The sequence below is a fragment of the Simochromis diagramma genome, unplaced genomic scaffold, assembly GCF_900408965.1.
Source record: "Simochromis diagramma unplaced genomic scaffold, fSimDia1.1 OVJJ01000343.1, whole genome shotgun sequence".
NCBI classification, from domain to species: domain Eukaryota; kingdom Metazoa; phylum Chordata; class Actinopteri; order Cichliformes; family Cichlidae; genus Simochromis; species Simochromis diagramma.
This window is the reverse complement of record NW_024386831.1, coordinates 14,172,026-14,242,450: the sequence shown is the minus strand read 5'-3', so window position 1 is coordinate 14,242,450 and position 70,425 is coordinate 14,172,026. Positions and strand designations below refer to the sequence as shown.

At 39.2% G+C, this 70,425-nt stretch overlaps 7 protein-coding genes across 10 annotated transcripts; 6 read left to right on the top strand and 1 right to left on the bottom strand.

Moving 5' to 3' along the window:
- Nucleotides 1-2,018: 2,018 nt before the first annotated feature.
- Nucleotides 2,019-6,591, bottom strand: evx2 (even-skipped homeobox 2). The gene is made up of 3 exons (XM_040028408.1): nucleotides 5,562-6,591; nucleotides 4,978-5,219; nucleotides 2,019-4,432 (listed from the first exon to the last, which is right to left on the bottom strand). The coding sequence occupies exons 1-3, from the start codon at nucleotides 6,217-6,219 to the stop codon at nucleotides 3,818-3,820; spliced, it is 1,515 nt and encodes a 504-aa protein (XP_039884342.1). The 5' UTR covers nucleotides 6,220-6,591; the 3' UTR covers nucleotides 2,019-3,817.
- A 9,299-nt stretch (nucleotides 6,592-15,890) lies between these two features.
- hoxd12a (homeobox D12a) lies at nucleotides 15,891-18,489 on the top strand. The gene is made up of 2 exons (XM_040028072.1): nucleotides 15,891-16,501; nucleotides 16,972-18,489. Exons 1-2 carry the CDS (start codon nucleotides 15,952-15,954, stop codon nucleotides 17,208-17,210), a joined length of 789 nt encoding a protein of 262 aa, XP_039884006.1. The 5' UTR covers nucleotides 15,891-15,951; the 3' UTR covers nucleotides 17,211-18,489.
- A 3,185-nt stretch (nucleotides 18,490-21,674) lies between these two features.
- On the top strand, nucleotides 21,675-26,070 carry hoxd11a (homeobox D11a). Its single transcript, XM_040028069.1, has 2 exons — nucleotides 21,675-22,744; nucleotides 23,377-26,070. The coding sequence occupies exons 1-2, from the start codon at nucleotides 22,144-22,146 to the stop codon at nucleotides 23,610-23,612; spliced, it is 837 nt and encodes a 278-aa protein (XP_039884003.1). The 5' UTR covers nucleotides 21,675-22,143; the 3' UTR covers nucleotides 23,613-26,070.
- Nucleotides 26,071-26,147: 77 nt separating this feature from the next.
- Nucleotides 26,148-29,901, top strand: hoxd10a (homeobox D10a). The gene is made up of 2 exons (XM_040028071.1): nucleotides 26,148-28,385; nucleotides 29,152-29,901. Exons 1-2 carry the CDS (start codon nucleotides 27,638-27,640, stop codon nucleotides 29,424-29,426), a joined length of 1,023 nt encoding a protein of 340 aa, XP_039884005.1. The 5' UTR covers nucleotides 26,148-27,637; the 3' UTR covers nucleotides 29,427-29,901.
- A 1,591-nt stretch (nucleotides 29,902-31,492) lies between these two features.
- On the top strand, nucleotides 31,493-34,971 carry hoxd9a (homeobox D9a). Its single transcript, XM_040028068.1, has 2 exons — nucleotides 31,493-32,127; nucleotides 32,627-34,971. Exons 1-2 carry the CDS (start codon nucleotides 31,560-31,562, stop codon nucleotides 32,869-32,871), a joined length of 813 nt encoding a protein of 270 aa, XP_039884002.1. The 5' UTR covers nucleotides 31,493-31,559; the 3' UTR covers nucleotides 32,872-34,971.
- A 3,151-nt stretch (nucleotides 34,972-38,122) lies between these two features.
- Nucleotides 38,123-57,545, top strand: hoxd3a (homeobox D3a). 4 transcript variants are annotated; one of them, XM_040028064.1, is made up of 4 exons: nucleotides 38,123-38,393; nucleotides 53,538-53,597; nucleotides 55,092-55,641; nucleotides 55,818-57,545. In XM_040028064.1, exons 3-4 carry the CDS (start codon nucleotides 55,194-55,196, stop codon nucleotides 56,567-56,569), a joined length of 1,200 nt encoding a protein of 399 aa, XP_039883998.1. In that variant the 5' UTR covers nucleotides 38,123-38,393; nucleotides 53,538-53,597; nucleotides 55,092-55,193; the 3' UTR covers nucleotides 56,570-57,545. The 4 variants fall into 4 exon arrangements, with proteins under 4 accessions (XP_039883998.1, XP_039883997.1, XP_039883999.1 ...); XM_040028063.1 differs by lacking the exon at nucleotides 38,123-38,393 and adding an exon at nucleotides 39,834-41,398; XM_040028065.1 differs by lacking the exon at nucleotides 38,123-38,393 and adding an exon at nucleotides 49,052-49,679.
- On the top strand, nucleotides 44,052-47,584 carry hoxd4a (homeobox D4a). The gene is made up of 2 exons (XM_040028067.1): nucleotides 44,052-45,478; nucleotides 45,876-47,584. The coding sequence occupies exons 1-2, from the start codon at nucleotides 45,070-45,072 to the stop codon at nucleotides 46,172-46,174; spliced, it is 708 nt and encodes a 235-aa protein (XP_039884001.1). The 5' UTR covers nucleotides 44,052-45,069; the 3' UTR covers nucleotides 46,175-47,584.
- Nucleotides 57,546-70,425: the final 12,880 nt, after the last annotated feature.

Genomic DNA, 70,425 nt, shown 5'->3' with positions numbered 1-70,425 from the left:
AAAACACTGAATTTCTTTTCCTAATAAATCGTGTTTTCCAGACATAGTTTTTAAAAAAAGCCACACTACAGGCTTAACAGACGTTTCAGAAAAAAAAGAGTGGCATTTTGGAGTACCACCTTAACTAGAACCAGAGTGAAGAACCACTGAAAGAATCACTCTAAAACCTATAAAAGCAATTTCCAAAAATAATTGAGAACATGTTTCAATACATATGCATGAAAAGGGGATTTTCCATACGACCGACTCACATGCTCATGTAATTGATTGAGGGGATGACCCGCTATATTAAATGTTATTTGAGAACCATCAAAACGCGCAAAATTGCAAATTACCCAGCTTGTATCTGAATTAATACCCCATTCATCATCATTATGAGTTGATAAGTTAATTTAACCATTTCATTCTGTCTTAATGAGCTATAGTTGAATTAATGCCATGTAATATATGAAAGTAACATTTGAACAGAGGCAATGATTTGAGACAAACAGAGCAGAGACTACTTTAGAAGCATAATGGTGGCATAAATCTCATCAGGCTCCCGTTTGTGGTGTGCGTTTAATCCAAGAGTTTGGAGAAATATTTTCGCTAAATATGAAAACGTCTACCTCAAAGATGCTTTTTGGTTGTTGCTGTCTTGATAGGTTTCGCCACCATTTTAAATAATAGCTGGGAAGTCACTTTTACTGTATCATATATGTTTTATATACGCTCAGCTGGAGTCCACGCTACAATGGACTCGGGTTTATGCTTTTAAACCTACAATAGTAACAAAATAGCTGTTTTAGTTCCCAGTTGGCTCACTGAAGACCCAGCTGAGCTGCCAGTCCGTTATGTGGCGTTGAACGACTATTTGACCACAGGGCCGTGTGTTGTCTTCTAGTTCCACCTTAAATGCGTTTTGGCCCCGCTTGCTCCCTGTAGTTTAGGTTTTTTGTCCTCCCGCAGCAGCTGTCACCCTGCATTACTCGCAGTCAGCTAAATGAAACATTATTCTAAACATATGCATCGTAATCAGTCCGGTCACACTTACAAGAACACGCGTTAATAAGGCAATCAATCACTCTGGAACAAGCAAGTTGTTCTGTAACAGCTCATAAACAGTGTGTAATGAAGAATTGGAGGTTAGCATGACACGGCGCTGATCAGATAATCAATGTCAAAGATGCGATGAATGTCAGTAAATGTAGTTTTCATGTCGTTTCTATAAAATCCTCAATTTACAACAAGCAGTTCAATTACCCTGAAAATACAGTCAATTAAATAGGGGTGATTGGACAGTAGCTGCAGGATCATCGATCTTTGCATTTCTATTTCGCTGGTGGACATTTTAATTTGGTTTTTCTATTAGCACTGAAATAAAGAAAATATAAAATATATTAAACAACCCAAAAGATTTATTTTCTTGTCAAAAACCATTCAGTGAAGGTGACAGACAGTCCTCTGCATTATGATGAATTCTCTTTTTCTGTCTTGCACATTGGATACAAAACTAATCGTGTTATTGTGGACAGTGTTTTTCTGGCCTCTGTCTTTTCCTTTTTACACCTCCATCTATCTCAGTGCCTTTGTTGCATGGGTTGCAGCCCTCTCTTTAGTAAAGAGCAAGTAAACCTGGTGATATATCACGCCCATATTTGCTCCCCTAATCCTATTTCTTTAATGGGGACGTTCAAAAAAGCAACTTATCTTGAAGTCCCCTGGGGGCATTCTGGTGTAGGCTATATTTAACCAAGTGCAATTAACGACAGTATCAGCTTGTATCATTTAGAGGTAATGTAAAAATAATGGTAAATTATAGGGCCGGAATGACCCGTGATGGCAGGCCTCATATTCCCTGTAGCTTTCCACGTATTTTTAATTAATGTTAGACTGGGTATAGATATGGTGCAGCGGCACTTAAATAAGCCTGTGCCTTCAATGTCGCTATAAGCATACGCAGAAAAAATGTTTACATTATTTTAAGCAGTTAAATTCAAATTAATCATAATAATTTGTAGCATCCAGGGTTACAATTATTTTTAAAAAATGTGTCATTCATGTGAAGAAACGGAAATGTGTAAAGACTTTTTTTATTTACTTTCCAAGAACAAACACGATCAATAAATAACATGATTTACATTTCATATTGCACATTTTTTTCAAGTTAAAATATTTAAATTCATACAGTCATTGATATTTTAAATACAGAGATATAGAGTTATAACAGAGACCATGGGGACAAAGGCCAGTAGATTTTTCCATTTAATTTCAGTGCCCGTTTATCAGCCCTTCCAAGCCTCTTTTGAGTGGATCATAAGAATTTTTCTCCATCTCTATAGTAAATGTATAAATTTGCACGAAAAAACAAACAAACAAACAAACCCCCAAAACAGGTCATGAGTTTGGACCATTGGTGAATTTACAAGCCAGTTTGTTGGCTATGGGATCCAGTGTTTTAACATTTAAAAAGAAACATTCAACAAGTCACAAAATAAATTAAAAAAAGTTTTAAAAATAGCCTACCATCCACATTTCGTGGTACATTTTTCCGGATCAATATTTCAGTTTTAAGCTATCAGTAGGACTATTTGGAAAATATTTAACGATTTACAGTTCACATGTTTTATAATTAACATATTGGTGATGTCCCAACAGGAACAACTAAAATGCACATAGCCATTTTACAGGCGCAGACAGATTGTAAAGCCAGGCTATTTTATCTGAACTCTCGCCTTGCTCCGTCCCGTCATTGTGGGTGAAGAGGTCCTATAGGGATTAGATAGCCCACGTATGAAAATACTGGATTGATATAATGAGGTGCAGCAATGCAAATAAAAGAGACTGATATATCTAGGTATCTGCCATTATCAGAAAAAATCAAAGGGTCCTGGAAAGCTACTTTGTGTGTAATATTTTATAACCGTCCATGTGTCAGATACAGCATCCTCATACAGTGCGTTCTGTGTGCCAGGACTGTCGCTTTGTTCCAGGTCTTTTGTATGTCTAATGACTTCCCTCCGCGGGTTGTTAGCACTTGACAGCGGGTCTCAAAACGAGGAACTTTCTTACAGTCATGTATTCAAAGGAGCTCCATCTAGGTACATGATTGGCAATTTTTGTCATGATCCTCTCATTATTAACATAAAACTTGACGCGAAAGACGCGGTGCAAAATTATATGCACCTTCTAGCTGATTAGAGGTGTCCCTATAGAGCCGAGGCTGGGTGTTGGAGAAGCTATTGCTGCCAAAATCTCAGTCTATTAGACCTATAGTGAAGAAAGATATGCTGCTGGGCAGAAAAGTAGACCGTCTGCTATATCTAAATTTAGATAAGCATGATTAGTTCACATTTTTATCCGAAAACTAAAGGAGCCGAGATAGCCAAGGCTGGGTTTGTCACACAGAGTATTGGACATTTAAGTTGAAGTTTATGTTTTCATTTGGGGAAAAATATAAATATGATACATTTATTGAGGCAGTGGGACATTATTAAATAAAAAAGCTAAAATGTTTTTTTCTCCCCTCAAATGTGTAAATTAATCCAGTAGCTCCCGTAAAAATAGTTCAACACACGACCATGAGCCTTTAAAAAAGTTACTAGCTGCAAAATTTTCAGAGTTTTGGGTGTCAGTGTTTGTTTTAATAAAAACAGTCTCTTCCAGTTGAATCACTTTTAGACTTTTAATCTTCGAGTGTCGGTGTGTTTATGATACCGCCTAATGCATCGCCCAGGTGGGACTCCCCATTTAAAGTAGTAGGCCTAATACCCCCACCCCACTCCTAAAAGTAGGACTGGAGCAAAATAGGAAACGGTCGCGTTGGCTGCGTGATCAGTTATCTGTTAAGTGAAGTTTCTTCTCGCTGGTCTGGTGACGGGACTGAAGTTTTGCTTAGAACCGCAGCAGAATACGGCAAAAATCCACTCTCGGATCTTTGCCCGGAAGCTGTGCAGGTAAAGTCAGCGCTGGCGCTCCTGGAGCCCAATGCGCTTGCCGCCTGGCTGCTGTGGCAGCTCAGGCACGAACAGGGCCCGGTGGCTGACGGAGCGCTTACCGCAGCTGCCGCGGCCGCGGCCGCAGCCGCCGCGGATGCAGCGGCCGAGCTATTCAGGCCTGCAGGCGACTGGTAGAGTCCCGGGTGCCTGAAGCTGCATAGAAGCTCTGGCCGTGAGTATGGGTGGGAGAGCGCTCGGAAGGTATCGAGGGGGCGGATGGAAGTGGCGAAAGGTGACGAGGCGGCACCGGTGGCGGCGGCGGCCGCTGCTGCTGCCGTGACACCGACGTGCGGGTAGTAATGTAGAGGCATGTGCGAGTGGAAAGGGTAAGGTAGACTTCCTGTAGCTGCCGCGTGCGTCATCATGTAAGTGTAGAAGCTAGGGTCTGCTGGATGGGGCCAGGACATCGCCAAACGCTGCCTTTTATCCTTCATCCGCCTGTTCTGGAACCACACCTGCACACAGAGTCAAAACAAGCCCCATATTGAAGCTGCCATGTTGTTTTCAAGCTCAGACCTCTGAAGAGCTGAGCTGGACAGACACGTTACCTGCGCTGATTTCAAATGTTTCATGCAAATGTTCTCGTGCTGCTTTGAAGTAATGATCGGCTTATTGCAGTATTATCAATCCGTTAAAGTAAAGGGGGGTATATTGTTTTGCACTTATTCTTGTTTTAATGGATTAATGTACAAATTACTTGGATCCATAACGTAAAATTTGTCACTATCCACATCTTTAGCTGTTTAGTAAAATCGCATTTTGTGTGAGTGTGTGCAAGATAAAATAAATTTAAAAAATGTCTGCACCATTTTATGCGTACGAATAAAGATAACACGGCCTCTGTTTTAAACTGCAGAGTATTTTCACTGTTGCTATTAATGTGTTTGCTTTTAAATAGTCACATCATTGCTTTCCATGCACAAAAACACGTGCACGTCACACACAGCGCGCGCGCGCACACACAGAGGAATATTTATTCAAGCTTAATTTTGCAACGTACCTTAATTGTAGTTTCGGGCAAATTTAGCGTCGCCGCTAACTCACATCTTCTCGGTCTCGAAACATAATTTTCCCTGTAAAACTCTTTTTCCAGTCTTGCGATTTGTTCTCTGGTGAAAGCAGTCCGATACCTTCTGACTTGATCGGCATTTGAATTGTTTGATCCCACCGTTGAATTACCGTTCATGTTCTGGAGGGAGTTTGAGCTTGTGTTGGAAGATCCAGAGCTACTGTCTGAAAAACCTGAAAATTAAAAATAAATAAAAAATAAAAATTTCGCAGTAATAATAATAAGCTTAATACTAATACTAATAATAGTAATTCAGCTTTACTTGTGAGTGGGCCTACCGGATTTCACAATGTAGTAGAAAAACAAGACGTTTGTGTAACAAAATCGTACATATAATAATAATAATAATAATAATAATAATAATAATAATAATAATAATAATAATTTAGGGTTTTGGTTTGGAATTTTTTGTCCTTGGATAAAATAAATAGTCGACAATAACAACAATAATAATAATGTTCATGTCCAGATAAAAATAATTGCCGAGAGAAAAACTGATGAAAATAAAATCTTACCTTTATTGTTTTCCTTGTGCTGGCTCGGGGAGCGATGCGCAGGGCATCCCACTTCCACATCACTGTTAATATCTGATTCTTGCGAAACTTCGGAGTAAAGGCTCATTTTCTTCCTGCTTTCTGACGAGGAAATCTCCGCCGAGGAAGAATTTTCACTGCCGTGGTGTGTACCGAAAAGACTGTCAATTTCAAATTTGCTTTTCGTCGGGATGTCCCCAAGATTTCCATGGAGGGAAGCGGAAGTTATTCTCGGGCTTAGTCGTCCGCCGTGCTGGGAGTTTTCCAGGGCCTCCAGCACTGAATTTCCAGGCGTGTCTGCGAGCCTCTTCCCGGCGACAGGACTGTGGAGACCTCTCTCCATCAATATCATCTCTTTTCTTATCCTCTCCATCATTAAGCCGTGGAAGACGACGACGACGACGAAGAAGAAAAAAAAGCACACACACACACAGACACACACACAACACTTGTCCAGGGGGCTGGAGCACCAATGAGTTGTGTCGGAGCTAAATCCGCATGCAACTCCTGCAACTGTGTCTAAATAACTGTCTCTAAACCTTTTTATAAGCAAGACGCAAAAATGAAAGAATCTAAACGCAATCGACGAGCGACTGCTCAAAATGAGCCGTGCATCCTCCCCACAGCAGCAAAATGTCATTCATCAAAAGTGGCTGCTGTTCGTTGTTAAAATGCTGGGCTGACGTTGCTCCAATGATCATTTATTGTAACAGGTTTATAAGCAAATAAATAGGAGAGGGCTGTCACTTGATGATGGAGGCGGCCTTCGGTCAGACGAATAATATCCAAGTGGAGAGGAAGAGAGAAGTGAGGAGCGAGGTGCTTGTCCCTGGGTTGATCTCTGAGTCTGTTGTAGATCGCTCTTGGGTTTGGCCTCTTGGGTGAAATTGACAGTCTGATTAATAAAATGAGCGAGGCAACATTTCCCTCTTCATTTAGGAATATTATTATGCTTTGATTCTCCATTGTTTGCCTCCTCTCTTCCCGCCCTCCCCCTCCCTAATCATTGTTCTTTTATTTATTCCTTTTATTCCCCTTTTTTCTTTTATATTTTTTTTGCCATTTTTGCGACTTAATCAGAATGCGAAGTGCAATCAGATTAAGCTGGAAAGCAGTGACGTGTGAATAAGAGTGTTATTCTTCAGATAGTGTTACGTTGATGATTTGTTTTATTTTATTATTATTTTATTTTATGAAGTATGTGTTTTTCTCCGTTTTTGGGGGGACTTGCACCCAGCTCTTTAATCGTGAACGACACATTTCGTTGCGATAATCGCACCTGGATTTTCTATTTATTTTTTTTATTTTTATTTTTTTTTTACAGCCGCACACACAAACAGTTATCAGTACACATAGTAAAAAGCCTGCTTGTTAACACAAGGCCACTTTTAAAATTAATTTAGCCAAATTGGGTCTATATAAGCTTTTATGATTTGACGATCGAAACGTCGCTGTTGTAATAACAGCCGTTTCGTTACAGCTAATTCTCGTTACGTTTCCCTCTTTCGTTTTGATTGACTTATGCATTAAATTCATCCGAATTACTCAGATTTCATATCTTACACAGCCATTTCTGGCATTTTAGGATGTCTTATCTAATTGAAGTATTATATCCAGTTTTTAGTCCGTTTCAATCGTTTCTGTTGAAAGGTAGTTAGGGTGTATTCATAAGACAATTACAGAAAAGTATTTAACATATTAACTCGGTATGTGAGCACATAACACCCGTGCTTGGACTAGTTTGTCGACGTGAAAACACTATAAAGGCGCCCTCAGATAATCCTATGCGCGTCCTCTGGCGCCTCCTGCAGGTTTTAATTTTAATTGCATTGAAATGAGACGTTGAATGGATGTTTGGTTGTAGTTTAAGTCCTGACTTGTGTCTGGCCAGCCAATACTAGTGTCTATGACAATGGTTTAATAGATCAATACTGTAATGAGCCTACCACAAGAGTATTATAAAACAGCTGCAAGCAGCTGGAAACTGAAAGAGCTTTATTCCTATTTTACAATGTCCTCTCTATTATCAAGAATATAATGGAGTTAATCAGCTGACTGTGGGCTATAATATATTTGTATCACTTGCATTGTGTTGCAGTTTGAAAAAGAAATCATTCACCCAACCCATGTTTTATTGTATTATTATTATTTTTCAGTTGCTAACAGTGAAAGCATGACTAAGTATCAACATGGCAGCATCAGCACCCCCTTTTTTGTTTGTTTTATCCACACAAGTCATAATCATTTAATCAGGGACCCAGCCCACTGTTTAACTGCTGTTGATTTTATTTTTATGTTTTACAACCTGCAGTAAAAGACCAACTAATTAAATTTACACAAATCTAAAGCAAGTTACATGCATTTGTTATACTGTCTGGGAACACAATATGTTTAAAAAAAAAATACAAATATTGTTAAACTGAAATAAGACACTGAAATGCATTGTTCCCCCAGAGCTTTGGGAATTTACATGTAATATAATTAGATAATTTGCATATGCACTGCTTTAATTCTGCAGCTGATGGATCTTTATATGAATTGTTTTTTAAGTGTGTGTTGGTTGGAGGTTGGGCATAAAAAATGATATGCTTAATATGTGCATGAATACAAATGACATGTAGAAGACAGGAAAGGTTTGGATGTGCAGCTACTGCAGTGCGACTCTTCCACAGGCACCATCCAACAAAAGAGAGCTAGTCCTACAGTGCAAAAGTTTATGTACTATAAAAATGTAATCTGTAATCTGTAATTTTGGCAAATTTCTAGTAATAGACCAAATCTTTTTCTTCTGTACATAAAAAAAATCTGTGACAGAAAATAAATCTTGCCACTGATTTGTTTGATTAAATTTTCCTTTGAAGTTCAATTTTATTAAGTCACAGTCATCTTGTTGCGAGAGTGCAATTACATATATAATTCTTTTTTAAAGTTATACACCTTTACCTTCTTTTATGACAGGAGTTAGTGTTAATATCCATGCACAGTGTGGAGGAATAAGCATTCCCTCACTTTTCTGCTACATTTACACTTGGACATGAAGGCTTTAATGTGGATGACTTGAGGTGACTCTGAAGGTTTTCCTCAGCAGTTGATGCATTGCACAGATGCATATGTGTTGAGTTATCACATTTCATGACTTAAAGTGTGCAGCTGCACTGAGAACCAGAGCTGTTCACACAGAATTTACCTATGTACATATGTTGGGAACATTTGGAGCCTATAAATATAAACCTGCAGCTTTCATAGTATTAGCCAAATCACCGGGTGGAAAGCAAGGCTGCAGTTGTGTTGATGAAAGGTTATATGTTGTTTCTCCCCTTTTTTTGTACTTTACAGTTACGTTTCTCTGTCATGTGGAGTCACCATGCGCACAATTTCTGTGTGTTTTTATGTGCAAGGGATAGCTGGAGTTTGTTTGGACAAAGAGTTTCTTCAGGTATTTATCGATTACTTCTCTCTTCATTGATAGATAATTAGGGTAGTGAAGGTGAGGTCTGGTAGAAAATATGTGTAATCAAAGATTTTGCTATCATTGTGTGTGACGATATCTACTCGCAATTTCATTGTAGTAGCAAAGGTGTCCTTTGTTCTTATGTGAAAGAAATTTTCAGACATTGTGATTGTTAAGAAGATTTTCCATTTGTGAACATAATTAACTTTTTTTTTTTTTTTTTACTGTAAAGTAAGGTAAAAACAGATATTCTGGAATCTGGAAAAAGTATAAGAAACAGCATCTTATAGAATGGGATAAAATGCAATCAGGTGAATAAAAAAAGTTCATATTGCTTGACTTGAATAAGTTATTTATTTATTCCGGAGAGCAAACATTGATTAAATGTGCCTTTTTTTTTTGCCTATTACAGTGGACAGAAATGACATTGATGCAATAATATTATATCAAAGTATGCATTGTGGAGTGTGAAGCAATAAAAAGCACAAATGAGTTTAACAGCTAATAAATTGTTCACATGTTTAGTGTCGATGAGTCACAAGACACAGAAAAAGCATAAGATCAGATTTAATGCATGTACAGTTAAACTCAAATAAACTAGGGACTCGGGACTGGTGACCATCCTGCACTGGGGTCACACAGTGGCAGTGGTGCTTAAGAGTTGTACAACATCAGTCTTCAAACTTTACACCTGCAAAGGTTGCTACACTATGCAATGCACAATTGGAGTGTTAACACATTAGAAACCTGTTTCCAAAGAAATGGACAGATATATAAACACCTGCCCAAGCACACAAAACTACCTTTGTGGTAGTTACTCTTCAGTGGTTTCACCACACAAACATACAAAGATAAACAGACATTAGAAACACAAAACCGAACATTTACTTTCACATTGTGCTAAAACTTCAGAAAAACGTGTCTGTTTTAATAAGTCGGAAAATACAAGTGTGGGCAGAGAGGAAGAGTCTGGTGGAACGGACATGGGACAAGCTGTCATTTCTTAACTAAGACACCTGCCAATTAAGCTTACATGCTTTGAATATTTCCCCGTAATCTCTAATATCAACTTTGTGAGATGATGGATTTCAAACTGGATAATGAACCACAGACCATAAAACATGGGAGAAGTTTGGGGAGTTTCCCAGTTAACCTCAGTAGATTTGTGTGTATCAGTATTCCTCTAGTGACCATTAGTGGAACTGCAGTTTTGCGGCTCTTAAGTGGCTTCAGTTGGCCCCCTGATCAGTGGACATTACCTTCTAAAAAATCTTCTTATACCTCGAACATCTGTTAATTGTTTTTACATTAAAGAGGAATTTATTCAATGAAGAGTGAAAGATAAATACATGATGACACACACATAAAGAGTAAAAAAATTACACAACAAACCTATAAAAAACAAAGGTTAGTTGGTTATTAAAATATGATCCACAGTGACAAAAATTTCACATCTGCAGTTTGAAGTGCAATACATGAAGAATGAGTAATTTTTCCATTACATTCAGACTGAGCAAATGCACTCGGCATTGGAAAATTATTGATCCATCCTGGCACCACAGTCTAGGTAGTTATCTTGATCCATGGTAAAACAATGTCTAGGTGAAGAATACAAAATGAGCACCCAGGGTATTGCTAAGAACAATTCTCACAACTGAATAAATGTTAACAAATGCTAGCAAAGATTTACTGGTACTTGTTTTCTCCTTGCACAAAAAATAATATGTGAAACATACAAATGTGATAGTAGAATATTAAGTTAATAAATCCTAGATATTGTTTTGATAACCAGGGAGTAAATCCGAGGTGACTGAAGGATTACTAATAGCATATATTAGAGGTGAACAATAACACGAGGCTGTAAAATAATGTACCTCCATCAATGATCAAAGATGCTGAACTTACTTGAAATAATAAACAAAGTGACAAATATACCGAGCTATGTGGGACACCAAATCATCATGTATGTGTAAGATTGTGTGTGATATTAGTCATTCATAAAATCAAGAGAATTAAAATGTGATATTGTAAAAGAGTGTTAACTCACTTGTGTAGGCAATTCTCTCAGCTTTTTAAGAACTTCCTGTGCTTAGTGCTTTATTTTTTGTTTCAACACTTGAAGTATGATAACATGGGGCTGGTTTTGCAGACAGGGTCAGTGATAGATAAAGTTGTTTCACATGATCTTACTCCTATTAAAATGTGCAGAAGAGAGAACCACTTACACCATCATTAGTGCTTCTGATATTGCTAAAACAATCCATGTACACTGTTAAAACGACTATGTAGACTTCTTTCTTGAAGTGAGAGGTCCATCTAGTGGCGTTATCTTGTGAATGCAGATGCATAACAAAGGGGAGCATATTATGTTGTCCTAATCGACCATGTTTGAAAGCCACATTGTCCCACAAGTCGAGTTATGATGCATTATTGCAAGTATTTCGATGCTTGCTTATTATTTATTTATTTATTTTGCTTTAACTAGTCAACCAGGTTAAGATTACACAGGACGTTTTGAGTGAGAGATGAAAGCCATGATGAAACATTCAAAACATGGGCATTTTACGGTGCTTTTATTTATGCTTTTAAAAGCCATTAAAAGGAAACACTGTACCGGAATCATGTAAATATGTTTTTTTTTATCTAAATTGTTGAGAATTTTCGTCTTTTCCTGATGTCATTAAAGCAATACTTTTACCACGCCCCACCTCATCTATCAACTCTACACACACAAAAAAGACCAAAGACAAAAAGAAACAATTTGTCAGTAGTGAGAAAATTGACTGCAATCTAAACAATGTGGCAAACTAAATGTTAAATCACACAGTAGTAACTGTTTACCACCATAAAACTTACAACTCTTGTTATGTATGCTGGAAACTACCCCCACCCTTGCTTTGGGACCACTTTTGAAATGTTAACTGTGACATTTCTTTAGAGTGCTTTCGTGGCACGTTTATACAAAATCACGACTGCACTGGAGATGAAGTTATAATGCAGCATCAGCATCGTCCTTATAACATAGGGTAGCTTTTATAGCCCATAGCATATGAGGCATTTTAACGATTTTTCACCATCAGTAAATTAATTGTGACGCAGCATATTTGAGAAGAAACTGTGACTCCAAGCTCCAAAAATACACACCACTGATGTATTTGAGTCAGCACGCCTAATTTTTAAAGAAAGTGATCATTTTCGGTAGCCCCATTAAAATACAGAAAACAGAAAAAAACAAAAACCACATTTGTGGGAGTACTATCCTCGAAGGAACTCTTGGTTCAGGTCCATTACTTCAGATAATTCTATTGAAAGGCACCAGGGTGTCAAGTGTTCCCAAATGAACGCGACAGTTTCTCAGAATATAATCAGCTTTTTCTCCGATGCAACATCTCACGTTATTATTTCTGTTAAGGTGACCGGAGCTTTATATTTTACATAATGGAAATTTAAGCTGAATGTAAGTCTACAGTCTCTTAAATTTGCTATATTTTTATGTTTATTAATTTTTTTAAAATTTATTTTTACTTCCAGTGACTCTAAATTGCTGCGAAATTACTCAGAAAAAAACTTAGAAATAACTGCGAAAATTCAGTGTAGCATTTCTCAGCCATGAGAACTTGAACGAGGGAAGCAGCAAGTTTATTACCAAGGACAATAGACGGCGGATAGCCCTCAAAGGAAAACAGCCAGACTGGAAACAGCTAGACTGAGTATCCTCAATTTGGCTCCTGACACCTTAAACACGAAGGACGAAGAACAGTAAATGACACGAAAACTAGACACTAAAACTCTATTTTGAAATTGTCGGAATCTGTAATTTTGTGATTCTTGGCTGCAGCCGAAAGCTCACTTTTATAAAGCAAAACGTTTCCTAAATATAGGTTCACACACGTTTCATGTGCGTTATTAAATTAATTTTCTAGCATTAAAGCCAGCATTTCTGATGACTGCTGTCCATTTGCCCTCGATAGAAGCTGTGAACACCAGATTCTGGGCAACACTCGTAGGAAACACGAACAATTCATGGGCGCAGGTAAAACCGTTCATCTGCACACACATAATTGTTCCTAATCCTAATATTTTCTTCTCAATTAGTTTTAGTCATATAAATAGTTGTAGTCACATTAAAATGATGATGTAATAAACGACAAACGACAATTTTCAGATTTTTCTTTTTGACTTTTTCTTTGCTGAAGTTTCATTGTAGTGTCTCATGAGTTACTCTGAATACTGAAAACACATGGCGCATGAGTCGTGCAAAAAAGTGATTGCCGATGTCTGTGTGTGTTTTATTTCTAACATCGATGAAGAAGGGGTTATATATAAATTAAAGAACCTGTTTTGTAAGTATCTATAAGTATCTCCTCTGTGCTCCACATTACAATCAATCGGAACCTTGTTGATAACTTCAAATATTTTTACAGAACTCTATTTATGTTGCATTTTGCGCAGACGTCTTGGCCAGATGTTGTGAAAAAGACATTTTTAATGTCATTTTTTCAGGTTTTGAGCTGGTTGAAGAAAGTTTGTAATGAAGGTTTGAGAAGGATTAAGGTCACTTTGCAAAAAACCGATTGCAGCGCCTAAATTGTGACAGGAAGGTTTAGAATGACTTCGAATCATTCATGATATGTGCGATATGTTTGAGATTTGACTGATTATAGGCCAACAAGTTATTTACGACAGTTTAAATCTAAAACCTCGCATAGTCTATATTTTTAAAAGTTTTTAAACTATGAAATTTAAAACAGAAAAAGTATAAACTGCAAACCCCCCCCCCCCCCCCCCCCCCAAAAAAAAAAAAAAAAACGTCAGATTTTATAACGTTTCCCTCTTTGGATGAAATAAATGTAACAGCGTCACTGGACTTTTAATTAAATGAAAAAAACGTTGTTTTCAGTCCAACACATATAATTTTAATCCCTTAAAATCGGCTTTGTAAAACATCAGTTCATGTGATTGTTATATTTAGCATACCTAGGTACTGATGACGATGTAGACTCTGGAGACATTATCTCATGGTTCCTTTCCTGATAATCTTTTTTTTCCCTTCTTGCACAGGAAACCAAACACGACTCAAATGGTTACTGGAGATAAGCAAAGCTCCTACCGCAGTAAAAACATTACAATGGTCAGAGTAAAGACACAATGACACGATACAAAGGCTATATATGCATAATGTTATGCTGCCACCTATTGGATTAAAGCCGAAACATCTCACATAATCAAAACGCTACAGGTTTATTAAAGCTTTTGTCTTTTATCTTGTATCAGATTCAACCCATTCAGAAGCTTTGGCTTTAATGCTAAACATTTCCAGACATATCCAAAAAACCTGAAACAAAAGAAAATAAAAAAGATCACAGCGAAGGGTTCAGCATGATTAAATGTTTATTTTACATTTTAGGGATGTTTTGTTTATTTATTCATAACCACAAAATCCTCCCTGTCGTCAGTGTCATTTAAAAAAAAATCAATTTCACGTCACACTGATTTCAGGGGAATACTGTATCCAAGGAATAAAATAAACAAATAATTTATATAAAACATGCAGTAATACCAAAGAAAATAGTGCAATATACTCCCCATGAATTACAGGCGTCCTTTCGAAAATAATATGGTATATTATGGGTGTATTAGGAAAGCTGGTATAACGCACAATTACACCGTGTAGCTGAAGTATCCCACAACAGTACATTCCCACATATCCCAACAGTGCGATCATAAATAAATACGGAAAACTACAAACAAAACTGAGGTTGTTCTAAATTTAGCCAAGCACCTGATATTACCAGAACAAATGTGGTACAAAATGATAGCAGACGGAAGTATTTTCCATTTTATGTAAAGGTACTAACATTTTACAAGAATCTCAGTGTTATTTTGGCAAGTTGGGTTACAGCGTAGCACATTTTACACAGAGATGACGGCACCAATATTCTATAGTGAGTTTCATATGTGGCTTTATGGTGATCTTTAACTGGTGTGTTCAGATCTACCTACCTCAAGTTTCTTGAGCAAGTTTTGTCAAATAAATAAATAAATAGATAGACAGATAAATACAAATAATAAAAATAATAGACAAAAATACTTCTCTAAAAGTCAGTGGGAATTTTCAATCATGCGTAACTTTATTTCTGTGCTTAGACCTTGGCTCTTTACCAGCGCAAATAAAGGGTATTTTGCAGGCATTACGAGGAAACCAGGGCTACAATCAAATATCAAATACAATGCCCTGCGTGCACTAAAGGTATGTGCCCCTTTATGTCCGTTTATCCTGATATAGTGGCATTGTGTATAAATACAGCACGCCAGGCAGGACGAATTCGTACTTCTTGTCTGCACAATTTAAGGTTTTTGCGTGCAATTTCAGTGAAAAGGTAGTTAAAATTATGGTCAGGGTTACTGGGCAAAACGCAAAGTTAGTATCTATCTATCTATCTATCTATCTATCTATCTATCTATCTATCTATCTATCTATCTATCTATCTATCTATCTATCTATCTATCTATCTAGCATTTCAGTGCTTCCATGTGCACATGCTACTGCATGAGTCAGCCCACCACACAATCAACTTGTTATCCTTGATATGTGCTTCACGGTGGCATCCCAAGTGCTCATGTTCTGTTCAGCAGCCGCTCGTGGCACTGAAATCATCGTCTAAAATCATATTTCTAAGTTTTTTTTCTGAGTAATTGCAAAGATTAAATGGTTGGTTGGAACCATTTCATTGCCCACCCGCCCAATACCAAAACATTTCCTCAAGGACTATTTTGCTTTGCTGTATTGGAAGCAAGGGTGGGGGCGGAACAACATAGTTTACATATCACGTGACACTGTATTAACAAATCAACAATTACCTTCCCTTTATTCTTCAGGAGTTGCTAAAACGCTTGCAAGAAGCGTTTGAGGAAAGCTCCATGGAAATGTGTGAGCGGAATCCTTTAAATCCCGGCTATGTTGGTTCTCTGTTAAATTTTGCTCCCCCTGAGTCGTTGTATTTCTCCAACTTGCGCGGTAATGGAGCCCATATACCCGGGCTGCATCAGCTCCCTTACAATAGGAGAGAGGTGTGCACGCTCCCGTGGACTTCCTCAAGTTCGTGCGCGTCTGGGCCAGCGGCACCACCACAGAGCCGCGCCTTCGGAGGCTACTGTCCGCCGTTTTTGTCCAATTCAGTGTCTTTAAACACAAACTCCTCGAGCGGCCACGTCAAGACGCATTTGGAGGAGTCTCCTCGATGCTTTCAGGACACAAGCCAAAAAACAGAGGAGTCTGGCAGTCAAGATGAAGTTTACGCCGGGGATCACGGGGTCCGTTACTCAGCTCTGGACAACCGGTCTCACGGTTCTGCGGCACAGCTTGATCCGGATTCAGCAGGTCCACTGAACGTGAACGGCCCCAAACAGGAGGAGAATCCCATTCACACGTTATCCAGTAACCCATGCTCCAGGACGACTTTTGCTCAAGGTTAAGTAGTTACATAATTCTTCAGGCCAGATTCCTTATTTTATCAGCAGTGCTGGCTATTTTACTATAAAACCACACATTTGCAACAATATGGGCATGACCTATGCTTCTGTGTGGCCACTGTGTGGTTCTGTGGCTATAACTAATCTCCTATAAGGTTATTACAACAGGAATGCATACATGTGGCTATGATTTTATTTATTTTTTTGGTCCATGTATACTATTTAAAATGTCCCATAATAACCTTGTAGAGTCCTTTGTATGTGTGAGTCATTCTAATTTCAGGTCTTTTTTTTCCCATAAGCGCCGCAGATGTGGTTCCTTTTTCTTATGATCTTAATAAAATATGTAAGACGTTAGCCACGCTATAAGCAGCGCATTTGGGACCACTTATTTTCCTTCGCCTTATTTAACTGTGGCTGAAGGTGCTGTTAAAGTTTAAATCTTGTTTGCGCCTCTACTCTCTTCAGGTGCCCCGTGGTGCTCGTCGCAAGTGAAAACAAGAAAAAAGAGAAAGCCCTACTCGAAGCTGCAGCTAGCTGAACTTGAGAATGAATTTATGATGAACGAGTTCATTAACAGACAGAAACGCAAGGAGCTGTCAGACAGACTTGACCTTAGCGACCAGCAGGTGAAAATCTGGTTTCAGAATCGGAGGATGAAGAAGAAACGACTGATGATGCGCGAGCAAGCTTTCTCTGCATACTGATGACCTTTGGCCTTGATCCTGAGCATCGCATCAATAATGTAACGTTCTGCGTCCGCACTCCATGTTGCTAAATTGATTCCTCCAGTTGTGTTGGAGGAGTCACTGACTGGAATAATTTCCTATGTTCTTTTTTTTTTTCTTTTCTCGTATGAATGAATCTCAACATTTATCAGCTGCACAGGTGGGAAAGGTGGGTGGACGGAATTGGTGGGCCGGGTTTCGTGTCTACAGTCGTGTCTGTCGTTAGGTCTGGGCGACTAAAGCACTTTGGTGAAGGTCATGGAAATACATTTGTTTTAGTTTAATTTAAACGCGCAGCTTCTGTTACGTTATATATTATACCTTCATCAAAAAGTTCCAGCATATTTGTAGTATAGCCTAACAAATACAAAAAATAAATTTGCATTGGTGACTGAGACTGAGTAGATTTTTACGCATGCTGGGTCACTTTTGGCTTTAAGATTCTCCAAATGCGCCGTAGGCCACAGCTTCCAAACTGGTCTTAGCCGGCGGATGATAATCAGTCTATAAGCCCACTTGTTTCTCATCCAGCGCAAATATGAGACCAGCTTAAACGGAAATGTGGAACCATTTGTTTTTGTGTCTTTTGTATGACGGCCTTTGCATGTAGTGCAGCCTTATTGTAGAAGGCAACAGTCAAGTTCACGTTTACGATGTGTAAAACATTAGCAATAGTCAACACTGCAAAATATATCTCATGATTGCATGCCCATCCCCTAATTGCTGTTATTTAATCAAATGTCTGAATTATCCACCTTTTTTTTTTTTGTGTAAATCTGTTTAAAGAAGTAATGCGAAACTACTTTTCGCAGCGTATTTGGCGCTAGGAAGTGTTTACGTTTGAAGCCCGCAAAAAAAGAAAAAGAAAAGAAAAAAGGTTTGTGGATGTGAAACAGTCTGATGGTGTCAAAACGCATAATATATGTTGTAAATTAAATGTTTATCTTTTTTTGTTGTTGTTGCTAGACCTCTGTATTGTCACAAAAAACGCACATATGTGTGATCTCAAGGTCGCATCAAAGTCATTCTAAAGCGGAAGATTTACATTTTTTGAAAATAAATACGCAGTTATAGTTTATTCCAAGCTGGATTTGACTTATTTAATAGCAATTTCAGAACGCATGGTGTTGGTAAGTATAATATGAAGTTATACAAGCTTTTTTTAAAAAAATAAAATAAAATCAAGGTAAATTGGTTTTGTACTGTGGATGCACCTGGAGATGAATGCATTTGTAAATAAAGATCCTTTAAAAAAGAATCGTGACCAAGTTATTTTGCATCATGATAGATATTTCATATTTATTAGGAATGATATTGGAAAGAAAATGTAACTAAAGACTTCACGCTTGTGCCGTTCACCGTTATTCATATAGCTTCGCTCCAGAGCTGATATTTAGCGTATAACCGAGCACGGATCTGCACCTCTTCCACGCTGCGTCACATAGGTTTTAAAACTAAAGTCAGCGTCGTTTGTTTAGGAAATCTCAAAGCCTGCAGATGTAAAAGAACCATGAGAGGGCTGCCTTATGCGAGCGTAAGCTTTCTCTAGAAATAAATTGTATCTCTATAAAATGTCTGTAGCATGGAGGAATATTTTTCTTTTATATCTGCACCTTTAACAGGCTATTATCTCTCTGCTCTCCAGCACTCACTTTAAATTGAAACCCCTCCATTCTGCATTTGGCTTTGGCATTTTATATGCGTAATTCCTCTGCACAGTGGATAACCCAGCAGCATTTCTCACCCACAAGAAAATCTCTGCATGCCAGTTGGAGGTTATTGCGGCTGTAACTAAATGAAATGGATGTAAATCAATATCTGAGCGACATCAAGTGAACTTTCTGCACCAGACAAGTCCATCCGTGCTCATTAGTGGTGCATGTGATATGGCCAAATCTAGCTCTGTCACTGTTTTCATTCACCAAAACTCTTCGCTGGTGTTTCCACGGCGGACCTGCAGGTCACAAGTGGTCGGGGGTAATTTCAAACGAAGAGAGAGCGCGACTCTGGAGGAACGACCAGCCATCAGCAGAGCAGCACACGCGACATTACGGGAGAGTGAATCTATAAATGGTTCCCCTCGTTACATCATTATCACGTCATCATCACCGCATCACTGCAACTATTATGTTTCTGTTAAACTGCAGTCATAAGTTCAAGGAAGTCTGAATAACATTTTAGAGGTATAGTAATTTGTAATGAAACATAAAGATTTTTTCCCTCTCCTTACAGAGTTTCTGGGACTTTGGCATACTTTCAAACCACTGCAATTCATTCTTTTTGCCCTCACTGTTTTGGGGGCCTGTTGTGTGGTGCTTAGAAGCTTAACAGCCAGTTCTCCTTCCACAGAGTATTTCAGACGCCTGCAGTGGGTTTTCTGTGCGTCTCAGACATTGTTTGCTGCTTTATTGGTTTACTGCCTGGCTGCGTCACATAGCTAAGGCTTCCTTTAGATAGTTGGGGTGCCAAAAACAAAGTTAAGGTCAAGTTAGTAGACTGGGTTTCTATTTCTCACAATATCAGAAAAAAAGTCTTATGGAAGTTAGCTTTCGTGTGTCTATTTCAGCAATTGTGTTTCAAGTGGAACCTTTTAATGTTTTGCTTAATGTCACACGCCTTAATTAAACAAGCTGGACAACACGACGTTTAACCTTTTTGTAAATGCTTGGAACTTCAAAGCATCTCGTCTGCAGCCTGATTTGATATCTGAAATTTTAAGCTTAATACAGTCTTACACATTGCAACCTTTCCATGTAAATGCATGCATGAATTTCAAAGTTAAAACCTATAGAACTCGATATGACACAAACACTTGCAGAATATAACCGCTAATGATAATAATACTAGCGATAGAAACACCAGAAGGATATTTTAAGATGTCTCACAGCAAATAAATAATAGAAGACGGCCAAAAAAGACAACCTAAAGCACACAAAACACCAAATTATAGCAACAACTCGTCTTAACTTAAAGTAAACCATTAGTCTCATACCGCTATCAACTTTTCACTGCAATTTTTTAAATTAATTAAATAATTAAGTTATTTATTCATGTGATAGTTACATAGATACAGATGTTTTGACCTCCTAACGCTGTGGAATATAGATGGAAGTAGTTTACTTTGGAACATTTTGGCCTAATTTTGGAAAATATCTTCTAACTGGCTAAAAAGGGATTATTATGAAATGTAGTTAGATTGGATACAGAACAGGACCAACGAGCTCGACTTTAGCCCCAGATGATATTAAAGTTGTCTTTAAGCGAACACCACATTATGTTTGAAGCCCGACAACCGATTAACCTTTAAAAACAATATAACCCCACAGAGAAATATGAACTACATTTTCCCTGCACACACACACACACACACACACACACACACACACACACACACACACACACACACACACACATATATATATATATATATATATGTATGTATGTATGTATGTATAAAAATAACTAGCCCAGTGCCTGATGCAGTTTCACAACTACAATAAAAAAAAAAACTACATTAAGTGGAGTCATTTAAAATAAAATAAAATAAAAATCGCCAGGTAATAAGTTAAAAATACAGAAAGAGATGAAACAATAAAGTTATTAATACTTACATAGACAAAAAATTATTGGAGGAAATTTCATTTATATGAGAGATCCGTTCATCAGTGGTATAAGTTCGTTTTCTCCACCAAGAAGGAGGAAAACACTGCAAGCATGGCTGCCCACGGGCAGTAAAATGATTTGGCTGCAGAGGCTTGTTGGTGAAAAAGGCTTGGTGGACATCAGCTACACCACAGACGGTCAAAGTCAGTTGTTTTGGACTTGGCAATGCTGGATGTGCTTACCGATTTGTGCTTGCGCTTGACTTATGTTTCTGTGGAAACCATAATCAACATTTCTGTGTTTGCAGTAACATTCCATGGGGTTGTTTACTTGTCTGTTTTCAAGTGCATCCATCTGTACTTAATATTGGGGATTTTTTTTTTTGTTTTTTGTTTTAATCAACAGGACCATTTAATGGGCAGATATTTCTAAACAACGAGTTTTAAAAATGGACTCTGCAATGTAACTGGGGTGTAATATATACAATAACCTATTGCAGTCCAGTCTTGTCGTGGTCTTTTATTTCTTTGTGAAGCCTCAGCTTTTTGTCACCATGGTGAAGGCCAAGAAGCTTGTCAGTGAAACTGAATTCAAATGATTTCCTTCTGGCGTTTCTGTATGTATTTAACTCTACTCAAACCACCATGGTGCACAGTGATTATGCGCAATGAGCCTTAAATGTATTTGCATAAAATCTGACTTGGTGAATCACATATTCCACAGGCTGCTACTTCTTCTTCTTTTTCTTTTTTTCAGCGCGAGTAGGTACGGTAGCCTTGTTGCCATGCCATTTAAGCTTTGCATTGAGGTTAACGTTAATATTTCCGCTAACTGTTGCCACAAACATATAAAGCCAAAATTTACTGACGCCATCACTGCGTATGACCGTCATTACACATCATTACAAGATGAGGATGATGTTGCAGCAAAGCTTTTAATTAAATATTCCAGCGATGGTTCACACATTTCTTCTTTTTTTTTTTTTTCGTGAGCTATAGGGCAAGAAGGCTGGAGAGGAGTTGCCTCTGCAGCCAGAGAGCCAATGGAGTCTCTTGCATGCGCTCACATGAGTTTTTCCGGACAGTTTTTAATGACTGATATTGATGTATGGTAATTTCTTAGCTGGATCACATGACACAATTACCTCAAGAATCGATCAAGATGTATTGCAGGTCTGCCTACGTTTCCGATTTTTTCTCCCTGGCGGGGTCTTTCCACATGCCTGTGGTGCTATAGATGGACAAAGTTTAACACAGCAAAGCTGCCAATTCTTTTCCTCTGTTGCAGAGAGGAAAACTGAAGAGGAGATATGACGGAATATGATGATCGCAGCTGTGCGTCAAATATGTTTTTACCGAGCTGCACTTATTACGTTTCGTCGCCCGATTTTACATCAGTCTCCTCCTTTCTACCCCAGACGACTTCGTGTCAGATTAATTTCCCCTATTCTTCCAACATAGCTCAAGTCCAACCTGTTCGAGAAGTCGCTTTCAGGGATTACGGACTGGACCATCCCAAATGGCACTACAGGGGCAATTACGCGTCTTACTACTCAACGGACGAGATAATGCACCGGGACTTAATCCAGTCCTCCAGCAGCAGGGCGGATGTGATATTCAAAAACGAGTCCTTGTATGGCCACCACGGAGGAACAGGCTCGCCTTGCAATTTCTTTACCAGCGTGGGTCGAAATGGGGTTCTTCCCCAGGGCTTCGACCAGTTTTTTGACACTCCTAACTTGGACAAGCCCAACGCGGAGCTCCCCAAACAAAAGACAGACTATAACGTTCCGGGTGATGCTGCGAATAACAATCAGGCTGTGACCAAAGTAGAACAACACAAAGCTGATCAAACCGGGAACGTCGACGAGGACTCGTCCTCCAATTGCAGCGACAAGATCAACCAGCAAAGTAAGTCAGTAAGGATATACTCCTATGTGTGTTAGACGTAAGATGAACAGTCCAGACTTTAGAGGGTCTGGACTGCGCCATTTCCACCGCCGTGACCGTGCAGGGTTATATGCTTCTTTATAAGCATGCAAAAGCTTTTATATCCCAATAAGATTTACTTTACGGTTGTAAAGGTATTTACAATGGGAGACCGTTAAGTAACCATACTTAAAGGCCTCCTTGTGTCCAATAATAATACCTTGTTGCCAGGTTTGATTTGTTTTGATAGGACATTAGAGGAATTTTTTTGTGACTCTATATAATTTATATTTTAGTGCTGTGCAGATATAGAAATACAGTGAGGAAATGCAGACTGGGATGTAATGGAAAGTAACCAAACACCAACATGTAGATGATCATTTGCGCAATATTGACTAATTTTCACGGGAATACCTGTGTTGGTTATTTCAGTCTACGCTCATGTGTGTGTGTGTGTGTGTGTGTCTGTGTGAGTGTGTGTGTGTGGATGAGGAAGTTTTTTTTCAGAAATAAAGAAGTAAATCTATTAATCTGCTCTCTTTGCTATATTTCACATTTGGGAATTTTGGCATTTGATGTAAAATCTGGGAAAACTTTTTTTTTGTCTTCCACAGGTTCATCAACCAAGTCCAGGAAGAAGAGGTGTCCCTACACCAAATACCAAATCCGAGAACTTGAACGAGAGTTTTTCTTCAATGTGTACATTAACAAAGAGAAGCGGCTCCAGCTGTCCAGGATGTTAAACCTGACAGATCGGCAAGTGAAGATTTGGTTTCAGAACAGAAGAATGAAAGAGAAAAAGCTAAACCGCGACCGTCTACAGTATTTCACTGGGAATCCTTTGTTCTGATACCTGGCATATCACACACAGACACACTCACACACGGGGGGAAAATCGCAAACACTTTTCCAAGTGGCTTCGTTGTCAGCTGTGATTAACAGTTGATTTCACAAAAATCTGGCTTTAAAAAATTAAGTTGCCAATATTTTGTATCATTAGAATTTTTGCACCAACTCTTGCGTTTATTTGTATTCTCATATTTTTGCGTTATCGGTAGCAGAAATTTCCGCAAATTGCGAGCTGTGCTTTGAAATAATTTATATTAAATATATGTAGGCTTCTTTCTTCTCTGAATGTATATTTGTAAGGCGCATGCAATGCAAATTGTGGTGTGAATAAAAGTACGAAAATAAATATGCTGTCACGAAACCGATCACAAGGAAGTTTTACAAAAAACTAAACTAAACTAAAAAAAACTTTACATCAGGAAAGATTTCGGAATAATTTAGGCGCTTGCAGTACTGTAATGTCCCGTTATTTCCTTTGCTTTGAAACACTTGATTGTTTACTAAACCTTGAACCGTCTAGACACTATAATAAAAGTAGCTGTAAATGTCTAAATAGGGGGCTATTGGACTTTGGTGTCCCAACCCCCAGACCACATGAGGACTGATTCTCCTTCCTGTCTTAAAGTACTTTAACTCCAGGCTAGAAATGCTTTGAGAATTTCTGCGCATCGTTTCCATATTTAGCTCATGCTGGCATATTGGGGCACTTGCAACTAAAGAAATGGAAGACAATGGAAAATATTGTAACCAGGCCGGTCTTCTAGAAGGATAAGTATTTCTTTTTCATGTTTCTCTCCTTTTGCAGTATTATAAATTGGATATATGTTTCTTTGATGGCTCTGAATCTGCGAAGAAGAAAGAAGGGCAAAGTGATCTTATAGCACGAAATTTGTACGATCTTCCTTGTGTAGGTAAGGCGATTCCATCTTTGTGGAGCTTCACCATACACGAACCATCAAGCTGCCTCTGCAAAAAGTGAAAAAAAAATTGAATTCCATAAAAATATAAGGTGCTGTATATCCTTCTTTCCCTTTTTTGTAACCAGTAGGGGGGACGAATTAAATAAATGCACCAATTTCGGACAAAACAGCCGCTTTATTGATAATTCATTTGTTAAAAGATAGGCGATCGCTCATTTATGCAACAAAAATTACTCCCATTTTTTTAGTGTCAGAAAAAGAAAACCTCTATAGATTGATTTTTGCTAATTTAGTACCACCTGGGTTACATTTACCGTTTTCCTCCCCAAAAGGATATTAGAAAACTGAGGTTTCATTAAGCATTTAGAAGGGTGCTCAGCTTGTCCTGCAGTGCAATTGCATTACCAACTGTGAGGGGCGTTTCACTTCAATTCTCAATGTAGCCACAAGAGGGCACTCTCAGTTTTTACAGCCATGCAGTCAATTTAACATCAACCCCACATGAAAGCCTGTCAGTGAGGGAATAATCAGTTCAGCAAGCTGTTTGTTTACATTTCTATTTTACTTATTACTTCTTCCAGTCCACTAAATTCAGCATGGTTTGCATGGTGCTGTTCTTTTATTTAAAAACTCATTCCCTTCAAAGTATTTCATCCTCTTTTTTAATGAACTGATAAAAAAACACCGACAAAAAGAGAGCCTTGAGTTTCCTTAAAGAAAATAAGAACACTGTTAATCAGAGAGCGCATTACATTTTGCTAAATGCTTCTCTGAAGGGATGAAATTCCTCATGAGTGTCTTGAAAACAGCAAACACAATTTCAAATAATTGTCATGCGTATGGAAATGACACCAGGAATTTAATTCTGTTCCGTTTCTTTGTTTGTGATCCGCATCATAAAGGCTTAGACCTTTACCTGAGGGCCGCATGGGCCTGAAGCCCAGTAATATCTCATGTTTATGCTAAAAGGAGCAGTGAATATTGACCCACATTTGCTATATATGTATTTCTGTTCAAATATATATATGTATATGTAACATATATATGTAACGTTTGTTTCGTTTATTTTCATTGTCAAATTCTCGTCTATTTGAGTCTAGCTATTTACTTTGAAAAAAGGTACAGGTACTCCGAATAAAGACCGAGTATTGTCGCAGTTTTTAAGCTTTCTTGTTTTGCTTGTAACTAAAATCAGGCAGTATTTTTTTTCTTGTTTTTAGATTTTTTCTTCGTTTTTTAATTTTACGCGCTCTACTCCAATGTTTTAAATACAAGTGAATCTCTTGTTATTTTCTTTAAATTATCACTGTTAATATTTCCACTGTTAACAAGACTAATAATGACAGCAATGATGTCAACGAGTGTACGTATCCTTCGGACCATTTGACTTAAAAATATATTTTGGATCAATGTGATGTAAAAAATGTTGATTTTGCCTGAAGAGCATACTGGCTTCCAAATGAGTTTTTTTTTTTATTGTATGTTAAAATGTTATCTTTGCAACATTATTGGAAACATGATAATTAAAAAAGAGAAAAAAATATATATCCATTATCATTTGCCTCATTTAACTGTTGTAAAGCTTTATTTAAATAGCTATAACTGCTGCATATGGTATTCTAGGTTTTTCTTTTTTGACAATCCCGTTTGCATAGCACACGTGTTTGTTTACAGCCAACTATAAATATCGAAGAGCCTTAAAGAGAGCCAAACGGACGTTACACATCTTCTCTTACACACTGTATAATTATTTCAAGCTTGTGCCATTACTATCAAACACATAAGGATTCCCAGTGTTACACTTTTTTGTAAAGGCCGTTAGAGTCAGTGGCAATTACTGGCATGACCTCTGATTTGTGATCATGAATAATTTCGTGGACAGTGTTTTTTTCCTCTCTAGTTTAACAGGCAGTACACGTTTGCCTTCCTTACGAGCGAAAACACTGAGGTATTTAGAGAATACTGTGACTGAGCACAGCCACGGTCAAGCAAGTCATTTTGAACTCTGCTTCTGAGCGTCAAATACGTAGTTAAACGAAAGCACAGATATGATAATCCTGGAGAAATAGCTTCATGGATTAAGTGTGAAGTGTGTAATAACGACTGAGAAAGCTCTAACGTTGACCTTCACGTTTTTACCAGTCTGTGAGTTCAATTTGTTAAAGGTGTGTGTCCACCTTTCACATCATCTTATGGATCTTCTGGGTATGTTAAAAGCTGATATCTTCCAGGAAACGGGGAAATCGTTTCCTCTTTAATAGAGAGATTCTGTGCACCTTAATTAAAAAAAAAAAATCATCAATAATAAGCCTTTCATAAATTGTCAAATCATAATGAAAAAAGACCAAAATTTAAATAGATGAAAGGAGAAAGCGTTACATTTATACTTAGTTTATTCTTTTGTTACATATTTAATACAAATATAATCGAGACATATGCTGCATATGTTTAAAAATATATGCAGGGAAAGCACTCTTAATGATTACAGCGGGTGACGTGTGAAAGGTTAAATAAAAATAGCCTTGCATTATAACCAGCAGAGCTGCTACATTTTTTCCAAATAGTCTGCAGTTGTCGCCTATGCGCCATGCAGGCACCCCCACCCCCTCCCCATACACCTACACACACGCACACCTACACACACACACACACTCTCTCTCGAGAATGTCTTCCACACAAAGAGACACGCATATTCTTCAAGTTGGTGCACTGATAAACACTTAAACACTTCACAGCGCGTCTGTCGTTATAAATCTGAGACTAGATTGAAGGCGAGCAGTTTTTGTTGGGATTCAAATGGTCCTTTCGACGCATTTCTTTCAAATTCGCGAATAAGTCTTCAAGTCCCGCGATGCCCGGTGGAAACGTGCGCGACTCTCTGCAAAAACCAATTTCAAGTCCGTGTTGTAGGTGTCGCTGTTGACCACGTCTGCATCCGCAGTGCGAGTGTGTGCAGAGAGAGGAGGCTGCGTCTCAAGGCCATTTTCAAATCTCATTGGTGGGCTTGTCATGTGGTTGGGAGGCATCCTGACTTACAGATTGTTTTTCCTAGATATGTCAGCTTACAAAGGACATCTCTCTCCTCCTAAGAACTTAAATTCAAAAAATGTCCTTCTCCAGTAGCTCTCCTGTGGCAAATACATTTTTAGTGGACTCTTTAATTGGTGCTTGCAGGACGGACAGCTTTTACTCCAACAGCAACATGTACATGCCGTCTGGCTCAGAAATGGGAACTTACGGAATGCAAACCTGTGGACTCCTGCCGTCTTTCGGCAAAAGAGGGGAGGTCAACCACCAAAATATGGGCATGAACGTCCACTCGTACATACCTCAGATAGATAACTGGACTGATCCGAGCAGACCCTGCAGAATAGAGCCTCCCAATCAGATGTCAAACTGTACATTTTCACAGAGCATAAAGGAAGAGAGTAATTGCTGCATGTACTCCGATAAGAGAGTACAAAAAGTCAACTCTTCAGAAGTCCCCGCATATTCTAACGTTATTCCTGAATCGTGTCCGGTCGATGGTCCCGAGATCCCGGTTCCCGGCTATTTCAGACTGAGCCAAACTTATGCGAACGGGAAGCATCAGGAAAACTACTGCCATGAAGCACCGAGTCCAAACGCGACACTGATGCAGCTCAGCCGGGTCACCCCGAAACCGCAGCCCTCGTCGGCATCTTCTAATTTCTCGGAGGTGGATAAAAAAATTGAGGACGCTTCGCAAAACCCGGAAACCGCAAGAACGCCGGTCCCCGTAGAAAGCCCGGATCCCAAGTCCGGCTCGGAGGAGAAAAACTGCTCAGTGGAAGCGCCTGTGTCCAGTCCTGAGCTGCTACAGAAGGAAGGGAAAGGTGGGTTGGCTGTAATGAAAGCTTTTATCTCGTGGCGCGGTGCTGAGAAGGCTCCAGCATCATAAAACCAAGTATAAAACACAAACAACCCTAAAGTCGTAATGTTTAATGAGAGTCTTTCTCAGGTTGCACTGATAGGCAACAGAGAACGGTTTTACCATGCAGCATGAAGCCTATGTCCCCCTGTTCTTTGGATATTTAAAGTATATGCATATTTTTTTTAATGCATAATCTTGTGTTATGTGAGCATATTGCACAGCTTTCATAAATTGAAGCGTTAAATCAAGCTCCACTGATTAATTCTAACATCTGTTTGGCAAATGTGTGAACTTTTAAGTTTTGGAAAAAGATGAAAAATGATGAGGAGAAATCTCACCCTAACTCCAATCCAGTTTTGACAATTTGCAAAATTAGTAAAATATGTCAAATTCCTTATGAAATCTTACACGATTCATATTAATTCACCATTTAAATCAGGATTTACAGAAAAAAAAACCAGGCCATATACACACGTATTCCTCGTGTGCGGGTTGATCATTTGGGGTTTCATTTCATTTTTGTTTTATTAGTGATGGCATGTGAGTGACTAATAACAACCCATGCATTTTATTTATTCAGGGAAATGTTGTGCGTTATTTCCCAGAGGTGAAATCCAAAGCAACTGATGAGCTTTTTGTTCGAGAGGACGCTCAGTGCGTCGCTAAAAGAATAAAAAATAAATAAATAAAAAATAAAACTCTGATCTCTCTGATTTGAATCCCTGCAGACTGCAAGAGTGACACTCTCACAAACAACTGGCTGACAGCAAAAAGTGGGAGAAAGAAAAGGTGCCCCTACACAAAGCACCAAACCCTGGAGCTGGAGAAAGAGTTTCTCTTCAATATGTACCTGACCCGAGAGCGCCGCCTAGAGATCAGCAGGAGCGTTAACCTGACCGACAGGCAGGTCAAGATCTGGTTTCAGAACCGCAGGATGAAGTTGAAGAAAATGAACAGGGAAAACCGCATCCGTGAACTGACCTCAAATCTCACCTTTTCGTGAGGCTGCATGTGTTAGCTGTCTTTCCTCCTCCTCGTCCTTCACATATTAGTTTGATGCTTCGCTGGCATCGGACATTTATCTCAAAATCAACAAAACTGTGACTGTATTTGCCAATCTTAGTATTTTTTTATTTGTATTATTATTATTATTTTGCGTGGCGTCCTGTATTTGTTTTGTTTCATCACAGGGTAACACTTTGTGGTCTTAAATTATTGGAGGGTGCTTCTCTTCTACTAAAAAGACATGGGTATCCGACCGAGCTGTGGAAAAGGTTACTCTATTTCAGTCATGAAAGCACATTTATTGTCGTCTAGTGTAACATTTGTTTAAGAGTAAGTGCAAGCCGTGTGCTCGATAGTGAAATGTTTCTATGGGCTTTAAAGTGATGGAAAAAATACAGAACAAAACAATGTCAATCTGTGAATTTATTGCATGTTTGTGGCATGTATCTTGCAATAAATATATTGTCAAAGGATCTTGTTTTAGATTTGTCCGTGCTACACGGTCTCTGCTCGGCAAATAGCCTGCCTCAGTTTTAGCAGCACTGTGAGTATCCGAAATTAATTTGCACTGACGCAAGCATTGTTTTCCTTCAAAAAACAGTCCCATTCCGAGCAGGAAAAGGCAAGAAAAAGAACAATTTCCTCCAAGCTTGTTGCACAAAACAGCAGGCAAAACAGTGTGAATGCGTCCCTCATTTGTATTTCCAGTTTCGCCAAACGTTTGTAATTATGCCGCAACTTCATCTGAAGACGAGCCGAAACAGTTTGTTTGTAGACTTCCAACACTTTTAATCTAATCTTCTTAAATTCAGAAAATATATTCTCACGCTCATTTACGCGTAGGCTACTCGAGGAAGGCAAATTCTGGCTAAAAACGACTTAAAAATAAAATCTAAGTAAAATTAGTATGAATAACAAGATAGAATTCCTTTAAAGTCTATTTGGATGCAAAAGAAAAAGCTCAGCAAAAGCATGCGAAGATGGCTGGTTGTGTAATGGAATAAAGTTGGTTTAGCTTTTGCGTGCAGGCCTGTTTATAATTAAACTCACTGCCTATAAGGATTAGAGGACGGAGTAAATTACTTTCGGCTCTCCCTTTCTTCGTGGCGAAATCAGCCTTCATTTTCATCTACAAAATAACTTCGTGTGGCCTTCTTAGCTTGCCACAAATCTTTTTCAAGCGTCTGATAACGTAACACAATTTCTGATCCCCTCCTCAGATTTGACCTAGTTCTTATCTCCAAGTGTTCACTGAAGGTCGAGACATTCTGCCTTACCCAGTGCGAGAAAATGACATAGTGAAAAAAGTAGGTAAAAAAGTAGAAGAAGAAACATGGCAAGATGTGCAGGCTATTAGTGCTAAATTACACCTTTCAGAGAGCAATACACACATGGACTCCTCCAAGTCTTTTTTTTTATTGACGGCATGTATAATCACACGCACCTCGTAAAACATTTATTGATACATTATTACTCTCCTTTCAATGAATATAATAATTTCACGACTGCTGCTGTTTCCGCCTCAACTTAAAAAATTAAACCAACTCAGAAAATACGTTTCCTTGCCAAAATATTAACAATGGATACACCGCACTGTGAGCTGAAATGGCGTCTTTTTTATTTTACAACATGTTATTACATCTATTTTACGAGGACTCTGTAAGTCCATAAACCATTTTACTGGGATTGAGGGTATCGGGACAGGACGATATTAGAAGAGCTTTTTCCCCCTTGAAGGATTAAGACAGAAGGAATCCGTGTTTTTGGACGCCGTGTGTGCTTTTTGGTGGAAATGTTTCTTACTCCTTTAAAAACAGAACAACAGACTGTAGGTTTTGTTGAAACATCCCCACATCTTCATTAAAAAAAGGGGCATTTTATTTGAGCGTTAGTTTTCTCCCACTAGTCACATCAGAATGGGCTTTTTATTATTTGAGAAATGAAAAGCTAAATTAAACCTGACGAAAAAAAAAAAGGGGGGGGGGGGGAGCAAGGGCAGGATTGATTTACTCGCTGTATTGGTAAATATGACCACGTGATCCATGTAACCAATCCCTGTAGATGCGGGCCAGCAAAAATACTATGATTGTTCATAAAGGGAAGCTTCCCGTAACAGTGCAACCCTTATTATATGAGTAGGAAGCCATCAAAAATGTCTTCCAGTGGCACTCTCAGTAACTGCTATGTGGACGCTATAATGGGGCAGGAGCCGGAGGATGTGTACGGTGCTCGCTTTATTCAGGCTCCACACGCGATGACCCCGAGGCCGTCAGGTGCTGGGGACAACGCAGACTTTTCCTCGTGTAATTTTGCACCGAAATCCGCTGTTTTCTCGCCGTCCTGGTCCTCAGTTCATCCTCAGGGGATTTATCATCCATATGTGCACCACCACCACCATCAGTCCCATCTGCCTGCGTCGGACGGGAGATACGTTAGCGTCCGACCGTGGATGGACCCCATTTCGAACCACGTTTCGTTCGCCGGATACCCCTCCAGCAGTCGGTCGTACGGGACAAAGCCAGAGGTCTTGCCAGCTAAATCTTCAGATTGTGACACGTTGGAAGCGGAGGCTCGGCCGCTCGCTGGCGAATTCACGTGTGGAGTATCGGAGTGTCCAGAAAAAGCAACCAAAGAACACAGTGGAAGTGAGCTTTCGAGCCACAGCGAACCCAAAGAGGAAAAACAAAAACTTGACCCAAGTAAGTAAACGAAATAGCCGGTGCTGATTTACAACTTTAAGAACTGTATGAGCCGGGTGTGTAAAACTGGAGGTTTTACTAACCTATAAAAGTGTCTCGTACTATACTGTTGCTCCGAAAGGGGAGAACCCGCCCTACAAGGGTTATTGCAGGGATCCTAATGTTTTTCATGTCACGGGACACCCGAAATAGATACACAACTTAATATTTCGATAAGACTGCATCTAAGGAGACTTTATACCTAAGTACATATCTGATTTATTCTCCTCTCTTGGTGCACGGGGGCAATCAGTACAAACAGGAAATCATGTAATCGAAATAGTCCTCTTTGGACATAACAAGCAACAGTTCTCATTTTCTTTTGCTTCAATGAAACCGACCGCAAGTCTCTGAGCCTCATTTCGGGAAAAACAATGGCTACAGTTTATTAAAGGTTGCATAAAAAGGGGGAAAAAAACAAACAACTAATCATATGTGTATTTACTTTATGTGCTTTTAGGTAACCCTGCAGCAAATTGGATTCACGCACGCTCGACGAGAAAGAAGCGATGTCCCTACACAAAATATCAGACTTTAGAGCTAGAGAAGGAGTTCCTCTACAACATGTATTTGACAAGAGACCGGCGCTATGAAGTCGCTCGCATACTCAGTTTAACGGAGAGACAAGTGAAGATCTGGTTCCAGAACAGGAGGATGAAAATGAAGAAGATGAACAGAGAGAGGAACGGCAAGGAGCAGCTATAAGTCCGGTGCTGGTGCCGTTTCACACATTCTGACGTTTGTACCAAGGAAGCCATGTGAACAATTATAATGATTTTTGATAGGAGCCTCCTTAGCCATTTTATTTTTTTTAATCTTATTATTATTATTATTTTTTAAACATTTATTAAGTGTCAGCGTTCTGGGGTTATTTGGCCAAATATGCATCACACGTGCAAAAAATTTGCCTTGATGAGACCCACAGAGGATTTGTCGAACAATGTTTCAAGCCAACTGAAAGTTTTACGCAACAAAGTGGGATGTTTACGCAGCAGGAAACATGTATGTGTATTGCTGTTATTTGGAGTTGTATATATATATAAATATAAATATAAAAAGAATTCAGAGCAACTACTTCGACTGCTGTCTATGTCACTACACACACGGGACGCAGTTTCAGTAAAGCGAGAATTTACCCAGTTTTAACGACATTTTGCTTAAAATCTTTGTTTTTAAAACCTCCTAAATTATTTTTTAAGCTTTCATACAGTTCATGACAAGGTGCCATGTTTGGGAAAGGGAAAAAAAACTCCCTTTAGTCTAAATCAAAAATAAATGCATAAAGATTTTATCCTTTATTCGTATTTTTGACATGTTGACTTTAGCACCTTGTTCTTTAATTTATTTGTATTAGACCAAAGCATATCCCCTAAGGCCTTACTTATCCAAATGCGGTTTATCGAGGCCATGTAACATAATAGAGAACAGCACTATTTAACATAATATTCAATATGTAATGGCTGGATGTTCTTATTAGCAGCCCACATATTAAAATTCTATTAACCCCCCACTAAATATTATTTAAAACATCTTTTAAAATAACTTTAAAAAACGGAAGATTTTAGTGTTTTTTTGAAAAGTAGTGCTCCAAGTCGTAAAATGTTTGCTATTGGGAGAGGTGTTGCGGCGAATTTCCAATTTATGGTCCAACTTGTACGAACAATTACTTTAAAGCAGGAAGAACCGCGGTCCAATAAAGCTATAGAAATGGCTAGACGTCTGGCCTAAATTACTTTATGGGCCTGGCCAGTAATTACGCTCTCCTTTGAAAAACCCTTTTTCCTGGGTGTTTGCGTCTGTTGCTGACAAACAGAGTGTAGACACTTTTCCATGGGGTGTCTGGTCGATGAATTGTTTTAGAGGAAATCACCCCCACCTTAATGGTCACGTGTATTCATCAATTGCACTTCCCACCGATGGGAAAAAAAAACTTAACTTTGACTGCTGTGTGGTGCAGTCTTATCTTCTGATGGGACTGTGTACTGAAATGGTCAAGAAGAGCACGTGTCTTAATTGTACTTTACGGGCAGGAGCTATCACGCTTTGTTTTTCTTTGTTCTTAAACTTGAAAACACCTTCAGTGGAACTTGTTGATTAAAACAGGAATCCAGAAAGTTGCAGATCTAAAAGCAATCTGTTTACCTTTACTGGAGCTTCAGGGCCCCTGGAAAGAATACCGGGAGCGCTAGAGGGCGATGTTGTCCTTTAAGTCTCAGCTAAAGCAGCCTATTCACAGCTGGAACACGTAGACAAGGCAAGGGCCATACCATTGTCCATGTTTTTACTGATTTATATCATAAACGTCTTATGCCCCGATGAACGTGTGTGAAGAAGAGCGCGCTACTTTTAACAGTTCCAAAACCTGAAAGCCCCATTTTTCTAATCGGTTATTGCAGCACCCTTATACTGATTTTGAAATCTCCTGACAGCTCCCAGGCCCCATATTTCAGCAATATGTCACACATTTGCACAAAGGAGAAGCCAAATTTAATCGTTAGAAGGCTTTCTGAAGGCAGAAGCAGACCCAGCCCACCGTGTAAATGCAGAGAAAATAACAACAGAGACACTGATCTTTCACAGATGGTTTTTTTCCTTTAAAGGGCATGTCTCTGAGCCTCGTCGTTTTATTATTATTAGCCTGCTATTGTTATTGTTAAATAACCAGCGAAGTAGCCTGTCGTTTTTAGACTGTCCCACAGTGTCCTGCTTGTTGTGATACTATTAATAATATTACTAATACTTAAAATGTAAACTGTAGTGCTGTCTGTTTCACAAAGCTCACATTAAAACAAGTAATTACAGTTTAAAAATGGCGTCAAGTCACTGACAATAAAACACACCAAGTACACTCAGATTTAGCTTTCTTTTTATATATAAATCCAAGTTGTTTTGCTTTATTTTTACACCTTACACTCATTTCGTGAAATAAAATGCAGCTTATCCTTCTTCTGCTGGTTGTGCGTTTTAGCGCAGTTATGGAGCCATAAAGAGATGTTGCAGCACATACTGCTGTGAGCAGATAGAGTAAGCATCACTTTAGTAATCACTATTGAAACGGCTGAACACACGTTCAACTTGGTTGTTGTTTTTTCTTTTTTTGAGACTACACTGTTTACACACACGAGGAATGGATCGAACTCTGTCTCTGCAAAGGAAGCTGCTTACCCTTTAAATAATACGAATAGTTAGAGACCGTACTGGCTCAATTACTGGTTCAAAGGAGAATAATAGACCTAGAAGGAGCATGGGAGTAACATTTTAGTACGTCTGTCCGTCTGACGTTATTGTGTACAGTCACTACAGCAGGACAAAAACAGCAGAACAGGCCTGCTTTCATCAGATTATATCTATCTATCTATATCTCTCTCTCTCTCTCTCTCTCTCTCTCTCTCTCTATATATATATATATATATATATATATATATATATATATCTGTGTGTGTGTGTGTGTGTGTGTGTGTGTGTGTGTGTGTGTGTGTGTGTGTGTGTGTGTGTGTACATACTGTGAACAGAGACAGCTTTTTAGTGAGCACTGCGCTGCATGCAGACTTTTCCCGTATTAATGTTATGCGTGTAGGCCAAGATACTCTGGGAAATGTAACATTAAAAAAAAGAGTAAAACGTAAAGTGATAACTTTATTAGAAAAAAACAACGTAAGACACATAATACACCTTGTTATTTTATTTTATTTTATTTTATTTTATTTTATTTTATTTTATTTTATTTTATTGTTGGGAGAACTGTGTGCACATTAAACAACGAAGAAAAGAAGAAGACGAAAAGAAAACAAATGTGATGTATGAGTTTTAAAGTTCGCTTGTCAGGAATGCATTTTAATGTCTCCTCTCCCCCACTCGTCCCAATATAATTTTAGATTTTTAAAAAGTTTTTTTTATTGATGTATTGTTATAAATATGCTTATGAATTTAACCGCTTTTGTTTTCTTGTTTGTTTTCGAAACAAGCATAAAATATGACTATATATTCTAGATCCTATTCAACAGAACCTGGACGTTACACGGTGTTTCTATGAGAATAGAGCTGCGGATGAATATAGAATGACAATGCGGAGGAACACTAAATGACACTTCTCCAAAAGCGAATGAAACACTGCGGTTTGATAAAAGTGTGGGTAGGCAGCCTCTGGCTGATCAGGAGTAATGTGACGAGGAATTTGTAGCTCAGAATGGGTCACAAAGACAGATAGAGTCAGTGTGCTTGGCAAATAATGACACAAATTTGCCTGTAAGCATTAACTTAGTTCACCACCCTTTTTAATCTTTAGTTTCTTGAAGGCAGACTTTGACATGATTCCAGGATCTGAATTTATGTCTCTGAGAAAATCAGTGTCGGCCTATCAATAAGCATGCAGCACTAAACCTGTCAGTGAAAGCCACTTGGCAAAAGAAGGAGAAAAAGAAGAAGAAGAAAACGATTTTTAAAATTTGCAAAGCCCTAATTGTCGTTTGCAGAATAACTGATATGTGATTGATTCATTTATATAAATGTATATTATGTGGCATGCCGAAACGCTTAAAGTCGTGCAACAAGATATATGTTGGGCGCAAACAAAGAGGCGCCGACATACAGTGAAAAAATGACATTGATATGCCCCATATGTGTGTGTGTGTGTGTGTGTGTGTGTGTGTGTGTGTGTGTGTGTGTGTGTGTGTGTCTGTGTGTGTGTCTGTGTGTGTGCCTGCATAGATAGATAGATAGATAGATAGATAGATAGATAGATAGGTTAAAAGTACAGTAAAAATGCATCAGTCTATTTCCCTCCAAAAGAAAGGCCTTCAAGTATAGTCTACATTACAATAACGTCATAGTCGCAATGCAATGTGATTTAACAAATTCTGAGGTCTTGCATCTTTCTCCTTCTTTCACAGGGACACACGCGGGGAGAGAGAAAGGAAAGGGAGCTATAAGACAGGAAACCAGAGCCATTGCTCGGGCTAGCCTAACTATAAATCGCACAATGCTTTCTCTGGCGTGCCACCAGATGAACGAGAGTGAAATACATGAAATTCCTCTTTGGTGCAGTCGTAGACACATGTGCAGAGACTGCATGCAGTTGCAGTATTTAGGTCTTTAAGTGTCGAGTTTCAATTACACGAAAAAACTTTCACACCATAGTGTATCTCTGTCTCTAATAATAAACAACAGCTGGCCTGTAAGAGCGTGGAAAAAAGCCGCTGATATGCAATATCATTTGGAAACACAAAAGTCCCGCATCCGTTGAAAATCTGTCCTCCAGGACAATGACTGAACATCCACGGGAAAAGGCCGGCGACAAAGCATTAGACTTTTAACGAGGGAAAAAAGGTGTAAATTATACTTGCTGGTTTTATTGTGTGGCGTTTTCCTAGCATCTGCTGCACAGGCCGTGAACTCACAGATGAGAAATAAAATAAAATAAAGGCACAAAGTTGTTCTGTATTTTATACAAGAAATATTTGGTTTCTCAAAAGATTTTGTTTCGTAAAATCTCCAGTTTCTGCAAAACGTTAAACATCAACGTGATCTATGGCAGATTATGCATTTTAACACTGTGATATCCAAACCTCGGATCAGTTTGATTTTGCCAAATATTTAATAATAATAATAAAAGATTAATCTCATATACTTAATCAGACTCGTTTCTTAGTTGTTCTGTACACTTTGCATGAAGTTTTAGATTTTTGAGTGATTCAAACGACGACAGAAAAAAAAACGGGGAAAAGCTCTTGCTTGGGGGACCTGGTGGGGCTTCTGCTATTATGCGCCAAGATGGGGAGAATTGCTGCAGTCCAAATTCCTTTTTGTGAGGGGACAATTTACAACTTGGTAATAGACCTTTTTATGTGCCTCCATCGCCTGTCATTGGATGCCACTGGTCATGTGCGAGAGGCAAACGTCTTCATGGCCCTTTTCCTGATTTCCCTGGCGATTTCCCCCCACTGCATTCTGTATCACGTTGTCTATGGTGTTAAACCGATACACTACGGTCTGCTCTCTTAAAAATCGCCTGCCATTCGTTTCATAATTGTCTGATCAGCGCATATTTTCCCGGCGCTGCGTCGTTTGTTTAATTAATTATTTTTTCTTTTACTGGATGACAAGAGAAGCGTTTCAACTTTATCCACATCCCACCTTCTTCATTCACAGAGCTGTGCTGGCTCTTTCACGCAAAATGCACTGCCTGAGCAAACTTCAAAGAGCAAGCATGGAGTACCTCACCGCCATAGGTAAGATTTCTTGTGCGATAATGGCGTTTATTAGTTGGGCATGTGTGAGAGCATGTAAAGTTTGACAGCTTCCTGTTTCATTGGTCATGTAAATGAGCTGCAAGGTAATGGCACTCAGGTAATTTGGTGAAGTCACATGTTGCTGGGTGTGTTGGGATTAATTGTTTTTGTTTTTAGACATGTTCAATAACAGAAGTCTGGCCATTATATTATAATGATTAACAAACGTCCGTTTAGCCGGCAAGTTGCCTTTTATAATGCAACAACCACAGAGAAATATTTAAGAAGATATCATATGGGTTTCAAGTCGTTTCATCATGTTTATTGATGCCTTTTTAAAGCCTTAAATGCACAAAAAGAAGTTGTTTCTGAGGTCACAGATGGTGATGTGTGAGCTGTGTTTTTGATGCAGAAAGTTTTTTTTCCACTGTGCACTGCAAAAGAGCTTTGTCTTTAACCGGTCATTCCTTATTTTGCTTTCAGCGTTAAGTTATTGGTTGTAGACAGATCCCAATTCCATCAGCCTCTACGAATAATTGTAGCTATATTATCCCTCATCTCTCAACCTGCTAGAAAATCTGTATTGGCGTATTCAGGCCACCATATTCCATCACACTGTTTCGCTTTATATGCTAATAAATGAGGGATTATACTCGAGACAAAGTTCAGTTAATTTGCTTTATGGAACGTATACAAAGCCTGGCAGCAAAAGTTCAGTTTTCCTACTTGTTTTCAGCTGCCTGGAGATGAGGCCAACTGAACAAAGACAGTATTTCACTGTTGCCTGACAGGCAGCTGCGAAAGTATTTACAGCCTTACTGCAATGCGGCAAAATGGACCCTGAAAGACAGGCACAAGCAGAAGCCTGAGAGAATTACATAGGACTCAGTCATGATCTTTTACATTTTGACAGTGCAAAAAAAAAAAGATCACACGTTTTAAGCGTTTTTTGTAATGCACGTAATTATTTAGTATATGTGTGACCGCAGGCCCTGCACTGATATTTTTATTAGTTTCCATAAATGGATTTCCTCCCTTCACTCCTACTCAGCTCCTCTCAGACATCCAGACTGTCTAGACCCTTTAGCAACAGACTTATATAATCATATAATATATTTTGTGAGATTTCTTTTTTTAATTTTTTTTTTTGCTCAAGCCAAGCCATGTGAACCTAAATGTGCTGTCATTTGCCTTCTATTTAATAGTTTTAATTGTTTTTTTGTTTCCACTTAGATAAATGATGCTTTCATTAACAATGTTAAGTATGAATCATCACCACAACATCAGCATTTTCAATTTCAACATCTACTCTGCAGTTTATTACTAAAGATATTCCCATTATAGTCTTTTTAAAATGTTCACTCTACAAATAGAGGAAAATATTTAGATATAAATATGCTATGGTAATTATTCTGAATTCATATAATGTGTTTAAAGAGCTTGACTAAACCCAGTTTTGAATTAGCTTGCATTAGGCTACTTGCTTTGGAGGGAATCATTTAGAAGAGTAATTGAGCAAATTTTGAAATCAGTTGTCTGCATACCAACAGTAAATCTCCTCTCCCCTCATTCAAAACTTCATCAACAGTTTGATGAAGCACAGGATTGGGTGAAATAACTGGTTTGTGTATGTTTTATATATTTATTTATTTTTTGTATTTATTACAGTGGAACTGTGGAGAGGCCTTTATCATGCCAGCAGAAGGCGCTGTTGCCCAACAGTCAGATTCTCTGGTCCCATTTAGCAATCCTTTTACTAGCATGCTCTTTGGTGCTGTAAGTAGATGAGGCGGGAATCACGTGATCCAGTTCTTTTTCTTTCTAAAAGTTGTTTTGGTGCCAGAAAAGTCACCCATGTTGCACGCATGGGCACTAGATACGTTAAAGGCTGCTATCAAATGAGATCAGCCATTAAGATTATACAATGGTGCATTTTGTGCTGGTTTGGATATCCTCCAAATATTCATGTCTGTCATCTTTCCCCAGCAAACAGTCATTCAATAATCGTAAACTGTGTCCTCGTGATAAACAGGATGATTCAATTAAAACGACTTTATTTACAAGTTCAAAACAGTTCGAGGAAACATGAAAACTAAAAGCAGGGGTTATGTGTAGGCAGAATTTGAATCTGCAAGGAAGGAAAAGCTTTTATGAAGACATACAGTTAAGAAAATTCAAAGCCTCTGATCTGCTGCCCTCACATTTATTATACCTGCCGCACTGTGGCAGCCACCCAAACCTCAACATGGTCTGCTCTCTCCGGTTAGGTCAGAGCAGGGGGAGGAGGAGGAGCAAAAGGCATTGCACTCTGGGATTGGCCCGGAAGAATGAATGACATCAGTCCTATTGTGACAGGTTCACTGGACAGAAAAAAAAATGTATTCGGCCACCAATCAGTGACGCGTAGTGGTTCATTTGTTAACACTTTAGAGGTCAAAAGGCGTCAGATTTCAGGAGATTTAAATAATGAAATTCTCGATTTCAGTAGTTTTGATTCCATCACACCTCAATATTAAAATGATTAAAATTAATATTTAAGATGACCAGGATACTTTGGTGTTTGTTCATGGAAGTTTAAAGCTCGCACATATTTTTCTCCCCAGTTTTCACGGAGGGAATAAAACATGCTATTCTGTCACGGCTCGCTCTTGTACCACTTTCTGTTGTGACTGTTACAAAATCCCTTCCGCTTCCCTGCTTCCTCATTTCCACGACTTTTCCTCAGTGCACATCAGTGCAATCGCTATTATTGAGTAAGTGCAACTTTCAGGGTTATTTATGGGCCTGCGCCCTGTTGTGAATGGCTGTGAGGAAACACGTGATGCCATTAAACTTTGTTTTATGGCCTGGGACTTGACAAGCCAAAATATAATTCTCATTGTGTATTAGTAAGACAGTCCAGATGGAATAGAGCCTCAATTGACATGGAACTCTACCGGACTGACTTTTCCCCTTCAGCATGGATGCGTTTGTTGGACTGCGTGTCATCTGTTGCGGTTTCCGCGGTAAGCTGCGTTTTATCATTATGCTCGTGGTATGGGCGTGTGATGTCACATGCGTAATGCTCAGGCTAAACTGTTTCCTGCCTGTAAAACTGCAGTGCATGCTCGGTAACTTTTAGACAGTGTGCTCTTCTGATGAAGTTGTGTTCAAGTTTAGTACTTGTTTGATTTGTTTTGAAAAGCTTTTATGGATCTAACCTTCACTCTTTTTTTAAAAAAGTGTTATTGGTCTGATTTGCTCCACACCATATTCTTCTCCTTCCTCTTTTGGTTCTGCTTCTTTGTTTGGTCTTTTTAAAGCTGTTTGATGATCTTGTGCAGTTAACTTGAGATTTTAATCAAAGGAATTTTATTTTAAATTGCATTAATTTCCTGCTGTGTCCAACTGTTAAGCTGCACATTTCTTCACCCACAATTCGTTTGCTAGATAACGTCATCTTCTCTTTGGGTTTCAATCACACAGAAATGTTGTTGTTTTTTTTTAAACAGCACTGATTTCGCAAGAAAATCAGTTTTAAGTCTTTACATGATGTGGATTTTCTTTTTTCTTAATTCACCCCAGGCCTGGCGCGTTTCTAACTGCAGGCCTTTAAATTATTAATTTTGTCACCCTTTGTTAGAAATCTAGTCTTGCAATGGTTGCATGTTTGATCCAAGCTTCAAATGGAATTTAGCCTTTATTTTGTATTACTGTCAGACAAAAAAAATCCCTTTATTACGTTGTGTGAAAAATAAGCAGGCCTGGTGTTTTCTGCAGCTTTCAAATCCACAGCTGATGGTTTACAAAATCGAAAACAAATATCTGTGAATGTAATGAAGAAATAGTCGAGCTGGAGACTAGTTGGCCATTGGTTTAACACGAGCTGCCAGGAAACGCTGACTTTATCATTCTTTTGTTGGGGAACTCGGCTTTGACCCGTCACAAGGACCGGCAGGGTCAGGTGAAAGGCAGGTCAGGCTGTCTAATAAATACTGAAACGTGAAGTGCAAGGACGATTTATAATAAATGAGTAAATAAATAAATTATCATTTAATTGAGGCCATAACGAATATTTTGAGTTTTTGTTGGTATTTTAGCGGAAATTTTCCATATGTACACATGCATACTACACGCAGGCCTACATATTCGTTAAAGGAGCTCCAGCACAAAGCGTCACACTGATTTTACATTTTACTGTTTTATGTTTGATTCTTATTTATTAAAGGCCTCTTTTACCAGGTTGGTGCAAGCCAATAATATTCCCTATTATATTACACTAAACCGTTTACATCACCTGTCAAATAATTAGCCACGAATTTGTTTCTTTATCCGTTTAATTTTTCTTATTAAAGAAGAAAACGTGGTCTGTGTGTGAGGCACAGTTGCTTTTTAAGCCCTTTCAGAGCTGAGATGCAATTATTGTGTCACATTTTGGACAAGAAGGAAACATGTCATAAATTCAAATTACTGTCTCGTTGCTTAAATACTGACTCAAAATTTTTAGAGTTTGCTATATTTTCTCGCCATCAGCGTTATTTTTCTCCATATAGACGCACTGATGTGAAATTAGCTCACTCGCATGGTGATTTAGCGCCCTTGAAAAAAAAAGTGTATTATTTTTGCTAGTCCCTCTCAGTTTCTCTCAGTTTTGGCCAATCTGTCTTGATCACGCCCAGCTTTAACTAATTTAATTTGTAGAGGAAGCTCGGTGTAGGGCTTGAGGTGGTCTCCATGGCAGTTAGTTAAGGTCTGACGACTTGGTAAACTTTTGCACCCTTTGAGCTGTCAGCAGCAGTAAAAATAATTGAACTTTTTGATAAGTTTGTAAATGATTTGAGTTGACCTCGATGGCCTCCAGCCCGTAGCATCTTTTGGACAGCGGAGGTAGGAAACCCCTGTATAACCTGGCAAGTGCTCAGGGGTTTATACCGTTGCTCGATTGCTTGACGGAGGCTTAACTTTAAATCTGAGCTGACAGTTTTAACAAGTTTAAGGTCATTTATGGATTTATGGTGTTTGAAGAAGTGTATTGTCTTGCTGTGAACTTGGGCTGTAGCCTGATGAAGAGAAGAAGATCTTCTGCGTTGAAAGCTGGGCTGACCTCAGTTGGTAGCTGTTTTTTCATTTACTTTACGCTTGTCATTTTCTTACGATTGACAGGAGCACCCAGGGCAGAGGTAGCCTGTAGCCTAATATTTTTGCTTTTCCTTTTCTTTATGTCTTTCTTCTTCTTCTTTTTTGGAAGCCTTGTCAGCCAGCAACTGACAAGGCTTCGAGGGTTTCGTGTGTCCTATTGACGAGATTTCCTTCAAATAAGCAACAAAAAAGACCACGAAAAAAGCCTACTTTATACTGTAGGAAAGGGGAATAAATTAAAAAGGAAATGTCGTGGCTAAAACAAAGGAAATAGGGCACTCCGGAGTGATTATAGCTTATAAAAGTATGTGTTTATCCCTGGGTTTTTAATTCTTGCCTCTTATTTTCTTATGTAACCTCAGCTTCTTTGATGGTTTTGGTTTATTCTGATTGTGAGCCACTTTGTTAATTTTATTAGTCTAGAGTGCTGCACAAAGAAAACGTGATGTGGTTTAGGGGGTAAAATTAGGCAGCATCGCTTCCCGTCGTCTATATATACCCTGTAGAACCGAATTTGTGTGATGAAACCAGATTCACAGATTCGATTCTAGGGGAGTATATGGTCGATGAAAAAACTTCGATTTATTGACTTTACTGCCATCGTTATCAGGCATTTGAAGCCTAATGTGCTTCCAGTTGTTACATTAACAGTGTTGGTTTATGAGTGAGAGTAAATCTGACAACACCACATTCCTCATAAGAGGTCGTGCTGTAACTCTGTAGGCTTAAAGGAAATCTAATATGAAATGTTGCACGTGGAAATAAACATTGGAAGGTGTCTCTATTCCTGTTTGGCTCGCTGTGCTTTGCATGAAATACCAAATGAATTTACTAAATGAAACCAAGCCACAGACACTCCAGCTGTAGCTCTTTTTTCTCTCTTGTGGGCAGTTTCTGTCTCTACATTATTGATTCCCAGAGACTGCTGCTGCTGTCCAATAGGCTCCTGAGACAGATTTTTTTTTTCAAAGGGATGGGAGCAGATGAAGTGATGAGATTCGTGTAACTTTTGGATGACCCCTTCTTGACAAAGACAGTGTCCATCAATTGTCCTCACTCATTATTCGCTGTCTTTATGCCAAGGGGCTTTTTGTATCTTTTGTTGGTTTCTCTGTTGAACACCATGCTTTTAAGTTAGACTTTAGAATCCAGGAATCAGCTTTGATGAAACATCACCATGCACAGAAGACAATCCCCATTTTTAATATTCTGTTTTCTTTTTAATACGTTTCGTAAGTTCAATATTGTGCATATTTTCCCCCAATTTTCTATTTATTTATTTTGAAATCATCATTTTCTGTCTTCCAAACACGTACGCAGATGTTTCAAGATAATATTTGCGTTTTTTCCATCAGGTTCTAATTTCTGTGTATCTTAACTCAGATAAAAATGCATTTAGTTGTATGTTTACCCGTGTTTGGACCCGCATCACCTCCATTGGCCGATCTGGTCACATGGTTCGCTAACTTTATTCAGTTGACACCAAGTAGGAGGGCTTTATGGAGGGAGGAAAAAAGACAACTCGAGAAAAATTAGTATTTTCTACCTTCAGAAATTAATGGCCATGAGTTCGTATATGGTGAACTCTAAGTATGTGGATCCCAAATTTCCTCCCTGCGAGGAATATTCACAGAATAACTATATACCTGAGCAGGGCTCCGACTACTACAGTCCATCGCAGGACACAGACTTTCAGCATCCAGGGATCTACCCACGGTCAAACTACACGGAGCAACCCTTCAGCTGCAACACTGTGCAGGACTCCACAGTGCAACCACGGGGTCATGGGCACGAGAGAGCCAGCCACCCGAGCCATTTTAGCGCACAGACTGAGCAGGGGACTCCGGTCCAAGTGGCCGGACCCCGGACTTGTGGACAGCAGCAAAACACAAAGAGCCAAAATGGGATACAAGCCAAGCAGCCAGCAGTAGTTTACCCCTGGATGAAGAAAGTTCACGTAACTACTGGTAAGATTTCCTCTTCTTCTTCCTCTACTGAGGGCTATAATCCAGAAATCAGTCAGTATACTATTTATAGGAGTCTTTGAAAGGCCTCGCCAATTACACAAGTCATAAATTTTTATAGCTCAGGAAATAGGCCGCTAGGTGAGCGCCTAAAAGCTCCTCAAACACACAGACTAGCCGGTGGAAATTGGGATGAAATCTAGAGCAAATCTGGTTAAATTTAACTAAAATAATCCACTGTTTCCTGATGACAGTTCCGTTTAAATTTCCTTAAAGTATGAACTTTGACAGAGAAACTAATTTTCTTGTCCTGCACATGTTCTACCTGCATGCTGCATCGACCACATTTAGTGACTTTTGTTTGTTTCGTTTTGTTTTTCTTTTGTGTTCTTTCTCCCAGTGAACCCGGATTACACGGGATCTGAACCCAAGCGGTCCAGAACAGCTTACACCCGGCAGCAGGTTCTGGAGCTAGAAAAGGAGTTTCATTTTAACAGGTATCTGACCAGGCGGCGGCGGATTGAGATTGCCCACACTCTTTGTCTCTCCGAAAGGCAGATTAAAATCTGGTTTCAAAACAGACGGATGAAATGGAAGAAAGATCACAAACTACCCAACACCAAGGGGAGATCTGCACCAGTCTCCAACCATCTGCAGAGCATTCAGAAGGATAACCTGACTGATATCACAGCATTATAAGAAAGGGAAGTGGTCCTGTCCTTAGAGATTAACTGTATATAAAAAAGACAAAAGTTACATCTGACTTTTGCATGGACTGATGTCGTTTCTAGCCATTTTGTTTTTAATTTAACAAACATGACCCTCCAGCATTGTTGCCTCGAGTCTGAGTGAGAAAATCAATCGGTCTTTAAAACCGAGAGGTTTGCAAGCTGAGCCTCTTCTGTGTTCAAATTTCCTCAAAGAGACAGAAAAAACGTCGAAATAAACTTTTCCTTCCCTCTTTTTCCGACGTTGCCCCCTCTGAGGAGACATTTATCAAGCAGCCTCGGCCGATTCAGTGGATTTAAACAAAGTGTCTCTGCTCTTCTCACGTGGATTCAGCTGATTTAAACAATGAAATATCTTTGCTTAAAAACAAAACAGTGAGATCATTTCAAATTACACGCACATACACAAAAGTTATTACAGCTTTCAGCACAGAAATTATTTTAGCCAACTGAAAAATTCACATTAAACGCACAATATATATATATATATATAAATGTATACTTGAAGGAAATATTATTTGCATATAGAGCACGCCAAACACTCCTCAGCCTTTTTCAGAAATCCCCGCTGAATCTTTTGTGACTTGTATGTTTTAACTTATTTTGTACAAAAAAAGCTTTGAAATTTTAAAATTGTTATTTCCCAAACACAAGACATTCCTGTGTGCATACTATTCAGAGTGCCCTTATAAATCTTTCCTGACATCTTTGTAAACAGTGTACATTTTCAGAGGCTCACTTGTGCCATTTAAAACTCTCCTATGAAAGATCATTTGTTCTTGCATGGCATCAAATTGATACTAGATGTTTCCAATCGGAAATAATCAAATCCTGGAGATTTAGCAGTATTTTATTTTTTATTTTTCAGACGATTTCTGCGTCATTATTTATTTGTTTAAAAACGTGTACATTTTTTCGTATAGCACACAATTTAATTAAAAGTATTCGTTAAACCTTTATTATTCCGAAATATGTTTGAACTCTTGTGCGTTATTAGCATGGCCTTATGCAAAGTTTTAGTCTTAGTTAACATGGGAATCTTCTATTTTTTTTTTTTTTTTTCATTCACAACCAAGCTATCCATGGGGCTCTTTCAGGTCATGTTTCAAGACAGATATTTCTCGTTTTATACCGTCTTTGTCCTCGGACAAAAAGCCAAGAAGCTCTCCCAGTATGTGGAGGTCTCCTTTCTGAAGTCTTCTTGACGAGAGAGTTGAAAAGGTATTTCAACCGAAGGTCGACAAAGCAGCAGTGGCAGGTTCATCCAGGGGACACATTTCAGCCGCAAGGACTGACCCCAGCACCCCTGACCCGCCGGACAGGCAGCATTTCTCTCCCAGGCGCTGTTCGCTTTGCTTTGGAGGACTGTTCCACCCTCAAAAAAAAAAAAGAAAAAGAAAAAAGGCTAAAGCTGATTCAAAGTAAGAGCCGCTGAATTCCTCGTTTTACACGTGTTTAAACAGTATTTATACCAGGCGAAGCCCCCGAAAAGGTTCTGATTTGTGCGTTTGTCTCCTCATGTCTATATGCAATCTTTTCGTTTTTATTTTTGTACATGCTTTTTACCTTGTACGGTGCATTGAGATGTGAGAAGTATATTGAATAAAAAAAATAAAGATTTCTACTGATTATGCATTTAAGTATTTGGGAGACTGTGTGTGTTCTGGGATGTTTATTTCCTGCACTCAAGATAGATTTTGATTCAGAAGAAATACATATATTTTTTCGACCCCGGGGTTATTTATTATTTCCCCGATAGCTTGAAATTTTAGAGTAACTTTTCTTTGTTTGCGTTATTTGGTGCCATTTGGTTTACACTAGACGCAAAGGACAGCTTTGCTCCAAGTGTTTTTTCACCTAAGGGTTACAAGCGTGTGGAACCATATGGAACTAAAGGCCGCTTTTACAAAACATCTACAAATGGACCAAATGGCCAGTGGATACACAAATGCAGCCTGTTGTCTTGGCAGGTCCTAAATTTAAGCACACGAATGTATTTTTATTATTTAGAAAATAAAATAAAATAGAAGAGTTTTTTTTTTACTTTGCCGTTTCATTTTACTCATGAGTTCGTAACAAAGCGAGAGCAAGCACTGCGCAAAAACCTCCCCTTAGGAAAAAAAAAACTCTTAGTGGGGATTATTTAATTTATTTATTATTATTTTTGTGCCATAAAAACCACATTCAATGCGTAAAAGTTATTTAGACGGTTCTTTACGGTGCAGTGGAAGCACAAATTATCTCTAGTGGCCTCATAAGACTCAAATTGACAGGGAAAACTTGTTAAGAGGAGTTGGTCCTTCTCCAAGACTAATTCACGCCACATTTGTTAGAGCTGTATTAGAACGAAGGAACAAACACCCAATAGCACAGTATAGTACTTTAGGGTATTAAAGCATACCTATATTCTGCTTATGGTTAATATTAACCCCCAACCCCCCCATGATCCACAAGCTGAGACTTTATTGAGGATCAGTCGCAGCAATACCGACCTTCGACCCCTTCACGTTACAGGATCAGCTCGGATACAAACAAAGTGACCATATGTATGCATTTGTAAAGGCAACCTGCACCCAAACACTTTTCATCCCCAGTGACCACGGGCTGATGCCCACTGAGCACGTGCGTGCACCGCGCATAAACGTTTGTGTATACATAAAATGTAAGTTTGTCACACGGATGTGGAGAGAAGCAGAGACAAAGTGATGCTACCAATCCACCATCCTGCCAAAAATGATCTCCATATAGATGCTGAGGAGAAGATGAGAGAGAGAGAGAGAGAGAGAGAGAGAGAGAGAGAGGGGGGGGAGGGGGGGGGGACTGGGGAGAAGCGACTAGAAGGGGGGTGAGGGGGGAGAACCTACCTAAAATACATTACAAGCTCTAACTTAACCAAAGGTTGCTTTTTTATTATTATTATTTTTAGCTACTTAATATAAAACCTGGGTGTTTTGAGCGTCTGATATATAATGCATGAATTGAACTAATGCCAATATCATAGTTTCCTTGGCAGTTATCAGGTCAGAGCAGCCTACTACAACGTGCAGTGTGTAGCCACACTGACCTACATGTCTGAACAGCAATAAATGGGAGCCAAAGGCAGTGCCATTTTCAATGACACTGCACCCAGTGCAGGAATACAACGTCGTTGCTCTCCATCCGGCCATATTTGATTTCCAGCTGTTTTCGCAAGAAGCCTCTCCGAGCCAGACAACCCCCCTAAGATATATTAAAGTGCGCTGTCTGCATTCAGAGATATAATCCAGAGACTATACCACTCCGCTCTCTATTCTCGACCACGTGATTGTCTAAATAATTAATGCAGCACGTCCCCCTAGAAACACGGCGTCGTCATTAATCGCAAGGACTCTATCAGACTTGAAAACTGAAGAGATCCCCCAAGAAAATAATATCCGATTCCCGGCGCAACTGTAGTCCCGCACTTTAGCAACACATCTGAACCGATGGATGCTTGGGTAGGTAAATATTTCAACATTTTTCATGTTGCCCCAGCTGGTAAATGACGATATCAAATGTCGTGATATTTGATAAATTGCTCCCTTTGATGTGTGCGCTCTGAGCGCAATTGTATAGGCTGTGGCTAGTCGCTGTACGCATGCCTTCTTCTTTTTTAAAAATAAATAAATAAATTAAATATATTAGCAGTAGCATAATTTTTCAGTTTTGCGGTTTGCAAATGTCTTGAAATGGACTGATGGGACTAATGTGAAAAAAGTAAATGGCAGTGACAAGTAGGATTTATGGATACTCGCTTTGAATAACTGCTCTTTCGGACACATGCAGCTTAGTCTGCTCCCTCTTTTGGGCCCATAGACTCCTTATTCAGAGTCTAATTCGGATTTTTGCTAATTTAATGTGAAGTTGTTTTTGTTTCTTTTAATCTGAAGTAAATTGAATATGTTTAAAGAAAGCATTAAAATTAACTTGTCTTGTTTGCGAAGCAGAAATCGCGATTTTTGGTGTTGTATTTTTAACCATAAGACAAATTCCTAGTTATTTATCTCTCCCTTTCGCTTTAGAGCACAATCATGTTCTATTGTTTTTATTGTTAGTGGGGGGATGATCTAATTTTGATTTCTTAGAAGTCCTAGAAGTTCGGCCAGGCTGACAGTTCTGCCTCCTTGTAAATCATTCTCAGTTATCCCTGAAAGGGTGCGAGGCTGTTGGGGGCCGGGCGAAAACTGTAAATCTTTCACTTTTATTACCCTCTGAACATATGCTGAGACGCTACCAGTCCGGCATCCCTTCTTCTTCTTCTTCTCTAGCAAAGATTACACACCGCTGAACCAACCAGGTCCGAGAACCGTCTCTGTGGTTCGAAATCTTAGAGTCTGGCCTTTCGGTATATTTTCTCTGGTATTAAAGCGTGCCATTATTTGGCATAGTGTGGGGTTAGTACCGAAAACAATGCAAGAAGACACTGGCTCCGTGCCTCTTTGTGCTTCAGCTGTGTGGGAAGACAGACACAACAAACACGAGATGATAATGTGGTTTATTTGAATACAATCCGTTCCCAGTTGCAAGAAAAAACACACACGTCATTTATTTCATAAATCATTTTTTAAAATGCACTCCCACATCATTGCGCAGTTGTTTGTAAATTACACAGAACCGCGTTTTAAAACGTTTCAATATTATGCAAAATGTGGTGAGTGAGGCCCTCTTTATTCGTTTTATTGCGAAATCCCCGCTAGTTTCTATCTTTTGGGGGAGTGAGGCAAAGAAAAAGAAATCTTCATAAATGTTGGAAATTTCAAATCTTCTGTGACATAAAATGCACAGATCATTTTTTGCGCACATGCATTGCACTTCAGTGCCTTTGTGGGGGGGAGGTTAAAGATGTCTAAATTTGCGCGTTGAGCACCCAAACAAACGCATATCTGCTTGGGTTTAAAGGCTGAAGTGCAGGCGAGCTGCAAAGCTCGCAGCTCATGGGGAGATAAAAAGAAATAGGCAGAGGAACATTTTCACATTCACACAGTTCAGATGAGGAAATAAACGCCACCCTTTATCAAAATGGATTGGTGAGGTAAGGCTTACTTGAAGAAGGGAACAATCACGTGAACAAATATGCTTGTACCTTAAGGCAGCGCCTTTATTTGTCATCATAAAGCTTCCGAAACACCCCAAAATCCCAATGTTAGCTGCAAATCTTTACAGGCCTCTCCGTTTTTGAATTCCTGTATATTTCACTGGATGATTGATTGCCAGTGATTTTTTTCAGGAATAAGGATACCTTGTTCGCTTTTTATTGGTAGTTGAATGCGAGTCCTTCCATTCTTTCGGGAATACTGTCTCCACTGGTATATGGAAATGTCTGAAAAACAGCAAGATCAGGTTTAGGACAGCATTGTCTACAGACAAAGGGTGAAGGATTTATTCTTGAGACAACGTGGAAAGGAACTGAGACTGAGAGGGAACTGCTTTATGATGAATTGATTCACAGGTAAGAAATTGCATGGCAGAAAGCAACCTTTAACCACGGGTTAATATAATCCAAGGAAATATATATGATTCATTCCATTCATGGAGGCGATGCTCGTTAACGTCGCTCTCACCGGCAAACGCGCGGGTATGGAGCCCAAAGCTATCTCTTCAAAAGCAGATTCATATTATTACCATTATTATAGTTTTTTTTCCTCGAGAAATTGCGTTCAAATATTATCGACAGATCGAGCCTAAGCTACCCCGCGCTTTTCAGCTGATTTCACGTTTATGAAAACCTGCTCGGAGGAAAAAGTGGGAGAGGAACTTTTCTTTTTGACTCTTGGATCGTAAATCACATTAATTTGTTGTCTTATCCTCACTCGCTGGCGTTTGCCGTTGATTTATGTGGGTTCAATAGTATGGCTTTGTTAACCTGCAACGTTATATTATAGGTGAATTTATAGTGGATGCTTTAAGGGATAGGAGGTCTGAATAGTGAACAAGGACAATGCAAATGCGTTTATTTTTTTAATGTTTGGATACCTTAATGGCTAATTTGTTCCATGCAAATATATTTTCTCTCTCTTTGGATTGATGAGCAGCAGGTCTAAGAACAGAAGGCAATAAACTCAAATTTGAGATAATTTCCACCCATTTTCGTTCAGTTTGCTGTTTTACTTTGGATAAAGATTTAATGTTTGTGCACTGCAGCTTTTGTATTATAGGCCTGAGCTGCTCATAATTACGCGCAGTCTCCTGGATTTAAAAAAAAAAAAAAAAAAAAAAAGCTAAACTAAAAATACAGACATTTTGCTACAAAATGGGAATTTGTAAGCACTATACAATTTTCTGCAAAAACAAAAACCAAAACGCAATTTGTGTTTTCTTTTCGTTTTCGTTGTTTCAAAATAGCAGCGAATACATTGTGTAAAATTATAAACTTAGCTTAAAAAATAATATATATATATATTTCCAGTTATACAAAACTTCCCTCTTATTAATATATTTTCAAAGGTTAAGCTGAAGAAACGACTAAGTGAGATAATAACACTCCAGATTGAGTCCGACCCATTGTGTGGACCAAACTTACCGTAACAACGCGTAGGCGAAAAACACAGCCGCGTGAAAAGGGAACCATGTCTGCTACTAGTAGCTCAGTGTGCTCAAAAGCACTCGAGGTGCAGACTATCGACCGGCTTTTTAGAAAATCCTCATGAAAAAACCCTACAGTTGAATCGTGATACTATGAAGCTAAATTCCTCGGATAGATGCAATGAAACAGGAGCTGTTTGTTTCGTTTTTTTTACACTCACTGCAAATATAATTATCTGGAAGATTTCTGGGTTTGAAGTTCTGGTTTCCTTGCCGTCGGTCGAGCATCTTGTCCTGTTTCTCTTAGCGCTGAAAAGCTGCTGTGAATTTAGTCGAGACTTGGCTCTGCTTTAAGGCAAACTGTTCGTTGTTCATTAAACTATGACTTACTGCTGAATGACCCTAAGGTCACCTAAAACGCTTATGAGTGCTAGATATCTGGCCTGACTCTTTTGTACTAAAAGTGCACATGTCAGACTTTTCACTCTCAAGAAAATGAAAGCAAAAGAAGAAGGAAAAAAGTAAAAAAAAAAAAAAAAGTGAAATAAAAATAGACATACAATAAAAAAAGGTGGAAAATATGGAACTAAAGCCTCAGTTCTATTAAGCTACTATATTTTTAAATTAATTATCTAGAACTGTTTAGTTTAGCTTGAGTTTACACATAAATCTAAATTAAAAAATGCTACAACTAAAAATGTAACACTCATTTTTAACACAACATGCATCGAAAATAACGCAGGGCTCAGACTAATAACAATACATTTATTTGTGTTATTATTTTGGTCTTTTAGGTCGAGATGGAAGCAGTGGTGAATGCTTGAGGGGTATAAAACAGATCTGCGCAGATTTCGGTGAGTAACGTTTTTTTAATGAAGGGAGAGGACAACACAGCCAACTGCTAACAAGGTGAAAGGGTGATTTGTTATTAGGCTACATATTTACGCTCACAGTGTTTCACAGGAGGCTTAAATCAAGAAAACAGACATGAAGGATGGTCTTAACCTGTACGTGTAATTATTTACGCAGGCCAGAGTCCAATTTCAGTAAGTCCCATTTCCTTTTTTAGCAGCGTTGCCGGAATTAAACAGTGAGAGCACACACAATAAGAAAATTAAAAAGAAAAAAAAAAAGTAGAGTTTTTCAAGACCTCGCCAGTATCCCCGTGCCTTATTCAAAGCAGCAAAACAGCTCCGTGCTTTCCACCTCTGTGTTTAGCTGGAGACTCGCACTAAGCCAGAATGGAGGCATCATTTATAAACCGAGCCTCTTCATGGGAGAAGTCGCCGACTATGAAATTCTTTCCCTTGCCTTCCTCCTACGCTTAGTTTTACACTTCTGAGGGGCTGTGAGTCTTGAGGAGTGTTTTGCTTTTCATTCCCCTCTCTCAGGCCGTTTACAACCATAACATTTGCGGTCATAAATTTTGCCGCGGTCCAAACTGACAGGTGCAATTGTTATGCACGGCGCAGGCTGCACCTCGTAAAGCCACCAACATACAGTACAGGAGGGCCCCTTTGATATTTTTGTTTCGGCTTACTTTAAATGTTGTCATGCTTTTTATCATATTGGTAAAATAATGAGAATATTAATAATAATTTTTTGGTTTTCAAAAATATCCTCCAAAAGTTTTAAAAAAAATTTTTTTCAAGATAATTAGACATAAATCTTTAAGAAGAAAACCGACTAAGCAGCCAAATTATAATGTTTGAGATGTGCGTAAAGGCTGGTGAAATGTCATATTTAACCCAGCCCAACCCAACCCATCTTTCTCTCTCTCTCTCACTCTCACTCTATCCCTCCCTTTCTCTCTCTCCCTCTCTCTCTGTCTCTCTCTCTCTCTCTCTCTCTCTTTCTAACCCTCTCACGCGGCTACATTTTTATATGAACAGTGCGGGAGTTCAGTGTTGTGCTTCTTGCGCTCTTCAACATGCGATCCTAATGCCTGTGCGCGCGTGAACAATGAATGCATTAGGGGCTTTGTCAGGCCTTGTGATTACTGAAAAGGGTATTGTGTGTACGTGTGTGTCAAATGCTGATGCAGCTTATTTGCAAGGGACTCCTAAAGCCTCCCAGAGGGTCATTTTAGTCCAAGTTAAACTTTAACTGTTTTGTGCCAAGAAACGAGTCGAACGAGCTGGAGATGAAACATTGTCATAGACAGTTTGAAGACATTTGGTGCTTTTCTAATTTAATTGCTCTAGTTGTTTAATTAGAAAGCACCAAATGATCTATACAGTAGCTTCAGTCTGGGCCAAGCAAGCTGTGCCTTTTGGTTTAATGTGGATTTCAAACGCTGCATCTCACACATTCTGTGGCGTTACAGTGAGAGATGTTTCTTTTTATAGGTCACAGAGTGGAGCAGCGGTGGGAAACACCAATCACGTAAATAAACAACACTCATGCAACTGGATAAAGCTTCACTGGCTTACTGGCTTTGAATCCACAAAATGCAGAAAGCAACATACTACGACAACTCTGGACTTTTTGGAGGCTACACCTACCCCAAACCAGACTCTTACAACTATGGGCCCGCACACCAGTCCTATCCTACTTCAAACATAGACAGCGACTACCAGGGCTCAGTTTGTCCCATTCAGACAGCTGCAGTCCGGCCACCAGCCCTAAAAGACAGTGACCTGAACGGAGACTGCATGCGACAAAGCAGCAGTCAAAATAACAACAACAACCAAGCGACTAGTATTTCAGAGCAGCAGGCTCCTCCACTGTCTGCATCTTCCCCTAGCTCCAACAGCTCTGCATCTCAGAAGAAGAAATCCCCATCCAGCAGTGCTTCCAGCAGCGCCACACCAGCCCTCACCAAGCAGATATTCCCCTGGATGAAGGAGACCCGACAGAACTCAAAGCAGAAGAACTCAAACAACTGTGCCACCGCAGGTAGTGATCATGATGGTGACGTGTATGTGTAGTGTCTGTGTATGTTGTGTGAGCGTGTAGAGGTGTGTTTGGGTAGGGAGGGATCAGGGTGGGGGGGTCTTGATGTGCATGGAATTTATAAATTATTCCTCACATTGTTCAAAAGACCCTAAGATGATTCTGTGATTCCTTCACAGGTGGTGAAGTGAGTGATGAGAAAAGCCCACCGGGACCAGCGTCCAAACGGGTCAGAACTGCTTACACCAGCGCGCAACTTGTGGAGCTGGAGAAGGAGTTTCACTTTAACCGCTATCTTTGTCGTCCTCGGAGGGTGGAAATGGCAAATCTGTTGAATCTCACCGAGCGCCAAATAAAGATCTGGTTTCAAAACAGGAGGATGAAATACAAAAAGGACCAGAAGTCTAAAGGGCTGGCGCACTCCCCCCTGGGACATTCCCCGGATAGAAGCCCGCCGCTGAGTGGCCCAAATCACATTGGATACTCTGGCCAGCTCCAAAATGTGAACAGCCTCAGCTATGACGCACCCTCACCCCCGTCCTTTGCCAAACCCCAGCAAAATATGTACGGCTTGGCCGCGTACACGGCACCCTTGGGTGGCTGCATCCCACAACAGAAGAGATACCCGGGCTCCGAGTACGAACACCACGGCATGCAGAGCAACGGCAGCTTTGCCAACGCCAATTTGCAAAGCAGCCCCGTTTACGTGGGTGGGAATTTTGTTGATTCCATGCCAGCCTCGGGCCCCATGTTCAACCTCGGCCATCTTCCCCACCCCTCATCCACCAGTGTGGACTACAGCTGTGCCGCACAGATCCCAGGAAACCACCACCATGGACCCTGTGATCCCCATCCCACATACACAGACCTCACCTCTCACCAAGCGTCTCAGGGAAGGATTCAGGAAGCGCCTAAACTGACGCATTTGTAATATGTGGTTTCGCGTGCGTGCGTGTGCGTGCGCGTGTATGTTTGCGTGTGTGTGTGTGTGCCAAGATTATGTTGCGCTCTTTTTTTATTACCTCACTAGTCTAATAACTACACTCCAAGCGAGTCGTGTGTATTATTACAGTATTATTGATATTACTATTAATGCTATTGTGTAATTATTTTCTAAATAATACAGCTTTGTCCATTTCTCTTGAATATTTGGGGATGCGGAGAAGCAGATAGCCCGGTTGTCAGTAGTTCTTTTTTTTGTTCTTGTTTTTTCTCAAGTGCAATGCGCAATTGTTTTTTTTTTCTTTTTGACTGAGTATTTCATGCCATTACTTGAAGGTAAGTCTTGTAGATCACAAAAATAGAAGCGCATCCTTAGCGAGAAGGATTTTTAGGGAAGTTTTTCGTCTGTTTGTTAGGCTCTCATTTCCCCCCGCGCACACCCCAATTTATTTATTGTTTTGTATTTTTCTTTTGATTTGCATAATCTTTTGTACTAGCATATAGCCTATTTATTATTTAATTACTTTTGTATTGCACATTATTTATCGTTTATATGCGAGTATTTATACGTGTGGAGTTTGTTGTAAGATTGGACAGATCAGTGCACTTGGAAGTGTGGGCAAAACAGGGTTTGGAAAATGCTATGACTCGCAATGTGTTGTTGGTATATAAAAAAGAGCATTTCTAATTGTAAATCTGGGACAAATGGGACATTTTATAGTGTATAAACATCACTATATGTCCATGGTTATTCTTGTGTCAAATCTTAAGCAAAACGTAGACTATCGAAGTATCAAATATTATACACACCAGCATGTCATTTTGTGTAGTCCATTGCTATTTTTTATTTGTCTTCCATCGTTATTCCATTCAGTTGGATATCCATAAATTTATGAAACCCTAATGATATTGAAATGTTATATTTTATTGTGTTCAACATTTTGTAAATAAAGTGCTTAAACTTCGTTTTTTATTGCATTTTGTTGATTTTCTTTTCTTTTCCCCCTTCTTTCTTTTTCAACAAACCCTGCAGCAGGAACTCTGGTTACCCTGCAGCTTCTCATTATTTTTAATTTCTCATTCAGCTTCTGCTGTTGCTGCCAGTGAATCTGTCAGGTAACTGTGCCGAGGAGGCGTATTGACCCACAGCTTTACTGTACAGCCTAAACGGGGAGAGACAATCAATAATTAGACACCAGGATATCTAAAACTCATCAGACGGCTCTATGCTTCCAATGCAAAGTGCATTTCAGCGGAATAAAAGGCTCTGGAGGTTATTGATGTTTTATTGGTATGAGGGAAGTGAGTCTACGGGCTTATTGCATCTTCCACATGTCACTTATCTTTTTTTTTTTTTTTTTTTTTTTTAGAGACGGCCACATGATTAGCCTCCTGCTTGCTGAGACAAGAAAATAAGCTCAATTTTCCAGCAAAGACCAAAGCCTAATCACTGACTACTGTCTAATTGATTGGTGCACAGCGAGACTGAGCATATATATATATATATATATATATATATATATATATATATATATATATATATATATATATATGGCCATTTGTTTTCATGGTCGGTGTAAGACAAAGCAGACTGGTGACAAAACAGAAAAATACACGGCGATTCCTTGACACAGGACAAGATGCAGAGGGGTGTGTGACTAAGAGAGAGAGGGAGAAAGAGAGAGAGCAGTTCATCCTTTATTGCTCCTGGAGAGCCATTTCAAAGCTCATTAATCAAAAACTCGTCGCTTTCAGACTCCTCGCTGATCCCTCCTCCTCGTGAACAAAGCATTTGCATTCCAAATCCAAGTAACACATTTCTAACCGAACAGGCCAATCTTTAATGGTGGTGGTGGGGGAGCTGGGGAGAAGAAGAAAAAAGGAAGATGGGGGGGGGGGCTGTGGCAGTTGGAATCTGTGTTCACATTTTCCAAGATGATATATCCCTGGATTTAAGAGCGCATGAAGGAAAATGAAACTCTTGTCACAGAAATCATCAGTGGCTTTAATTCACTGTGGCTCTAATTCAGAGTGAGCCCCCACCCCAGAAGTTTCACAAACATCAGCCGCTGAACTGAGCGTGATTCACGGTTATATTAACGGCGGCGTTTGTACGTTCAGTCCGTGCTGTGCCACAAACAAATCCATCTTGCATTTTGTCTCTGAGCTACTGCAACACAAATCATCAGTATTCCGTGGATGGCGGCCATTTTAACCCTGGGTGGGTTCCCCCCCACCGCCACCGCCACCTCCCTCTTTCTGCACCTCACATGTAATTTATGGAGCTTAAAATAGTTCTCATAAAAAAAAACAACTTTAGCACCGAAGACGGTAATATTAATTGTTTTCCTGGGATTTTCGGGCAATTTTAAGTTCCAATGAAAATACAATTTTATTATTTACATGCAAGTAAGTGAAATAATGATCATATAAATAAATATTTAAATTAAAAACAAAAACACAGCTGAATAAGTAGAGGACCGTTCCCCCACTGTTTTGGCTAACTTGTGAGGCTAAGTGGAAATCTGCATCCTCCAGCTTGGAAATAATGCAAGTTAAAATCTAATTTACGAGGCAACAAATGGAGCAAATTGTGTTTTAGATTTTATCCACGTCATAATGCCCCTGACTTTGAAAATTAACCACGGGTGTAGCTGAGATCAAATTCAGCACTGTGGCATACAAAAAAAAGAAGAAAAAAGCAAGTTACACCTCAGCTGGAAATAGCAGCGGCACAGTTCCGTTGCCTGCGGCTGCCGAGTAAAAAAAATAAAAAAATAAAAAAAGACATTCTAACCCTACAAAGAAGAAAAAACGATGGTTAGAAAACTGTGCAGAGAGGTGGTGTTTTACAGAATCCTGGGTTTGAATTTTGTCCATGCAAACTGAGGAAAAGGTGAGGTTGGGGAGAAATATCATTACAGTGATTGTCAATTAAGCACATGCAACTGGTTATGGTGAAACTACACATGCACTTTATCCTGTATAGACTGTGTATTAAATACATTTTTAAATGATGGCTTAAAAAGAGAAGTAGTACATTTAATTAAACAAGAAAGCATTTGTTGGAGCAGGCTGTGCAGCGCATTTTGCGCTCCTGATTGGACACAAAGCCGACAGGCCACGCCTTCTCAGTGGAGAGTAATATTTACATATGGCGAAGTAGTGTTACTGTTTTAATGAGAACAAGAGCTTCTAACAGCATTTAAACTCATCTGTATTCAGGACATCCTGCAAAAACATTTTTTTGGTGAGGGGTTCATGTATGCTGTCTCTGCTGAAGATCAGGAGCTGTACAACAAGGGAGGAATCCAGCTGTTCATTCAAACTGTCTGAGGTAAACTAGAAAAGGTACCCTTTCTTTATACAGGCAGGGTCCCAAATTCATTCGTACTGAAAGACGCGAAACAATTATTTAATCAGATCTCAAAGAAAGTTACTACGTCGGCATTGGCATAACATATCGCGATGTCTCCTTTGTGTAAGTGAGCAGCGTTCATCTCCATCCCGATGTGTGTGTATGGGGAGGGGGGTCATTGTTTGTTACCCGCGCTTGTTCAAGAGAAAATAGAGAGCTGTAGTCGTGGAAAAAGCTGCAGAAGAAGCCCTTGTTTTAAGATTAGAGTTGTACTGACATCTAGTTTCTTTCAATGTCTTTATGCTTTTGTTAAAGGACTCCTTGGCTGCTCTGTTTGCACCTGATTGTGGATTACAGAGCATCGGATCAAGACTGAATTTCACAGCAAGCAGCTGAGTGACCTGGGAGATGAGTTTCAGCTTTAAAAAAAATGTGTCGTAAAGGCAGGGCTGGTACTTAGTTTGAAGCGGATTCTTGGCTGAAGAGCGTGATATTAAAAGGGGGGGATGAGGGGCAAGGTCTGTTTTGTTTGTCTTATCATTAAATCCACAAATTAAAATTAAGAAAGTGACTAAAGTGCTCTAGTTCTGATATTAGAGAATCAACTGTAAAGTATTAGGATGTCTTGCTGTAGATTTGTGACTTTACAAAATTTGAAATCAGTAAGAACAAAGCACAGCAAAGGAAATAAAAAAGCTCACGTTAATGTTGTTGTTTTTTTTTGTCTATTCACATTCTTTTTATGCTTTTTTCCTGGTGTAAGAACAAACCAGTTTAAATGTAATGTTGTAATGTTATGCCTACTTTAAGATGATGAAGCATAAGTTTCAGGTTGATTGTGCCATTATGTAACACTTAGTGTTTTCAGTTGCTCCATGGACTGTTTAATAGCATAATTTAATTCATGTCAACAAAATCCAGATCCTCCAAATAAAAGGATTAGTTTGACTTGAACGGGTGTGTTCTTTTTAATATTCATTCACTTCCTTTCTTCTCTTATCTAAACTAATCACAAAATACAGGACAGGAACAGCTCTGCAGAAATTCCCACCTCTCCAGAACCACCCTGTTGTTTCAGAGCATGTTTTATGCAATATCATATCTCATTTTTATTGTAAAACCGACAGGCAGGATTTAATTTCTTTCCTCATAGAGTCGTTCGCTAAGCCTTTGGCATCAGGCAGCAGGAAAGATGATCTTTCACACACACCCTGACCATCTGTAAACAGTGACAGAGGATGTGAATGTCAGAGGACGCCACTGCCAGAAGTCCTTCCTTCTATGGCCTCTGCTGTCATCAGGGATCCACCAAACTGTGTGTGGTTGGATGAGCAAAACAGGCAGACACTTTTTTCCCCCTTAGGAAGGTCATACAGTAAGTATGTGTTATTTTGCAACCTGTAAAGTCTGCACTTCTCCTCCTCAAAGGAAATGAACTACACAACTACTTTATTTAACTACTTTTGTTCTGCAGTTGTTTATGCCCGCGGAACAACAAATGTGAAAACATTACCAAAGAGCTAAACACAGCACTGGATACTGTCTGTTAATAAACCACTGACTGATATTTGTTCTTGGTTTGCACAGTCCAGATCTGATGCAACTAAAGTACTGACAATAGTTTTTTCATGCTGGCAGCTCCTACTCCTAAAACATGCCCGTACAGCTCACTGAAAAGGATTTCCAGTGAAGTTATGCATAGCATAACAGTAGGGCTACGGTGTGTTTCTTTCAATAAGCGCATGCAGTAGATGAAAATTGACCATAAAAAGAGTGAAAATTGATGTCACACTAAAATGAGAAGAGCTGGTACTTTAATTCATGGTTCTTGTGTTGAGCTTGTGTCCTGTTGAGTCATGAAACACATTAACCGTGAGAAACCTGCAGCCAAACGAATAACAGTAGCTGAGGAACCTCCCCACATGGATCATGCATTGTGTCACAGAAACTGATGTGCGTGGATTTATCGCAGCTCTTATGTGTTAGTGATATTGATATAATTGTAACTGTTATAAATGACTCACTCCTCCGGGTATGATTTAGAGGGCTTGGCCAAAAAGGCTCTACTCCTCCTTCCTTGTGTGAAAGATAGCTCACTGATGTGAGGAAACCTGAAGTAATTCATACATTACGCAAGCCTTTGACTGCAATGCTCTGATAGTCTATATCAAAAAGTATTAGTGCCTGTACCCTTTTCTGATGCTCTTATGGATTTCCTTCTTGGTATTTTCTGTATGAAATTATGAGTGAATAAATTGCATCTTCATTTATCTTCGAAAAAACCTTCTGTGCTGACTGTGATACTCAGCTCTCAGCACTTTACATAATTATATTAGTCTTCTGCTACACCACGAAATTGATTGCTCAAGAAAATGAACCTGGCTTATGCTATAAATTACACCTATGGATCATAAGAAATGTGTTATTTTGTTTAAAATAGTACCTAATATAATTAGAGCTCTAATTCATGGCAAGCTACAAGTGTGGCTATTACAGTAACAGGGTTTGGAATTTAATCTGTCTCCTGGATAAAGAATGATCCTGTGTGGTTTTCATTTGTAATCCCAGACACATTATTTCAGTAAAATAGTCTGTGACTTTTAGATATGAGAGATGGATTGTTGAATGAATAACTATATTCATAAGTTTCTGTATTAAAGTTAACAATTCATCCAAGGAAGTTTCAACGGTCATCCTACAGCCTGTCCTGTTTTACTCTGGATGCCATTTTCTTGGGAATATTTGCCAGTGTCATCTTTGCTGGAAAGCCTACAGCAGAACACAAGCAAACACCAGATTGAAATATTTACAGGAGAGGAGAATGACACCTGAAAGATTTACACTGACGGGTGATGTTGTTCAAATCATGGAAATGTGTATTTAAAGGATAAGGCTGTCACTGGTTTGCGTTTCCCTTCGCATTAACAAATTCCACAAAAAGGACCAAAACCAACAGCGTGCTAATAGGTCCTTCAAAACTGTCCAACTTTCCTGCTGTGTCTGACTCATTCTGCCCCGGGCCAATTTGCTCCCTCTGAAGATGTAATTTTCCAAAGACCACTACAAATAGTTTAATTTTAAAACATAGATTAATGGTGCATTTGTTGAGGACTTTGTGTTTCAGGCACACTTTAATAAATACAGTACTTGGTGCTGGGGAAACTGTACAAGGGTTAGACTCCACATCAACCACTGTGCCTACATCCATTGCATTGAAACACTTAACATTTCTTATTACAGACAGGAATAAACTATAACACCACCACTACCTGTGCTTAAGTAATCCATGCTCGTTGGACCACTTCATTGTTGGTTTTGGTCATTTTTGGAGATCTGTGCAGTAATAAAATGATAATAACACCACCTTTAACTGTCAGTTAAGTAATTATTTATCCCATAATGTCTTCCACATTACATTTGAAAATTACAGCACTATTTCTTGTGATAAAGTATGAAATAAGGTTGATCATTTGTGTAGTTTAACACAGTCTTGTTACCATGCCTTGAATTGATTTGAGAGATTGTGCATTTCAAATACTTCTAATCATAATCAGGCATCAAATATTGAAAGAATCTTTGTTATCTTTAAAAACTATCACTGTGTCTGTCTATGCCACGCATTAGGTAAGCTTATTTGACCTTACTGATTACTTTCTTCAAATTTCTAATTTTGTCAAATGTAATTGTTTCACTGTTATAACAGCAGCAAATTTAAAGGAAAACGTTAAAGTCTCATTTTATATTTCTGTTTTCTTTGGAGACATATGGCAAAGCCCTAAGATTTATTTGTCTAACCATTATAACCCAAGTCTTACATAAATTTTTAGATTTTTTTAAATCACCTTTTGGTTTGGACTACATCTGATCTGACCTCACTGACCTCAAGTTAAAATCTACTATGTAACAGTCGACTATAGATCGATTTTTTTTTTTTTTGTTAAGCCCATTTAAATAAAACATTTAAAGAAGATCAACTTTCTTTTGCTGGAAACTTGGTATCTTAAAATAAGATAAAATGATTGAAAATAAGATTAGTGCTGGGTGTGTTTACTTATAGCAACAGTTCACAATTAAGTTAACAGCCAGCTATAACAACCAATGAGGATCCATGTGAAAGGATGACAGACACCATGGCTCCAGTCATCGCAGTGCTGGTCACTTTGATCTAGCAGACTCACATATCGAGACAACTATTGGATCACTTTGGCAATTTGTACTGACAATAATTCCTCTGGGGGGGAGACTTTAGTGTTCTCTTGTTTCTTTAGTGCCACATCAAGGTGATGTTTTTAGTTTGGGGTAAAAAAAATTATTATCACATTTGATTCTGACTTTTATGCTCCCCCAGAGGATGAATCTCAGTTTCAGCATAGCGATCCCTGACTTTTCCTGTAGTGTCACCAGCTGGCTAATGTTACTACTACTGTGGTTGAAATATCTCAACATATCCTTGATGGATAGGGCCAAAATCTGCTGCAGGCTTTCATGATACCCAGAGGATGGATGCATGCCAATAACTTTTGTAATTTTTTTAACTGTTCACTTAGAATTCAAGCAAATAAAAGCCTCAACCTTGAGATGGGAGATTTTGTCCCAGCAAACAAGCCAAAACACCAAAACTGTCAAGACACAAACAAATGACAGTCATTTAATAAAATAGCAGATCTTGCCATCTTATAGACAGTTTGCAGTGTCTCCCTTTTGAAATTACCAGTCTTAGGAACATTTCCTACTTCTGTTGTTCTCCTTACCTACAGGCCTCTGCATTACAATCTAAAATCCAAGAGCGCAGAGGCAGCTTGCAGGGTTAAGTAATTCTGCACCATCGAGAAAGACATTTGATTTCATTTGTAGTGTGTCTTGCAGCGGGCGGAGGTGAGCCCACCTTTGGCTGCGGGAGGAGTGAAGCGGCACACATATCTAGTGCTGGGAGACACAAAATTGACAATGCATTTATCTTTGAATAATGTAAATGTCCTGAGAATACGGTGGCAGTGGTCCTGGTGTGTCCACCGAGGGTGCAGGGCTGTCACACACCGAGCTCTCTGGCCCCGCTGCAGCATAATGTAGCCTCCGGCTCCCCTCGAGCATCCCGCTGCTATGCTCTGCTCTGCCTCAGGCCCACATTCCTGCTTCAGCACACTGCACTAGCTCCCCACTTAATTTACACTCTGGTAGGAGAGGGAGTTAATGCAGAAAAGCCTGCCAAGTTGAATCTTATCTTCTTTCCCTCTTAAGCGCGAGTTAGTTCAAAGCATAGGTGGAAGGCGGTGGTATTTTTCCAGCACATCTGTGTGATATTTGTCTATCAGAATGTTAAACATAAAATGAAATCAGAGATGTGTGATGAGTCTACACACGTCCCGTGTTTGAATAGCTTCTATTATCTTAAGTAGTTGGCATAACTTAAATGGTTCTATGAATAGTGTGAGTTATTGTGTCCAAGAAATGTGCAGCCTCGTGACTAAAACATGTATTGTTTAAAATGGATGGTTCCTGGCAGGCTGACAGTGCTGTTCAGTGAGGCAAAGTGCCAGTAAATTGTTTGTCTTCTGCAGTGCAGCCCTATAATTCTTCTGGGAACCAATGGCATTGTGTTTGCCAAAGAGAATAATGATAGATGGGATAAAATCAAACTAGAGGATTTTGGGATGCACTCTGACCACCAGGCATAATCTGAATTCATTTGTGTCCCCAGAAATAGTGCCATTGTTACCTTTCTGAATTCCCAGTATTCGTCTGTCCCTGTCTGATTTTTTTTTTTTTTTTTTTTGGGGGGGGGGATTGTGTACTGTGTACATAATGATTAATATCATCACATTTCTTATTCAGTTATTACAATTTCAGTTTGTTTATTGCCCGCATTGAAATGGTACACCTATACATTCATGTACAGTCTGCCATGAGTACCATTGGACTATACAGGAGCTGTATGAATAGAACTATGAACCAATTAACGCAACTGTAATAAGCACTAGCTTGTAATGCCTCCAGTTCTGAGGTGTAAATGTAAATGCACAATCTGCCTGTTCAAGTGTCCTGCTGGCCCAACAACAGGATCACATCTCCATCTGTTCTCTCTCTGGAGTGGCCAGACAATACATTTCCCCCCGCCAGACGTTCCCATTTGCTCGAGCAGAGGTTTTTCCAGCTATTTCTATGGTTACAGGCAGGATAAGTGCCCTGACTGTTTGCTTACAGTTCTCTGACCAGAACTAGTCTTTTCTCATTTGCAGAGACACTTGGGCTTTTTTTTTTTTTTTTTTTGCTGAGAAATATTTAAATGTGCTATCCTTGGCTTTCAAGCGTTTTGTTGCTGCTGCTGCAGTTCCACAGGACGTGAGAAGCGAAAGACGAGCACGGCTGTCAGTGGAGTGTGATTTGTTGCAAGCCCAGCCTTGCCAACTGTGAGGTACTGAGGTGTGACCATAGAGATGCCTACAGTCGCCTCAGGGCCAGCCAGTCAATTACACAATACTGCCTACCCAGAGCAACGATATGTGCTCAGTAATGGACCAACGGCAGACAGGCCTCACAATTGTTTATACTGATGCCATTGATAGAGATTTTTTTTTTTTTTGTTAAAAGATTTTCATTTTGTCAAATAACGCATTGGTCACCTGTGAAAATGATTGTGTCTGCATGAGAGTCTGTTTGCAGTACAGTGAGAATTTGTATTAGGATATTTTCAGCAGGCTGTATCAAAAGAGTAATACTGTGGACCTCGACTGTTTATGAGGACCATGTGTGGGAAACTCCAAGCAGGTCCTTGCTCAAAGCAACAAAAAAGATGCCTCTTCTTTGTGAAGCACTTTATCGGGTGGATGCAGATGTGCTTTTTGTTGGAACCTTGCACCTCATCCATTACACGCAGTCTGCCAGAGAGATAGTGCAGAATGAATCCATTCAAAAGGTCTATGACAGGGCCTGCTGCTCAGCTGAACTTTCTGTGAACTAGGCTCAACAGCGGGATCCATGCATCAAAAAAAAAAAAGAAGTTATTTCTCTTTGCTGCTCTGGCCTGTGTTTCATGCAGATTGCTACTATCATCACGTCTGGCATCCTCATGTATCAATCTGTCAATCTGATATTTGTTTGAGGGCTGTATCTGTCTCCGAGGATTCAATCTCTGAAAGAATAAGTGTGAGCTTGGAATTTTGTGAGCATCTTGATGCAACAAGGTAAGATTTTGTTTTTTGCAGTTTTTGCATTCTATATTTTTTACAGCTTATAAAAGCTGTAAATTAGTTTGTTTGTTTTTTGCATGGATACAGAACAATAATTGTATTACTTTTATAGTCTCTATTACTATAGTATAACTGTTTTCATTTGCCTTATAAGGACCATATGATATTTAAAATTATGTTGTAGTTATTGTTTTTGTAGCTTCAAATAGATGAATGAATATCTTGGGAATATGCTGGAGTGTTAGTAGGTGGATTTAGATAGAGCTAGGCAAGCAGCTAAGCTATGATAACAAAATATGGGCTGTAACCCTGTATTTCTCAAAGAGGTTTGAAAGTAGGCTTAATCTTTTGGTCAAAAAATGCCAGACAGATATTTTTCAAAAATATTTCTTTAAGGCATTATGTTTAAATTATTCACACTACCATTAACATTTACAGGGAGGTGTTAGAGATATTAATTTCTATACCAGCAGCAACTTAAGGAGTAGTTGTGCAGTACAGCAGCATATCTGTTTTTAGCCTTTCTTCTATTGCCCATTCATTGTACTCATTAAACACACTCGCTAAGGTTTCATTTGTTTGGAAATAGCAAATCGATGCCGGTCCTTGAGTTTCATTTGAAATGATGCCTGTATTGACTGTTGTGGACAAGCCTTGTACACAAGTCATGTATCAGTCTACAAGGAAGTTAAACAAACTAAAAACGACCCCACAATGTCAAGTTTTGGTTATGAGAAAAGGGGAAACTGAAACACAGTAAAGTCTAGAGATCGTCCGAAATTATGTACTAGGTTAGAATCACATGTGTGTTGGTTTTGTGTTCTCATTCATTTTGAATACGAATGAATATTTTCAGAAACTTTGCTGGTATGAAAATCTGTATTATCAGTCATTATTAATAGAAAATATATAATACAGTTTACCCATAAGTGATGTTTCACAGTTACAGTTGTGATTTTTTTTTTCTTTATTAGCTTCTCATAATAAAATAATTTTTAAAATGCTCCAGTTCAAGCAAAAAGGTGTCTCTGACCACTAGTGCTACAGAAACTCTGGCACTATTGCCATAGACCTTGGGTTGCAATATGAAAAGTCAGTGGACACAATTTAATTTCTGTCAGCAGTCAGGCTCCACAGCCACAATGGATTTCTTTTATGCCTTAGCCTCTGACTCTCACCAAGCATCTGTGTGAATGGAAAACACAGTTTCTCCTAAACCCCTTCTTCCCCTCCCCTCCACCCACTGCTTCTGCCCTTAAGGTGCATTTCATCCACATAGAAAATGAAGTTATATCTGAACTTCGACCAATAGTCTTGCTTGCCCAGGGGAAAGCTCGCCTTAGTATGGCCAGGCAGCAGAGACTGCACAGGGCTACACAAGTCCATCAATCTCCCTCTGTTCTGCACAATGCCTGCATACATACCATAACCATTTGAAAAATATTTGCTGATATGAAGTGGGTTCTTTCTTTAACACAAAATGCAGAAATTATGTTAAACACTACATTTTTTCTGGAGTTGTGTTACACATTAGATTTCTTTATTGGTTCAAACGGTCCTGACTCTTTATTGTTACAGCTGCAGCATCTTAGACGAGTCATTAGGACCCGTCTTGGTGTAACATCCTCGGACCTCTTGTCCTGAAGCTGCATGTTGAAGGCTTGGATTTTGTCCAAAAGCCCCTGAGTAAAGCCCTCTGATGAAAAATGTCTTGCTGACAGCTCGGGTGCTGTAAATGTTCAAAATGTGACTGCTGCCGCTCCTAATGACATGTAGAAGAGCAGCGTGTTTGTGGCTCTTTCGCTTATGGTGACTGACAGCTCTCAAGTCTGGTTTGACTGACAGGAAAATAAATTACACAATTTTCTTCTTCAGAGGTGCTGACATTAGATTTCTCTGGGCAAGGGCTTGTTGAATGTGAAGAGTTTGTACACATAACCAGACCACCATGCAATATCTTGGACCGCTATTAGCAATGGATCAAATCTTCAGAATAAATTGTGGGCTCTGGGATGAGAGTCTAGATTTAGCCCAGCTGCCCTTTTCCCCTTCTTTTTTTGGCTTCACAGCTGTGGCTCTGGAGGTAGACTGAGCTGTCTACAAGTCTGAAGTTTAGTAGTTTAATCCCAGGCAACTATATCCTTGGGTAAGATACCAAACCCCGAGTTGCCCTTGATGCATCCATCGGAGTGTGGGTGTGTGTGAATGTTAGACAAGGTATTTCGGTATATATTAAAAAAAAGCTCTTGTATGAATGTGTGTGTGACTGAGTGAATGAGCCATGTAGTAAAGAAATGCTTTGAGTGCTAGGTTAAAATAGTAAATGGTAAATCAGCCCATTTACCATTTATCTTACTGGTCTAACCAGCTTCAGGACAGCAGTCATCTGTTTTTTGCTAAAAAGCTCTGATGAATCTGTGCTACATACTTAGCACCAAATTTAGGATACACCAAATAAATACTTAGCTGGTGAGGACAGTAAGCTTTTGGGGTATATAAAGAGCCTTCTCCCTTAGAATATACAAAAAACAAAAACGAGTGCAGCATCAACATCCATCAATGGCCACATGGTTTTGCATGAGATGTTATCCAATCACGTTGATGCCTTTTTACTGTGACACTGTGAAATTTCATTAATGACATGTTGCTAACCTTTTCGGATTTCTGCCATCTCATTATAAATCACATCACCTGCCATTAGGACGTTGTTTCACACAACTCTTCAAACCTCCTCAGCTTTTGCTGTTTTAGTTTCAGTACTCTATGTATGTAACTCAGCGAGAAACTCACAAGTTTATTGTTCATTATCTAGTCGCCAATGTTTCCTCCTTCTCTCTGCGTCTCCTCTCTCCTCAGCAGTTGCAACCAGCTGGTTGTCACATGAGGACAGCCACCTAAGAGACGGTATGCTCTCACAGATCGTTTGTCTTAATTAAAATTTAATGAAATGCAGCTCTCTTTACTATTGTGTCTTGCAGCTCATAAATGAAACATTGTACTTTATAGCATTGCTCTTACAGTGTTCATTTAGGCCTGCTGAAACAAATGGTATACTAGCAAATATAGTATATAGCTGTTTTCACTCGTGAACAATTTTCAGAGAATACAGTTGGGACATTTTTTTTACAGTCTTCTCACACAGCAGACACATTCGCTTTACATGAGATGCTCTGTGTGGTTTAAGCAACCGGAGGCAGCACACATGACGCCCACTCACTAACGGTGACAATTAGCTGCACTAGTTGCGTATTCCTGCGATCACACAGACTTTGCACTAGAGAGCGGAAAGGTTAAAGCCTG

Excerpts from the sequence above, each read along its gene's own strand:
- hoxd9a (XM_040028068.1), top strand. The coding sequence starts at position 31,560 with ATGAGTAGGAAGCCATCAAAAATGTCTTCCAGTGGCACTCTCAGTAAC. Across the intron at positions 32,128-32,626 it reads AAAACAAAAACTTGACCCAA|GTAACCCTGCAGCAAATTGG; the intron begins GTAAGTAAACGA and ends ATGTGCTTTTAG.
- hoxd11a (XM_040028069.1), top strand. The coding sequence starts at position 22,144 with ATGACGGAATATGATGATCGCAGCTGTGCGTCAAATATGTTTTTACCG. Across the intron at positions 22,745-23,376 it reads CGACAAGATCAACCAGCAAA|GTTCATCAACCAAGTCCAGG; the intron begins GTAAGTCAGTAA and ends TGTCTTCCACAG.
- hoxd3a (XM_040028064.1), top strand. The coding sequence starts at position 55,194 with ATGCAGAAAGCAACATACTACGACAACTCTGGACTTTTTGGAGGCTAC. Across the intron at positions 55,642-55,817 it reads AAACAACTGTGCCACCGCAG|GTGGTGAAGTGAGTGATGAG; the intron begins GTAGTGATCATG and ends ATTCCTTCACAG.
- hoxd4a (XM_040028067.1), top strand. The coding sequence starts at position 45,070 with ATGGCCATGAGTTCGTATATGGTGAACTCTAAGTATGTGGATCCCAAA. Across the intron at positions 45,479-45,875 it reads GAAAGTTCACGTAACTACTG|TGAACCCGGATTACACGGGA; the intron begins GTAAGATTTCCT and ends TCTTTCTCCCAG.
- hoxd12a (XM_040028072.1), top strand. The coding sequence starts at position 15,952 with ATGGAAATGTGTGAGCGGAATCCTTTAAATCCCGGCTATGTTGGTTCT. Across the intron at positions 16,502-16,971 it reads CAGGACGACTTTTGCTCAAG|GTGCCCCGTGGTGCTCGTCG; the intron begins GTTAAGTAGTTA and ends TACTCTCTTCAG.
- hoxd10a (XM_040028071.1), top strand. The coding sequence starts at position 27,638 with ATGTCCTTCTCCAGTAGCTCTCCTGTGGCAAATACATTTTTAGTGGAC. Across the intron at positions 28,386-29,151 it reads GCTACAGAAGGAAGGGAAAG|ACTGCAAGAGTGACACTCTC; the intron begins GTGGGTTGGCTG and ends GAATCCCTGCAG.
- evx2 (XM_040028408.1), bottom strand. The coding sequence starts at position 6,219 with ATGACATTTTGCTGCTGTGGGGAGGATGCACGGCTCATTTTGAGCAGT. Across the intron at positions 5,220-5,561 it reads GCACAAGGAAAACAATAAAG|GTTTTTCAGACAGTAGCTCT; the intron begins GTAAGATTTTAT and ends TTTAATTTTCAG. Across the intron at positions 4,433-4,977 it reads TGCCCGAAACTACAATTAAG|GTGTGGTTCCAGAACAGGCG; the intron begins GTACGTTGCAAA and ends CTCTGTGTGCAG.